This window comes from Sciurus carolinensis, chromosome 11 (genome assembly GCF_902686445.1).
Source record: "Sciurus carolinensis chromosome 11, mSciCar1.2, whole genome shotgun sequence".
In the NCBI taxonomy this organism is placed as follows: Eukaryota; Metazoa; Chordata; class Mammalia; order Rodentia; family Sciuridae; genus Sciurus; species Sciurus carolinensis.
Genome location: NC_062223.1, coordinates 14,563,719 through 14,635,807, shown reverse-complemented (window position 1 = coordinate 14,635,807; position 72,089 = coordinate 14,563,719). Strand labels below are relative to the sequence as shown.

Sequence of the window (72,089 nt, the reverse complement as noted above, 5' to 3'; positions counted from 1 at the left end):
TTCAATTGATGAATGGATAAAGAAACTGTGGTATATATATATATACAATGGAATATTACTCAGCCATAAAGAATGATAAAATTATGGCATTTGCAGGCAAATGGATGAAATTGGAGAATATCACGCTAAGTGAGATAAGCCAATCTCAAAAAAACAGTGGACGAATGATATCGCTAATAAGTGGATGATGACATATAATGGGAGGTGGGAGGGGTTAGTCTTAGGGTTAGAGTTAGGGTTAGGGAGGGGGGCAAGAATGGAGGAAGGAAGGACTGTATAGAGGGAAAGGAGGGGTGGGAGGGGTGGGGGGGAAGGGGAAAAATAACAGAATGAATCAAACAACATTACCCTATGTAAATTTATGATTACACAAATGGCATGCCTTTATGCCATGTACAAACAGAGAAACAACATGTATCCCATTTGTTTACAATAAAAAAATAAGAAGTAAAAAAAAAGAAACTCTGCTGAAGAGGGGAAAGTAAATTTCTCAGAACACCTTTGCCTTCTTCCTCCACCATTTCAATTAACAAGGAAAGAACCCCAGGACTTTTTTCGTTCACCCCTTTTAAGTTAAATTCTAGTCCCATCTCGTGTTTGGGTGGAGAAACTGGCTTTTAAACCTATGTTTGGAACTTTAGTTTTATCTGAATAATTGGATCTGCAGGTCAATACTCACTGTACCATTTTTTTTTCCAAGCTGATTCTACCATTCTACCTATTATACCTCCCACTTGGTAAATGATAGGGCAACTCTACCAACGTTTAATCAGGGAGCTCATCTTTGGCCTCCTAAAACTGTTTCCCCTTCATGTGCATGTACTACGACTTAGAGGAACGAAGAGAATTCTGCACCCTCTCAGTGGTCTTGAGAGTGTGCTGGATCATTGTGACATTGCTGTGTACTCAGGCAGAGAAGGAAAAAATGGGGCTGAAGCTCTTTCCAGCTCCAGCTCAGATCCCTGATACCTGCAGAGAGCCATGGGTAAGGTAGGCAGTTTTTCTGAGTTTGGTCTGCCTGTTTCATCTATGTGAGAGACAAATGTGGAAACTGGCCTAACTTGAATGAGGTCCTCTATCAGATGAACCCAAGATTCTCACATGGCAGCTGAGCAGTTTCTGAGAAGTCAGGGAAGCTTCTTAAGGCTTCAACATGGACTTAGCATACTATGTCAGTCAGCTTTGCTTTGCTGCAACCAAAATACTCAATAAGAAAAAACTTAGAGGAGAAAAGTTTATTTTGGCTCACAGATCCAGAAGTTTAGTACATGGTCAGCTAAGTCCATTGCTCAGGGCCCCATATAAAGCAGAACATCATGACAGAAGGGCATGGTGGAGGTGAGTTACTACATTCATGGGAGTCAGGAAGCAGAGGGAGAGGGAAGAGACCAGAGAGAGAAAGGGGGCCAGCGGGAAGACAAACCCTTCCAGGGTACACCCCAGTGACCCACCTTCTCCAGCCATGCCCTTCCTGCCTACAGCTACCACCTAGTCAGTTCATTCAAGCTGGGATGAACTAATTAGGTCCTAGATCTCATAATCTAATTATTTTGCCTCTGAATATTCCTGCTTTAACACAGAGCTCTTGGGAGACACCTCATATCAAGCCATGACACATACCATCATCTCTGCTGCATTCTGATGTCTAGAGCAAGTGACAGGGCTAGGCACGTTCAAGGGGAGGAGAAGCAGATGCTTACCTACTGATGGGAAAGGCTGGAGGGTCCAATTGAATAGACAAGCCTGCTGGACAGGATGGAAGACCAGGGCCATTTCTGTTACCTACCACTGTTTTTTGTCACCATGAATGTTTAGGCACCTGAACAAAACACAAGCAGTTTGCATTATCTCCTAAGACAGCCCTATGGATTTGGGATCATAGGACCTCAGTAGTTCTTCTGCTTGAAGAAACTCTTCTGTTCTCATCTTTCTGGGGAAAAGAGGAAATCAAGTTTCCATTTGGCTCCCTTCTCTCCTTCGTTCCTTTAACTATCCTCCCAACTCCAATATCTTTATACCTTAAGTCTCTATTTTCTTATGGGGAGCAAAATTCTCTCTTGTTGCTGCCTGATACCTTCTCATTTCTGATTTATCCCCTCATTTTGGACAAAATGACGGATGTTTGCGATTGAAACAATGACTTCCTGAATTTCATCCAGCTTTCCTTTAAAATTACTTTCAACTTTTATAGCAAGTAAAATAATAATTCATTTGGGAAATTCTGGCCATTGACTTAAAGTCCATACACTCGTGTGAAAATCTCTTCTTGACTGACTTCTGCTTCTCCTGGATCTCAGCAAAGATCCGTCCTTAGGGACTGTTCCCAGCTGTCACACAGGGGGTTTTCTATTTCCTCTTTTGAGATTTCATCATATTGTTCTCTTATTTTTTCATGGTTCTCATAACTACATTACCAGGGACACATTACCTTCTTTCCTTTTTCTCCTCTCTCCCCAGATAGAAATTCTGTGAGAATAAGGACTGTAAGAACAACTAGTACATCAATGATTCCTTAGAAATTAGTCTAGAACTATAACTTATTGCTACTTATTTGTACTGAATAGTCATTAACTAAACAAATACACAAGACTAGCCCACAAGCCATGCCAGACAGGCAACTGGCACACAAGAAATAAGAAAGCAGTTATGAATAATGAGGAAAATTTTCAGGAGCTAAGGATAAGGAGAGAGCATTTGAAATTTAAAAAAAAAAAACTGAACAAAAATCTAAATCAGGATAAATATGACTGAAAAAAATCCTATGGAATCCAAGAGTAGATTTTAGACAATTAAACTGACAACAGAACCTATTTCATAGATCCTTCTACGAATGTCTGTCTGGCTCCTATTTGAGAAGAAATAGCTAGTATCTGTCATTCCCTTACTACTATAACCAGGCTGGAACATCTATACCAGAAACTTCATTTCAACTTTACATAACATTTCTTAAATATTGACAGGGTATCCTGGATGCCCATCAAACTATTTTCAGAAGAGACATGTTCATGTCAGGATATGTTCAGGTCAGGAGAGAGGCCCAGGGTGATAAAGTGAACCTGTGGTAGACTCTTTGCTCTCTGCTCAGAAAACTTCAAGAGACACTTAGTTACCCAGAGAGTCAGGAAGGTAAGGTTGACTCACTTTTTATTCCAGGATTCTTGAACAACCTTTGGTATGGAGATAGGTTTCACAGTCTAGTGAGAGGGACATGAGAGAGACAAGGTATACCGTGGTTTGGGCCTTCCAAGTTACTAGGGCAGCTTTCCCCAGCAGACTGACAAGCTTGGCTTCAGTGTTTCATGGTAGGAAGGTTGGGGCACATCTGGATATGTGAGACTGAATACCCTTTGTGCTTCCTAGAGCGTGCTACCTCTGGGCCAAGTACCTTCAGTCCCTTGGGTTTCCTTCTGAAAGGAGAGCCCCAGGTGAGAGCCGGTGGACAGACAGAGCATTCCATGATTCCCCTGAGAGTCCACCATGGAAAGCAATCTGGATGGGCTTTCTTCCTCTGCAAGCCAGGCTTTCAGAAGTTGACTCAGTTTTATTACTTCCCAGGCAGACAAGAAAACAAACAAAAAATGCCTTATATCTTCTAACTAGTGACAAGTTAGAAGATGTTGATTTGGGCAAAGAAAAACAGGGAGGACACAGCAGGGAAGCTATTCTCCTGATTCTTTGGTTTTTGCATTTGGAAAAACTGAGGCATGGGCTAAGAACAGTCAGGTCTGGGTGACCGGATCACTTTGTCACAGGATCAGTCCCAGACTTGAGGACCCAGGCCTCTTCAATACTTCCTCTGAACCAGGAATACAAGAATCCAGATGCCAGGAGCAGAGCTCTAGCCTCGGAGTGTTCTGGGCCTGGTCTTTAGGACAGGAGTGGGGACAGGGATGTTGAGGTGTATAACTCTGCAGTTCCATCTTCTCACTTGACCATCTTTTCATCCCTGAAGGAAATATGCAAATGCCTTGCTACAAAACTGCACTGTGGACATAAGTGCTGTGTGTTCTCAGACCACACCAGTGCCCAAGTTCCACCACAAGACCCTAAATGACCACATGAGAGTCAGCAGATCCTCACTGAGTCATCCTGGGAACTTGGACCCCCAACTTCTTTGTGCTGATCTTGCAAAAGTCCCTGTGTTGTGTCTCCTCTCCCAGCTTCCTCTGTTGTAGGAACTTCTACATCTAGACTCTTCCTCTTGAGCCACCCCCAGGGCTTTGCTCTACCAACCACCCACTTTTGCATTTTTAAGACACATCATTTTTCATTTATCTTATAAATAATTTGCTTTTGGAAACATTTTCATTTATAAAGGCATTCGCATTTCTATTTCTTTTGTCGAAAATGTGTGATCATGTCTTTCATCTGTCTGTCTATCTATCTATCTATCTATCTATCTATCTGTCTATCTATCTGTAACAGTGGTTCCTTCACCTTCTAAATATAACCCTTCTTGCTCTGAGGCTTATTTTTTAAAAGAAAAAAATTTTTTTTTCTCTTTCTCTCTTCCCTTCTCTCCCTCCCTAACAAGATTAGAGAGATAGGATATATTTTTCTTACCCCAGTTAATTGTCCTTGAACACACTCACAACAGAAAGGAGATGCCTGCTGAGGATCTGGGAAGTGAATATCTCTCAAATTAACAAGTTAATCCCAACATGCTGTCCTGGGACCCCCGATCAGAGCACACCTGGAATGTAACCCTAGAAGAGTTCCTTTAAAACCCCCCTCTGCCTCCTGATGGGTAGAATCACAGCCTTTGGGACAGGAGTCCCTTGTGTTTCTCCTTTGGTAGCAAAGCAATAAAACTCATTTTTCCTTTTTCTCAAAACGGCAGTGTCTTCGTTATTGGATTGGCAAGGGGACAAAGAACGAGCTTTTAGTTACAAATGCGGCGCCCAATGTGGGACCTGAGAGCAGCCCCTGCTCCAGTTTTTCCTGGGCAGGCCTACCTGTCCAGCTCCCTGTGGACAATCTTCCTTCCATGTTGAGGATACGAGTTGGCTGGTGAGCTTGTTGACAACCTTCCACTGAGGAACTGGGAGGTGGGTGAATGTTCCCTCGGCTGAACCAGAGGAGCTATTCCTGTGAGTAAATTGAGGGACAGGGGGACTGTCCCAGCAGCTGCTCCTTTTCGCTGGGGGCAACTCCTGCCTTCCTTCCCTGAACAGTATGAATTGCTCCATCTTGTTCTACTTTGAGAAAAAGGAAACTGGTCTCAGTAAAGTCACGACACTCTTGGCCATCTGGTAAGTCCCCCGGTGTGCACACTGAGACCCTTGACTCCACACATCTAGTTCTCTCTGTGGAAACATCTGGTCCCTCTTCGCAGGGACATTTCTGGTCCCACTAGTGTAGGAGTTACGGTTAAGCGGGACTGGAGAACTTTAGGATTTTACTCCCTTCTGCTCTGTTCTAGGTTCTCATGTGTTTGTTGGCCTTGGGTTCAGGAATTCCCTCTGGTCATCTGTGTGTGTGTGTTGTTTGTACCTGTTACTGAGACATGGGCAATACTGTGTCAACTTCCACCAAGGCCCCTTGGGAAAAATCTTGGCTGAATGACTAAATACAGTTATAAACCTATGACTAAGAAAAAGATGGTGTTTTATTGTAACAGAGTCTGGCTGATGCATGTCTGAAGGGGAAGAAAGGTGGCCCCCGTTTGTTCTTTGAATTACCATATGATCTTGCAGTTGGAGCTGTTGTGACAGAGGTCAGGAAAGTGGGAGGAAATCCACCAAAAAAGGCACAATGGTGTTTTATAAAAGGACGTGGGTAGAGATCTAGCAAAGAAACACATACTGGTACCAAGCCACCTTTAGGAATCCCCTTTGTGTTAAACTTATTTTCACAGAGTATTAATAATGTTTGATTAAAAAAAAAAAAAGTACATGTAAAATTCACTTAACACTCTACGGAAAATTCTCCAAACAAACTGCTTTGTTAAATTCAGTTTAAAGCACAGATATCTGTTCTCTCCCCAAGTTTCTCACAGAATAAAAAACGACCTTAGGAGCCTGTCAATGTTTTTATGTTTGAGGAACTCAGTGACTATATTACTAAAGGAGGGGATTCGAATGTATTGAAAGTTCCTAAGGTTTAGTGCTTGTCTTTAAGTTCGGAGAGGTGATCTTAACTCACACTATTTAAGATCATGGCTGTGGTTTGAACACGCTCCCCAAAGGCCATGCGTGACGAACAATGCTGCACGCAAGCTTGGGGAGGTGGGGCTTAACTCATACTGTTCTAAGGGCCTGTATGTAGGACATCTATAAAAGCCTATAGTGTTTTACAGGAAATCTTTACAAGAGCTCGATTTAAGTTTTGAGAGGTGTCCTACCGGCAGGAAGACGGGACATCCTGGGTTTTCGGGGCGGTGATTAGGTCAGGAGGGCTCTGCCCGCCCCAGCAGGTGACTGCACGTGCAGCTGCACAGTTCCAGCCACCACAGAGGGTTGTTATAAACGCAAGCGGGGCCCCTCCTTCCTCTCTTTCTTCTGCCCGCCCTGTCCTTCCACCTTCACTATGGAATGGAGCAGCAGGAAGGCGCTCACCCGGCAGGCACCACGTTCTTGGACTTTGCAACCTTCCCAATCATGACCCAGTTACATTTCTGGGCAGGATAAATGACCCGGCCTGGGGGTATTCTGTTTCATCAGCACAAGGCCGACTAAGACAAATTTGTAAGCCGTTGTGTTAAACTGAATTTGGATTTTAATAGCTAATGACAAAAAATCTGGCTCTTTTTTTTTTTTTTTTTTAACACCATAGGCTAACAAATTACATGGATAGGCTTCGTTTCTCTACTTTCAAAAGCAGATTAGATTTTGAGTGGCCATTCTTTCTCCGATAAATTTCTGCTATTGACTTTCTTAATATTAATTTAAAATGTAATTACAAGATCTTTATTTATGGAATGTGGAATAACATCAAACAAAAGGAATTGGTGAATAATTAATTCATTAATAATTCATTGATAATTGTTAACATGAAGATTTTTAAAGAAATTGAAATTTATAGATACAAAGAGCAAATCACTACGTTACAGCTTTTGTGACTATATTCAGTGTTTCTATTCTTTTTTGCATTCCAGTTATAAGAGTAAAGTCAATATAGAAAAGTCATTATTGTATGCTTGATAAAATTCTTATATTTCAAAAGTGAAGTTCTACCTAATATTGGTATCAAATAATATTTAACATTAGTATGTATGTATAGCAGATGTGTGAAAATTAATATTTGTACAAGATTATTACAGAGAAGATAGAACTCCAACACAGCAGAGATATTCTCACCTGATACAAACTGTTCTTGATATTTTATGAAAAAATGATAAAAAATAAACTGTAAAATAAAATCCAAATGTGTCAACTGCTAGTGTTTTAAAAGCAGGTGTACTAAAAGCAAGCAAACTACATCTGCTCAATAATGTGCACAGACTCCCTAGTATATCCTTTATTCTTATTTTCAGTGCACAAACAATAAAACACTTTTGTTTAGAGGATGCCATGAAGTTCAGCATGTTAGTTTTTGTCTATATTCTTTTCCCTTCCATCTTATGATACAGAAAAAATTTGCAGTACGACCCTGAAAGGTAGGCCGTGTCTTCACTTTAAATAGCATTGGTATTTATGTCACCATCCTTGTGGTCAGATGTCACCATGTTAAGTTAAGTGAAATGTAATACAATTTTAAGGAATTTATTTGATTCAGGAATTGGACAGCTCCAAACCAGAAGAGGTTCAGGAACTCCATTGAGGGAATGCGAAGGGTGGGGGCTGGGTGTTTTGTAAGATAAGACACAGAAATAAAAACCAAGAAAGTATTTAGTTACAGTTATATAGTTGCCTTAGTTTATCCTTCTGGAAAGTATCTAGTTACGTAATTATTAGTTTGTTGGCTACTTCTGATTGGATGAACTTAAGTCTGCTTTTCTTTAACACAGTGGTCCCCTTTTCCGGTAGGGAACAAGTTTCAAGACCACCAGTGGGTGCCTCACACTGCAGATAGTACCAAACCCATGAATACTGCTTTCTCCTATACCTGCATACCTATGGCAAAGTTTAATTTATAAAATAAGCACAGTAAGAATTGAATGATAATAGATAATAATAAAATGCAATAATTTTATCAATAGCTTGTAATAAAAGAGGCCACATTATGTAAACGTGGCCTCTCTCTCAGCTACCACGGGTGGGTAGCATGTGCAGCGAGGATAAACCGGCAGAGGGATGACTCGTGTCTTACACAAGACAGTGTGAGATTTCTTCACACCTCTCAGAAGGGCAATTTAAAACTTAAGAATTATTTATTTCTGGAAGTATCCAATAGTATTCTGGGACTACAACTGACCACAGGTAACCGAAACCCCAGAAAGCAGAACCACGGATTAGGGGAATTCTGTTTAACCATTTACAAATCACAGCGCAAGTTAAGTTTCACTTATGTTTGCAAATCAAGCCACACTTAGGTCAGCTGTCAGGCCTGACCGGTTTCATCCGCTTAGAGCTCCTTCAGACCTGGTCTCCACTTTAACTTACCTTAGCAACAGGGTTAGCTCCGAGTACACTAGCAGTGTCACTGCCCCGTGACATTTCGGTCTCGTCTGCGCCTTCACCTCTGCACTATTCCTCTTCTGCTTGCGTCAGCCATCTGATAGACAGCTCTACTTTTGCAGTAATTTGTTTGGAATGTTCTTTTGAGATTTCCTTCTTAAAGTAAGTAAGGATTTACTTCTTTTCCAACCAGCTGATGACAATCTCTACTTCCAAAAGGTCTGTGACCCATTTCTCCATCTAAACACATATATATGAAGACACGGATGGAAGATGGAGAGGCATCCCCAAGAAGCAGTGAGTTTCCAGAGGTTCTTTCTGTTTATTGAGAACCTGAGAAATGGCTGTTGGTAACTCTCCAGTGGCTGAAGGCATCTCTAAGATGCCTTCCACTCTTTGAGCTTCCTACTCAACTTGAGGTACAGAGTGAGATATTGTGAAACATCTAGACTGCACCCCTGAAGCAGGCTCAGCACCACCAGCCACTTGCCAGTCTGGAGTAGGAGGACTCTTTGAAAGGGCTGAGGATACCCCAACCAATGCACAGGAAGACGGATTAGGGGTAAATGTGGAAAGATCATAAACATAGAGTTTTGGAATTCTCCCAAATTCAAATTTAACAATACTGTTAACAATTGGCCAGTATCCACTTTTCAAAAACTCTTTACATCCTTTCTCATGAATTCTCTCAAGCACCGTATGAGGTAATTATTATTATCAGTCCCCTGCTTAATCAGAAAATTCAGTCTAAGAGAAACAAATTGCCTTACCCAACTCCACCTTGGAATGGAGAACATGAGTTCTGAGTGGGTCCATCCCACTTTTATTCATGTGTTATTTCTATTTTGTGTCATTTTTCCTGAACTCAAAATTAAGAAAGAGGAAACAGAGTCACTTTTCACATATCAATTATCTATAACTACATCAAAATTCATATCCTGTGTAATCATAAATACTTCTCTGAGAAAAGGACACGATGTCTCATCATTTGGAAAGCAGAGCCGTGAGATTGTTCTGGAAGGAACGGCCAGTGGAAGTCTGCCTGAGAGCTCCTCAGCGGTCAGTGAGTGGCCCACTGGCCACAACACCCAGGACCCTGCTGTAGAACAGGTGGTACCTCCATTGGGGTCCCAACTCTGGGGTTGATTACGTGCTTTGGAACAGTGAGCTAGGGAATCAGTCTCATCCTGCCTCTGTTGCTGACCACCTGCAGGAATTGGTGAATCACTTTCCTCTTCTGGGCCTCAGTTTTGCTTACTTGTCAAAATATAATTGGGTGAAACCATTCTTAGGTTTCCCTCAAGATTGAGGTGATGAGTTTCTACAAAACCATGCATTTTACTGGTGTTTAATTCAGTCTCACACGGAGTTTACTCTCAACAAATGCTGTGCAATTATACTGAATACTGCATTAGGACACCATATTCTATTCTAATTTGATAATACAGAAAATTGGTTTTGTGCAGAACTGTTGACCTCCATGCAATGTTTTGCCCTCAAAGTTGGGAAAACTGTCCTGAAGAGGCATGGCCCACTCCAAGTTTGTCACAACTTAATGAATGTGAGAAAACAAGGAATTCTTCCAGACTCTGGAATTTGAGGATGACAGCATCAGTGAAATACATAGAATCTTGTCTGAAAGGACTTCTTCCTAAAAAAAAAAAAAAAAAAAAAAAAAAAAAATACATGGCAAGATATGATTGTTGGGACTGCGATTGTGGCTCAGTGGTAGAGCGTTTGCCTAGCACATGTGATGCACTGGGTTCAATCCTCAGCACCACATAAAAATAAATAAATAAAATGAAGGTATTTTGTCCATCTACAATTTTAAAATATTTAAAAAATATAATTTTCATAGCTTTAAATTCTGCAAATGGACAGCTCTATGTTACTCTAAGGAGATGATTGAACAGACGAGGCATTACAAAAGTGCAACAATGCTTATTATAGCATTGCTTGTAGTGGTAAAAAATAGAAATAACCTAATAACCATGAATATGCGAAGGGTTAAATCAATACAGAAATATACACTCATTTGAATATGCCATTTGGCTTCTTTTAGTGGTAGGAAAATTACTTTGTATCATTTTAGCATTTTAACCATTTGGAGTGTGCAGTGACATTTAGTATGTTCATATTATTGTGTACTATCACCACCATCCAACTGCAGAACTTTATTTTTCCAAGCTAAAACTTTACATCCCTTAAACAATAAGGTCCCCATACCCTCTTTCCCTGACCCCCCACAACCACAGATTTTCTATGAATTTGAGTACTTTCTGTGCCTCACATAAGTAGATCATGCAATATTTTTCCTTCTGTGATTGTCTAGAGATATGAGCGTAGGACTGCATTTCAAGACACATGCTCAGATATGCAACCAGAGCTCCAGGCCTTGGACTCGCATCCTGGTGTCCTTCCCCATCTTGCCCACTAGTAATGAAATTCTGAGTGCCATTTCCAATCTTTATCTGTTATGTGCTACATCCAAGAGAGCCTGACTTATTCCTAGAACGCCCAGACAGTGAGGCAAAACGTCAGGGTGATCACATCTTATGATCACAGATGATCACGAGCCTTTCACCAAATGATGGCCTTCAGGAGGGAGAACAGATCTGCCAGCATCCCAGCAAACTCTGCTGTTGAGCTGGTCGAAAGCAGGCAGCTTGCTGCTTGAGTACAGAGCAGAACTGCCCTTGTCAGGAGGGAAGAAAGGGGAAGATGGAAGGAATCGACACGATAGAAAGAAATATACCCCAAGTTCCTGAGCCAGACAAACTCAGTGTAGGTACTCGCCAGTTGTACAAACACAGGCAAGTAATTATATTTTTCACAATGCATACAGCAGGCAAAGTACTTTCTGTGACTGTTTGTTTGTTTTGTTTTGTTGCATTTTTTTTTTGAGAATGTGGTGAAATAGGCTGTCTCCTTCGCTACTGTTGCAAATACAAATTAATGCAACTCCTTCAGAAACCGATTGAGCAACATTCACAATCACTTCAAAGGCGTATGTATCCTTCGGTGCGGTGATTCCACTTCTGAGAATGTATCCTAACGAAATAATCCAAAATATGGAAAATACTATTTGCATTTAAAGGAGACTCCACTGTTGTTTAAAATGGCATAAAATTTTGAAAGAACGTAAATATTACATAGTGGGAAAATACATATGTTTTAATGCAACCATCTCTTGCTTTACTAGCACTGCAATGTCCATAAAGAGTAGGGAGCAACCTAGAAAGAAGATTCACATAGGACTGATGAGAAAAGCAGATTACAAAAGTATGTATTTGCTTTCATTACCACCAAATTCATAAAATATGTTCATAGCGAGGATATGACATAACATAAAGTATGAAGATTAGGTTACAAACTAGTATGTGTACAATATTATTTTCTATTTCATATGTGTATTATTTATTTGAGCTTTTATTTTCAAACTTTACTATAATGAATGAACCTGTTTTTGAAATAAAAAATAATGACTAATAAAATACAAGTAGGAAAAGTTAAAGTAAATATTCCAAAAATACCAGTGGTTAATTTAGAGTGGTTGGATCATATGTTGATTCTTTAAATTTTTTTCTTTTTTTAATTTGTTCTTTTTAGATATATATGACAGTAGAGTGTATTTTGACATATTATACATACATGGAATATAACTTTCTATTCTTATGGTTGTACATGATGTGGAGTTATACTAGTCTTGCATTCATGTTTGAACTTGGGAAAGTAATGTCCAATTCATTCCACTGTCTTTGGTATTCCCATGCTCCTCCCTTCCCTTCATTCCCCTTTTTCTAATCCAGTGAACTTATATTCTCCCCCTCCCCTTTATTGTGTGTTAGTATCCACATATCAGAGAGAACATACAGGTTTTGGATTTTTTTTTGGGGGGGGGGATTGACTTATTTCACTTACCATGATAGTCTCCAGTTTCATCCATTTACCAGTAAATGCCATAATTTCATTCTTCTCTAAGACTGAGTAATATTCCATTTTATGAAAACACCACATTTTAGCTATTGTGAATTCGGCTGCTATAAACACTTATGTGGCTGTGTCACTATAGTATACTGATTTTAAGTCCTTTGGGTATACACATTTTTAGTCAGTTTTTTTCTACCTCTGCGACTAAAAGGCCCAACCAGGACAATTAAAAGGAGGAAAAGTTTATTTGGGGGCTCATGGTTTCAGAGGTTTCAATCCATAGACAGCAGGCTTCATTCCTTAGAGCTGGAAGTGAAACAGGACAACATGGTAGAAGAGTGTGACAGAGGGAAGCAGCTCACAGGATGATCAGGAGGCAGAGACAGAGGTCTCCACTTGCCATATACAAATATATACCCCCAAACCACACCATAATTCCCACCTCCTCCATCCATACCCTACCACTTCAATTACCACTCAGTTAATCCCGATCAGGGGGTTAATTCACTGATTGAATTAAGACTTATAAACCAGTCATTTTTCCTCTGAACCTTCTTGTGAGCGTTTGGGAAACATCTTCACCTGAGTTTTTAAGGAACACCTCACATCCAAACCATAACATATACCAAGGAGTGGGATAACTGGGTCAAATGGTGGTTCCATTCCAAGTTTTCTGAGGAATCTCCATACTGCTTTCTACAGTGGTTGCACCAATTGCAGTCCCACCAGAAATATATGAATATACCTTTTACCCCACATAATTGCCAGCATTTGTTGTTACTTGTATTCTTTTTTTAACCTTTTATTTATTTTTAATTATTTTTTTTATTTTTAAAGACTGTATTTTGATTCATTGTGCACAAATGGAGTACATCTTTTCATTTCCATGGTTGTGCAAGATGTAGATTCATATCATTCATGTAATCATACAGGTAATGATGTCTGACTCATTCCACCATTTTTCATACCCCCCCCCCTCATTTCCCTCTACATAATCTAAAGTTCTTCCATTTTCTCTCACCCCCACTGCCCTTCCCCCATTATATATCATCACCCACTTATCAGAGAAAACAATCTTTGGTTTTTTGGGATTGGCTTATTTCACTTAGCATGATATTCTCCAATTTCATCTATTTACCTGCAAATGTCATAATTTTATTTTTCTTTATGACTGAGTAATATTCCATTGTGTATGTATATACCATAGTTTCTTTATCCATTCATCTGTTGAAGAGCATCTAGGTTGGTTCCACAATCTAGCTATTGTGAATTGAGTTGCTATAAACATTGATGTGGCTGCATTACTGTAGTATGCTAATTTTAAGTCCTTTGAGTATAAACCGAGGAGTGGCATAACTTGGTCAAAAGGGGGTCCATTCCAAGTTTTCTGAGGATTCTCCACACTGCTTTCCAGAGTGGCTGCACCAATTTGCAACTCTACCAGCAATGTGCAAGTGTGCCTTTCTCCCCACATCCAATCCAACATCTATTATTGTTTGTGTTCTTTTTTTAATTATTTTTTTATTTTTACAGACTGCATTTTGATTCATTGTACACAAATGGGGTACATCTTTTCATTTCTATGGTTGTGCATGATGTTATTGATAATAGCCATTCTAATTGGAGTAAGATGAAATCTTAGAGCTATTTTAATTTGCACTTCTCTAATTACTAGAGATGTTGAACACTTTTTCATATATTTATTAATTGCCTGGATATCTTCTGTAAAGTGTCTATTCAGTTCCTTGGCCCATTTATTGCTTGGCTTCTTTGTATTTTTGGTGTAAAGTTTTGTAAGTTCTTTATAAATTTTGGAGATAAGTGCTCTATCTGAAGTGCGTGTGGAAAAGACTCTCTCCCACTCTGTAGGCTCTCTTTTCACGTTCTTGATTGTATCCTTTGCTGAGAAAAAGCTTTTTAGTTTGAGTCCATCCCATTTCTTGATTCTTGCTTTGATTTTTTGTGCTTTGGGAGTCTTGTTAAGAAAGTCTGGTCCTATTCCAACATGATGAAGATTCGGGCCTACTTTGTCTTGTAGTTGTGATAATTGCCATTCTAACCAGAGTGAGATGAAATCTCATTGTAGTCTTAATTTACATTTCTCTAATTGCTACAGATAGCGAACATTTTTTTTCATTTATTTGTGAACTCAGTGTAGTTCTTCTGTGAAGTGCCTGTTCAGTTCCGTTACCCATTTATTGACAGGATTACTTGTTTTTTTGGTATTAAGTTTTTCAAGTTCTTTATATATACTGAGATTAATGCTCTATCTGAGCTGCAGGTGGCAAGGATTTTCTTCCCTTCTGGAGGATCTCTGTTCACGTGCTTGTTTCCTTTGCAGTGAAGAAGATTTTTAGTTTGATTCCATTCCATTTATTGCTTCTTGATTTTACTTCTTGTGCTTTAGGAGTCTTGTTAAGGAAGTCAAATCCTAAGCCAACATACTGGAGAGGTGGGCCTACCTTTTCTTCTAGTAGGCACAGAGTAACTGGCTAATGCCTAGGTCCTTGATCAACTTTGAGTTGAGTTTTGTGCAGGGTGAGACATAGGAATCTAATTTCATTTTGGTACATACAGATTTCCAGTTTTCCCAGCTCCATTTGTTAAAGAGGCTATCTTTTTTCCAATGTATGTTCTTGGCACCTTTGTCTAGTTTGAGATAACTGTATTCATGTGGGTTTGTCTCTGTGTCTTCTATCCTTTACCATTATTCTGCCTGTCTATTTTGGTGCCAATACCAAGCTGTTTGTTACTATAGCTCTGGAGTACAATATGAGACCTGGTATTGTGATGCTGCCTCCTTTACTTTTCTCACTGAGGATTGCTTTGGCTATCCTGGGTCTCTTATTTTTCCAAATGAATTCTGTGACTACTTAATTTAATGAAAATCACTTGAATTTATTAGTTCCAAGTTTCTGATGTACAAAATGGATTTAATGATGTCTAAGTGACAGGGTTGTTCTAAGGATTCCACTACAATGGTCTAGTACCTGGAATTCAGCACAAGTTCAATGAATGTTTATGTCATTAACTAAGCCAATATGAGCAAGGGACGCCTTGGGCAGGGAACAAGCTCTCTCTGTATAAGAAAGGAGAGTGGAGTGGTACTTACCCACCATTTTATTGGAAAGAAAACGAAGGTTAGAGCAGAGGACTGAGCAGCACAGGTCTAGCATAAAGGCACAGTCCTGGAAGATGTGGGCACGTACCACAGTGAAGCAGAGACGCAGGAGGCAGTGGAAGCAAGCTGGAAATTGGGACCACAGGAGGGAAACTGAGCTGGTTACATTTCCAGTAGAAAGCAAGTTCTGTTCAGATGGCTCACCTCTCAGTGTGCTGCTCCCCACAGCATTTGCAATTGTCTCCCAACGCCATACTTCTTATTCACGATGGATGGACTATGCCAAGCCTGCTAGCTTTCCTGTGCTCCCCTGAGCTCCACCTTTGATTTTGATCCTGAAGAACAGGTCATCCTTGGTATAACGGAGAAACACCTTCCTGTTCCCATCATCTCTGATCCCAAGGAGCTGGATGCCTACAGGTCACACTGAGGTCACTGCCCTTTCCCACTTCACCTGGACCATGCCAACATGACCCCAGACAAGGGCTACTGACGGCTTCCTTGCAAAGGTCATCATCATCCCCAAGACAGAGAAAGCTGGACACAGAAAACAAAAAGAAGATAACCTGAAGAGTGGCCTGCAGGAGGAAGCCACAGTCCTTGGGGAAAGTCAATCCTCCCCACGAGAATCACATTGTGAATGCACCTAGATATGGATATACACTGGGTCTGGGGAAATTTTTCGCTTTTTTCTGACTTATCCCAGGCTAATCGGGACATGAAACAGAGCTTTCTGAGAAGACTACCCACTCCTAAGGTCTTTTTGTAAACTCATAAAGCCACTAGGTCTTTTCCACTAGAACATCACACAGCAACGAAAGCCTCTTCTCTTACTATAGTAGAGACTTTTTATTTAGCCGTATGACTTTACTCTTCTTAGGTTGAGTTTGTTTTTGGAACATTTTGATGTGAGATATTCTGTATTAATTTCACTCTACAATTTCTCCCTGTCTAGATGAATCACCATAAGACACCTAAGTGTTCTACCTCATCTGTGGAACTTGACTCTTCATGTGGTTTTGAATATCTGCTTGTAAGACCCAGCTTCTACTCATTCCTACTGTGGAAAACCTTCCCAATTGTGCCTTCTAGAATTCAGTCAGTTAACAGTATAATACTCTTTAACCCTCAGTTTTTTTCTCTTAAAACTCTGTAAATCTGTTGCACAAGAGCAGAAATCTAGCTCTTGCTTCCATAACAAACTCTCACCCCTGGATCTGGAAGTAAAGTTGGAATCCTCTTTGCTTCTCATGACACTTCAGAATCAATCTTTTATTTTCTCTCATCCTTAGAAACCTCATTTTAGAATATCACATCATCCCACTAGGTAATTCATTGTCACTCCCCCCTATCATTTGCTGTTATCCTTCAAGGTTGGCTCCTAGATCACTAGGATTCCCTACCATCGAGTTCCTATCATAATCCGAGTTCGTATCATAATCCGAGTTCGTATCATAATCTGTAGCTATTTCAATAGTCATGTTGACGTTCCTTCTCCTGCCACGTCCTCTCCGCTTCTCGACCTCCTCCCCTCCAGTGTCTCGTCCATCCTTCCTCAGATACACCCTCCTTGGGTCAGATCTTGAACCTTACCAATACCAATAGCAGTAAACCTACCATTTGCCTATAACTCAAGCATCCACACCTCTAACCTTTCAAGATAGCTCCCTACAACTCCTCAGACTCCTACCTGTACCAAGGTTCCTTGACAAGGTCCCTCTTCCATGGAACCTTACCTGCCTGGAGCCTCATTTCCTCCCACACCCAGTCCAGGTCCCACAGTTTGCTTTCTGTGAACTTCCTCATCAGACTTGTCCTCATCTCCTTAAACCAAACTTTTAAGACCAACTAAAACCTCAGTCTAATTGTAACTGCACCCGTGTGTACCTGAATCCAGGTAGCCAACTTGCTTTGACTGGAAACACATACACAATACATTCTCTCCTCTCTCTCTCTCCCTCCCTCCCTCTCTCTTTCATCACTTTAGTTGATGACCATAACCTCAAATGGACTGTATATTTCTTTTCTTTTCTTTTTTTTTTTTTGCGGCGTTAGGGATTGAACCCAGGGCCTTGTGCTTACAGGGCAAGCACTCTACCGACTGAGCTACCTCCCCAGCCCACTTAAAAGTACATTTCTTTCATCCACTGACTCCCATGCTACCCCAGAGAGCCATTCAACCCCTTCTTCCCCCTCAGACCTCCAAGGCCTCCCCTTCTCTCATTCTCCACTGATTGCTTTGCTTCCTACAACACTAAGAAAAGTGAGGCAATCTGGAGAGAGTGTCCACAGCTGCCACACGCCTCCAGGTATCCACGTCTGTGCCTGTATATTCTTTCTGACCTTTTCATTACTAAGAATAAAATGCTGGTCATTCATTTAATGATAACTCTCTGTGCTTATTGTCCCATCCCTCCTCGCTTGTTCCAGTAATGCTCCACATTCTGTCTACAAAGTATTGGTGATCGATTTCATGAGAAAAACCCTACTGAAATTTCTACCATGGACAAAAACAAATACTTTTAATATCGCATATATTTAGCTAATGTTCCTTTTCATTGTCTTCCTAGCAAAACTTTTCTGATAAATAGAAAGTCAAATGTCTGTAACTTCTCTTGAATAATATTCTATCTTGAATTATATCCACTAACAAAACCAACTTTCAAGCTTCCGTGGCTAACTTTCTGAATGAGCAGAAGTGTTCTTTTCACTTGAACACTCTCTCCTACTTAAAGGATTTTATTCCCTTGGCTCCTTGGACAACTTACTCTTCTGGTTGTCCTCATTGGCTGCTCCTCTTCTACCTCCTTCACTGTTTTCTATTTATTTTTTTGACCCTAAACTTGGAGTATTCCAGAACTCAGTTTTGTATTCTCTTCCGTTTCTATATCTGCTCCAGTGGCAATTTTATCTATTACTGTAACTTTAAATATCATCTCCACTTACAACTTGGAAACTATTAACAATCTACCTTACATATGCTTTTCCAAACTCAAGACTCGGATGTTCAACAGCTTATGAACACCTTCATTTGGATGTCTGCTTCCAACGTCTCCCCTAACCTCTCCCAGACTTGAATCCTGATCTTTCTCCCCAAACCCACTCCTCAGTTAATAGCCTTATCTCAGACCAGTGTCACCTCCATCATTGTACTTGCTCAGGCCAACACCCTTGATGGCAAACTTCATTCCCCTCTTATGTCAAGAAACCCTGAAAGTTTCATTCTTCATAATACATCTAAAACCCAACTGTTTCTCACTACTTCTATAATCAACATCCCCTTTCAAGTCAGTATCATCTCACAGGCGAGTTATTACAACACCCTCCTCCTTGAGCTCCCTGCTCTGTTTCCTTGATATTCCCAGTGCAACAGTTGTAAAAAAAAAATATGTTATACTGTAATCTTTTGATTCAAAATCATCCAATGGGTGTCCCTGTTTTCTTAGAATAAAAAGCATAGTTAGTTATGAAACAAAAATAGCCCACAAACCCTAAAGCTCACACCATGCTTTTAGTATTTCATGGACCCCATATCCTTTGCTCTTAAATCCCTCCTGCTTTCTGTGGAGCATAGTGCAGATAGAAGCTGTGTGTGGCAGTGATTTTCATTTGTTTTATTCTCTGGTGCCTGACACATAATAGATTTTCAATAAATACTAATTGTAGGAATGGTTGGCTGCTCTTAACTTTATTTCTCCTTTGTGTGTATGGTCTTCTAAATGCAATAAACATTATACAGTGAATATAAGTGTGGGTGCTCATTTGAACTCACAGGGTTAAAATTCCAGTTCTTCTACATGACATTTTCAGTTTTGTACAAATTATTTTCAATTTTGTACAAATTAATTTTGTAGTTATTTTGTATAACTCCTTATCCCTCATTTTTCCCTTCTGTAAAAAGATGGAATGAATAGTGCTGGAATATAGAAATTGTTCAATACATGTAAGCTATTATTATTACAACTGGTATTATGAAAATAATAATTATTTAAATTAAATGATGAAAAAAATTAGGAACTTATTACTCTCTTTGATTTCAATTGAAATTGAGCCCTTCAGTAACACTTGATCGATAACTTTGCTCTCTGTATTAACTTAGCTGAACTACTGTCCAGACAACTTTCCTCCATCTACTTTTCAAAGAAAACAAAAAGATTTTGTCAGATATCTTTCAAAATCAACATGTGCATATGTTCACTTCCTGATTTGCTAGTTTAATAATCCTTTCAGAAAATAAAAAGAGATGAGTTATTCATCATCTTCCTTTCAAGCATGCCAACTGGTTCCTTGTGACATTTTTTTTCCTCTTTAATATGAAAAATTGTTTCATTTATACCCTATAATTCACAATGCACATTCAAATAATCCCCTTCATATATTAAAGTGTATTCTAGAAGTCCCCCTTTTGTCTAGGGTAGACTATCTCCAGATCCTGTCTTGCCTGGTATCTCAAGTTTGGAGGCAAATGGGTTTCTGATCCCTTCTCCTTCCATGTTGGCCCAGCAGTTTCCTCATCTCTGACATCTGGATGCTCATCTGCAGGAGGCCTCTGTGTGAATAGAGAGGTGCGTTCTAAGAGGGGACATGGTTTATAAGTGTTTGCCAGGTACTTAGTCATGGAGTTATTCAGTCTTCAAGAGGAAGGCAGGAGAAGGCTAACGTCTCGGCTGCCCCTATTATCATCCCACGATCTGTCTGTCCCATTCAAGAAAAGCAGCAGAGGGTCACCTAACGACTCATGAACAACAGCAGAGTAGATCTTTCTTATAGAAAAGCTAGCACCGACCCACACCTCCCACAAAGGACTTTTTTTCCATGTAATATGTAAAAAGGAGAAAAGGGCACTCATTCTGGGCAGATGAATTATACCAAGCCCCACTTCTTGCAGGGATACAGCCTCTGGGTGGACACAAACAGAGTAGTCATGCATGAAATTGCTTCTGCAATTTGTCTTGACTTCTTTAACTAACTGGTGACTGTGGACCCCACATTTCCTTGGGGAAGCTAGAGTTAGTCCATTAAGGACCCTCTCTGTCAAAGACTACCCAATACCCAAACCATACATTTAACCAATGCTTCAGCTTCTCAGGGTCTCTTCCTCTGGATCCTGAATACCACTGGGATTGAATACTGAATTCTGGGATTTTATGATAGACTTCACATCAAATCCTGTCCAGATTCAAGTCCATACTTTTTGCACCTGGCTGCTTCAGGATCTCTTTCCTATGTGTTTATGTTGGCTGCACCATCTCTAGTCCCTCCAGTCATTGGTCTGCTTCAACCTACTCTCTTTCAGACTAATAATTTAACACTCTCCTCCTTCTCATGTACATCTCCTCTTCAGGCCTCCCTAGCTCCTAGTGATTTCCACTAAAATAATGCAACCTCTCTGAGCATCTGTAAAGTCAATGGAAGCATCCTGAGAGTGGATATTGGGCCTTTTTATCAACACCATTCCTATGGTGCTATCTCCCTAAAAGTTTTCCATCATTACTTTTGTATTGAGTGATTGACAGTAACATTGTCCACTTTTTCACTAGACAACCTAACTGACCACTTCTCTCTTCTCTGAACAGTTGGCCATTACTGGAGTTCTCTCAATTATCTCCAGGCACATTCAAGCAAGTCCTTTGTAAGTATGATTACCATCAAATCCCAAGTGGTTGAAATTGAAGGAACTTATGTTAATTCCTACCTGTGTAAAAAATCTCCATTTACAGTTTAGGGAAATGAAGCTCGAGGTAGGTTAGAGGGCCCAAGTTCATTGGGCTTATGAACTAAAAGTAGAATCCAAACTTTCTTTTCTGTATGTAGGGCGCTTGGGAAACTCCTTATGAGATCAACATATTCATTTTCCACACTTTATAAATGAAAAAAAAAAAAAAAAAAACTGAAGCCCATTAATCCTGTAGTAGGAAGGAACTGTTCAAGCACCCAGGTGAGTCAGTGATAGAGGGGAAACAGGAGTCCAGATTCCCTGATTCCAAGTCCAGAACTCAGACCCCATGGATGCAGGGAACTTTTCAAAACTTCACCCCCTACTTCTGCATTTAGACTCCAACATCAATCATCAGGGGTACATAGAAGTCTCACGTACCACCTATGTGTCCTCATCATGGCAAACCAGACCCTGTCCTCTTGAGCAGGAGTGGTTCTCCCTTAAATCACTCTTGTGGGTATGCAGGAGGGAGAGGCAAGGTTGCTACTGAGAAGAGCACAGGCTTTTCCCTTCTAGTACATCTCCATGATTTGTGAGGAAATTGGCTACTGCCTGATCATTGTTCTGCTTGTGAGTAGGTGGAGAGACACAGGGACTAGGCCTCTTGCCCTGCCCCTGAGAGGAACTGAAGGTATATGCTTTTCATATGGAAAAAGTATTCCTGGTCAACTGAAGGTCATCTGTTTGTCCCTGGAGAGTTTCCAAATTGTCTGATCCTCCTCTCCATAGGTCTCCAACTTCTCCAATTTGCTTCCACCAATTCTCTAAAGCTGCACCTTCATGGAAGGCAAAGCCATAGATCGGGTTTTCCAGAGAAGACCAAGCCATATTCGAGGTGCCCTCGAGACAATGAATCTGAGATGTTTGGGAAAGTTGAGGAAGACATTGGCAGTGGCCCAGGCAGCACTGTCTCTGGGCTCCATTTCCCTAAAGGGAATTATTTGTGCGTTCTCTCATTCAACAAGTATTTGCAAATTATATCATGTGATAAACTACACAGTGAGGCGGGGTACGAGGGTGATGAAAACACAGCCTGTGCCCACCAGGAGGACACAGATCAGAGGAGGACAGAGACCCAAGGGAACACCACTGCAGTGCACCAGACAGAGGGAGAATACTGTGGGGTACTAGTTCTGTGATGAGAGCCCAATGCAGGATTTCTCCTCTAGGGCGCGAGCAGCCTGATCTCAAAAGTGGTGAGTCCTGTTGTTGCTGGGCAGGCCTCCTGCTCCCCACTTACCACAGCCTGGTAGCCCTGGGGACTGTCTCTCCACATTGCAGTTCACGAAAGCAATGTCCATCTGTGTTGCCTTATTCAGAGAACTACTACTTTAATCTATGAAGTCAAGGACTGTCTCCTGGTCTGTGTCAGTCTAACGGTAAGTAGTTTCAGACTGAACGTCCTGCCATGTGAAACCTCAGTCTCTCTCCTTTGCATAATCTCTACTTTTTCAGGAGTCTCTAATTCTATTGGCCTGAATGTCTGTGGCAGACCCCAAAACACAATGATTGAAAAAAGGTCTGGTAGCAGACTGTATGACATGGGGGATGCAGTGTACAGAGTGAAAAAAAAATTAAAATAGGACAATGGAGACTGTAGTCCTCCATTACTCTTTTCAAAATAACAAGTCTTCCAAGTTCAATAGACTTATGTCTCAAAGTCCCCCTTCATTGAACAGGCATTTCCTTCCATAGAGGCAGAAATCTTTTTCACTTGGATTTTATTTGAATTTGAGAATATCTCTTCTGGATCCCTTTCCTGGGATTGGAAGTCCTTATGTCTTAGGGATGCTTATCATCCCAATCATAAGTAGACTTAGAATCAGAGGAGCCATACAGTGTTTAATTTCTTCAAGTTCATGCCTGTGTATGATGGACTAAGTTAGACAAAAAACTTGAATCTTAACCACAAATACATAATTACTCTTTTGGCCTAGAAGGACTGGAAAAGAGGGAGAGGGAATGGTAGATGATTTACCAAGGGATTGGACTCCTAAAAGAAATGTCAACATCTCTCAGCAGCATTTTCTTGGTACCTTTTCCCAAAATCTTATAGTTACTACCTATGGATGGTGACAAGCCTGGCTTAGTTAATCCTCTAAATATAGGATCATAGTATTAAAATCATGCACCTGTGGAGCTTTAATGATAAAGACTTCTAGTACGATCAGAAGACCAAGGCAATAACTCTCACTCACTTAGAACCACGTCTCAAGAATCTCAAATGTGTGCAAGGTTTTACACTTGGAGCCTCCTGCCCATGTGACCCAAAAGTTACCAAAAACAGCTCCATTGATCCAGGAACTTGAGGAAGTGAAAGAGCAGAGAGACCCATCTAGTTAGAAGTCAGCATGAAGAAGCCAAGAAGATAGTAGAACAGTGGTGCAGAGTAGATACCAGACAAAGCAATGGGTGAGGACAGAAGTATCCTCCCCACTGGGATATTGGGGGATTCACTTAATGGAAACTAACCTCATTTCTTCAAATAGCACTCAGACAACTAGAGCCAAAAAGAATTTCCTGTAACATCAGGAAAGTTGCAACATGGCAGACTAAGCAGACCCCAGAAGTCTGCATTTTCTAAGTTACTACAGAAATAACCTGGACAAAAGTAACAGGTAAAAAAAATTAAAAAGTATATATTGAAAGAAAGGGAAGGTGGAAGGAAGGAAAGAAGGAAGGAAGGGAGGAAGGAAGGAAGGAAGGAAGGAAGGAAGGAAGAAAGGAAGGAAGGAAGGAAGGGAGGGAGGAAGATGTCATAGTTCCATAAACCAAGAAGGATCCTAAAACTGAATCAGCAAACTAGAGCTGAGATGGAAAACCAGGGGAGTTTGCACAGCATTGGTGTTGGGGGCTAGGATCATGGAGTGTGAATGCCCAGGGCAGGATTTTAGGTTTGCTAGGTTCCTAGGAGCCTACAAAAATGTTGGAAGCTAAGATTGAATATTTACCTACTTTGTGAAAATAAGGCAAGAAAAATTTTATGTAATATCCCAAGAGCCCGACCATGAGCTCACTAAGCCTGGGGCAGGTAGAGTATGCAGACTCATAATTACATAAAAGAGAGGGTAACTTCAAATAAAGGGATTAATTTAAAAACTGCCCCCTGGATCTGTGAAATGCCTAAGGTTCTAGCAGAATCAAACCTAAAACTACCACCCAGGGAGATGTCCATAAACCCAACTCAAAAGACACTTACCTATCAAGGAATCCCACTGTGGCCACCATCTACACAGTTTTTATCTAGAAATAAAAACATTACGAGAAACATAAGAAAAACCTCAAAACATGAAAACAGTGGCAGATGGAACACGCATGCAAGTCAGTAGCCTGAGAATTGGAGATAATGCAATAATCTGAACACAGCTCTATTGAAAGTAGATTTTAAGGAATTAAAGATATGAAAAGTAATTAAAACCAAAATGAAAGACCCATACAGTAAGAAAAACAGAACAAGTGGATTTTAAAAAGAACTAAGTAGCATGATTAGAAATAAAAACTATAGTCTTTGAAGGTAGATTAAAAACTAAGCTGATCGGTTATGATCAGATTCAATATGCCTGGAAATATAAACAGCAAAATGAAGTTTAGGTCTGATTAAATCACACAGAACACCACGCACCAAGGAAAAAAAGTGAAAAATATGAATGAGAGGTTAAAAGGCATGGAGCCGAGAGTGAAATGGAAAGATCCAACATACATCTAAAGTGAGTTCTGGCAGGAGAGGTGTGGGAGCAAGTGAGCATGCACAAAGAAATAACTGAAACTGTTTCAAAATTAGAGAAAGACAGGAGATTTCAGACTGAGACTACTGTAGCATAAACAAAATCAGGCCACATCTAGAATTATCACCAAATCGAAAAGTACCAAAGACAAAAAAGAAGTGAGGAAAAGAACCAGAGAGAGTGGACAGACCATTCTTCCCTGTCATTATGTGGGATGTCAAGGTTTCTAGATGGAATAGACACCCCTCTCTTCCCTTCCTCCGTTAAGACATGTGAAAGGGAAAGCAACTTTTCTGTCCCTGATCATCTCTGTTGTTGAAGCCTTCATCTCTGTCCTCCTATCAGTCAGGCCCAAGGACTTTGGTGTCGGGTACCAACCACACCTGTCCCGATGGGCAGGGCATTCTGGTAGTGATGTTTTTCTACACTGTGCTGGACTAGTGGCATATGCTTCTGTCTTCTGGTGGAAACAGGTCTGTTACAACAACCCTGGGGTGAGTATAAGGACAATTCACAGGATACCTGCTGTGTTTCAAGTTTGAGCCATGATGATTCAAACCCAAAAGAATGGCAGAGAAAAGAGTTGATGATTGGTCATGAGTTGCAAATAGAAAGTGACATTGATAGTGAAAAAAGAGTTTGCAGAGTAGGCTTTTTCAAGAAGTTGCTTTGTTTCTTTTGGGATCAGCTGAAGTCTTCAGGACAGTGGACTAGAGAAACGTTTACTATGAAGGTAGTTGGCTGTAGAAATCACCAGACCCAACCCTTCATATTATCTAAGAACCAAGACTTGGATAAAATTTCATGGTGATTGGGTGGTACAAACTATGGGCCAAGAATGAGAATTTTTATATCTTCATTCTTATCCTGAACAAAGCCATTGGCCTTCCTAGCGATTCTCCATAGCCAGATTCCCTTGCTGTTGCAGTAACATTTTACTGAAACTTTTCTGTTCTGTTTATGCTTTCCTGTGATTAACCTTACTTTCTCTTACCTCCTGATAATATAATTTTTAAAGGTTTTTATTTTGGCCTTAAAGCTACAGCAGAAAAGGAAAATTTTAGAGAATTTGGACGAATTGTGATTTGTTGCAATTCCATTAGAAAATAGTGAAATGATTAGCAGACTGGAGAGTAGCATGTGTTCAAATTAGTGTTGTTTCAATTACATATTATGATAAAGTTGGAAGAGTTACTACTGTACAAAATTTAGGGAGAATCCAAAAGAACCCTCCAAATCAAAGTTTAAAAGTTATTAACAAAATTTCTTTTCTTGGGAGGATTTTCCTTGCCTCAGTCACAAGGTCATATTCAACAGGTCATAGAGAGGTCTCCAAGGTCATAAATATGAGTTACTCTTGGCCCCAGAGGTAAAGAGAAACCCATGGCATAGTGTGATTAGACTTTCTGTGACAAGACACTGAAATAAACTGGAAAAGCTTTAACTTTGTACTTTCAATATGAGTCATTTTATTTCTCCTGAAAACGATTTCTCAAACACCCAAATCAGTAAAATTACATTAACTGGTATTCCACAATGGCCATAAACTTCATAAACTTCTCTAGGTAACTGGGCAGAAAGTTTTTCATCTATCTATCTATCTATCTATCTATCTATCTATCTATCTATCTATGTATCTGAAGGCAAAATGTGTTCTCTTGTTCTAGTGTGAATTAAGTCGTGTAGCTATTTATACAGACCTATTTCTGTATGATTTTGACACTCATATTGCTTAAATAGAGACATTAGAGATTTGAAGGATGTTTTTAAATGCTTTAAAAATACATGACTCATTTCTGACTCATTTAGTGGCTCTTCTTAAATATTTGGATTTGAAAGCTACAATTACAATGTTCTGTCACATCTACGTTCTAGGCAAAATATCAACTTAGAATTATAAAAATAACTTCAACTTTATTGCTGTATGGGAGAAGGCAACATGACTAACAATAAAGAGTTCCTAGTATTGCTTTCTGGATCTAGTCCTTGGGTCCCATCCAACAGGGAAATATGCAACAGAAATGCATACACATGTTTTCCAAACATACATAACTGAACATAGCAGTAGGACACAAATTAATCTCCAAATGAAAGTTCCCCACGTGTCTGTAAAGATTGAACAGACAAATAAAACATGCAGTATGTTCAGACAATAAAATACTACACAGCAACACAAGTGAATAAAGTACAGTTGAACGCAGCTGTATAGGTAAATCCCACTGCATGAGTTTGAGGGGGAAAGAAAAGTCTGTGTATAGAAGAGTACATACTGCGTGATTCCATATGCATAGTGTCGATGCAGGCAAACCTGAAATACAGGGACAGACTCAGGGCAGGGCTTACTTTGGGAAGCAGCTATTGGGAGGGGGCCTGAGAATAGACGTCTAATGTGTGTTCTTTTTTTTTTTTTCTGTTATAATCAATAAAGTTTTTAAGAAGTTACCTTGCCTTCTTGCTACTCTCTATTCATTGAGCCTATCTGTCACTCCTTCTTCATAGTAAAATCCCTTTTAAAAAGTCATCTCCCCAAATCCCCAGAGTCATCCCCGACTCCTCTCTTTCTTTCCACACTCTATCTATCCCATCATTACAACCTGCTGGTCCTAACTTTAAAATACACCCCGAGTCTGATGGCTTCTCACCACTTCTTGAGTACTCTGGTCCATCTCTCCCACTACGCACTCTACCCCGTCTATTCTCCACAAGGCAGGCAGCAGGACTTTTAAAAAGAAATCTAAAATCAGATCACATCTTTCCTTTACTTAACCCTGTTCTATTTTATTCCAAATAAAAGCCAGTGTCCTTACAGGGCCACATGGGACCTGACCTCTAGTTCCTCTGTGACCTTCTCTCTTGCTGCCTTCCTCTTTGCTTCCTTTACTGTGAGCACATCAGCCTTCCTGTGGTGATTGACCTGCTCTTTCTTCAGGAATTTCACACTTTCAGGTCCCTGGATCTGGGATGCTGTCCTTACAAATACCTTCACTGCAAGCTTTCTCACTTCCTTCCCTCTTATTCAAGCTCTCAGCCTCAGTGGAAATTTCCCCACCCACATACACAAAAATGCAGCCTTCTTTTCCTTTCACTTGCTTATTTTCCTTCATATGATTACCACTGCCTCACACACTACATATTTATTTATTATTGCATGCCCAGTCTCTCTAGTCCATATGCTATGGCCTCACTACACCCTCCTGGGGTTTTCAGCTCTTATTTATCAGTTTGCAAATAGATGAATGTGTGTATTTTAAACCAGGGGTGCCAGACCTTGCAAATTTCCTTTTCTTCCCATAAGCCAAGCGATACAACAAAATGATGTTTTATCCAAGGTCTAGTTCTTATTTGTTTTGTTTTATTTTATTTGCTGATGGGGGGGGTTGGTTGGTTGGTTTTTGCATTAATCAAAAGTTTCTTTGCAATATCTGGCCTACCTAAATGGAACACTGCATATTTCATTTTTAACCTTTCCCCACCCACTGGCTTCCTCAGCCAGGTTTTCTTTCACAAATGGTGTGACAATTCATTCAGTTTCTAAGATCAGAAATTTTGGAGTTGTCCTTGACTCTGTCTACTACTTTACTAACTCATTCAGCTTGGAAATCATTTAGGCAAGAACCTTTCAAAAGAAGGTCTAATGAACTCAGGTCAAGAAAGGATGATTTCATCCAAGTCCAAGAAGATATAGTGGATGATTAAAACACATTTTTGAACTATACATACATACTGAAACTCTGAGTTCTGATTCTTAATTTTAAAAAGGAAATGCAGGTTCCCCAGAAAGGTAAAACAAAGGCAGTAATTGAATCACAGAGGCTCAGATCCTCATCACAGTCTGTCTAGTCCTTCCCCTCACCTAGTCAACTCAAGTAAGAGTCTCCTTACTGGCTTCATGAAGCAAGCAGCCACACTGAAGCATCAAAGAATTGAGGACAACCTCAGGACTGATGACGGTCTCTAATTTCCAGCCAGAAACTCAGGACCCTTAGTCGCCCACCATAAAAAAACGGATCCTGCTAATAACCTAAATCGTTTGTACATAGATTTTTCCCAATTAAGCCTGCAGGTGCACCCAGCTAAGCCTCAGTTCCTGAAATCGATAAGATTAAAAACTGTTTGGTTTTAAAGTCATTGAATTTCTAGAGACTAGTCATAGAGTAATAAAAAAGTAAGACACAGCGGGTTATTTCCTGGAACTTGAAGACAATAAAAGTTGACTTTTGACCATGTTCAAATTTCAGCACCACCACTTACTGGCAGGAATGGCCAACCTCGTTTTCCCTGTCTTTAAAGTGGCTGTCCCCAGGTTGTCGGGAGGGTGGCATGGTAGTACATGCAGAAAGATAAGAGCAGCGTTGTTGGGTATTGAGTGTTGGTACATTTGCCCAAGTAATGCCCTTTGTCCAGCTCAAAGAAGGGTGGTCTACTACAGTCAGGAAGTAGGAGAAAACACCATCTCAACCAAAGACTAGCATCTTCCTTCTACTCGTTCCATGAAGACCCTCCCACTCCACCTCTCCATGAATAACCTAACTCCTGCCTTCTAGTCTGAGTCTACAGACTGAACTAACAGAGGGCCCATCTTCGAGGAGCTTGAAAGTAAGAGCAGAGGAAAAGGTGGAGGTAGACAACCATAACCTCATTGAAGAGATAAAATAAGATGCATTTTGGAATATCCAAGATAAAATTCTTAGCTTTCCCTGCTTAATAGCAATCATTTATTCCCCAAAACCAGGGATTCTGCATGAAGACCTCTCTTTGCTATCAGTTTAAAGGATTTTTTAAAAATAATTCTTATGTATATTTTAAAGAATGCTTACATTCAGCTTAAAGAATATCTTATATTCTTATAAGAATATATACAAACTTATACACACACACACACACACACACACACACACATATGCTATTATTCAACCTAAACTCCCATCCAGTTTCCTAAAATGTACGTAAAATATCTTTACGTTGGGTTATAAAATGCTAAATAATAATCCTCTGACTGCCAAATAAGCACAATGGTTGGTCAGAAACAAGGGGCTTGTGAGCATTACGTGGCTACAGTGCTATCCTGGGTACACTTCTCCATGTGATTTTTGATGGTTTATTCATTCTTCTTAGATTTAATTTTGCCCCAGAATTTTCTTTTTTTAGTTTAAAATGTTGCACTGCACTTTAAGAATACAAATTAAACTTTACCTGAGTAAACATTGGCAGAAAAATGCTGTATAGAGAAATACCTATCTTTTCTGAAATCTGGGTATAAAAAGCAAAGACATATTCCATTAGGAAAAAATATGGAGGAAACAGTGCAATTATTTCTAGACAGCAGTATTCTCAACCAGTAGGAATTTTGTCTCCAAGGGACATTTGACAATGTTTGGAGGAAAGTTTGGGTTGCTACAACTCTGGAAGTGCCATTAGCTTCTAATGAATAGAGGCCAGAGATGCTGTCAATCTTATGGAACCCAGAATAACTCTCTACAACAGAGACATATTGGTTCCAAATGCCAGCAGTGCGAAGGTTGAGAAACCCTGGTATCTATGATTGCCACAAACTAAGAAAAACTTAAGATTATATTTGCATATATTGTTTCTGGTTATTGGAAACCATATTCTTTCATTATTTAAAACCAAAACAATTTTAGGAACATAAAGAACTGATATGGAAAACCAAGTTTCAAATAGCACATTATGTTGCTTTAATTAGTATTTGTACAGACTACCCAGGAAGGATTTTGTTAGAACATAAAGACCGGGACGGACGCAAACTTCATGAATCATCTCAGCTGTTTATTCAGGAACAAAGTTTCACATCGGAACAGGGGATGCAGGGATGAAATGGTACTGGTGGAACCACTTTCCTGGTGGAAAATGAACCACTGAATAAAGGAAGGGACTGGGTTTACATAGGTTATTTTGAGGGGTGGTCTAGTGAGCATATCAGTTTTTTGGGGCTCTCAGAAATTTGACTTTTGGGGTGCAGGGGGGGTCTGTGGGCCATGTCTGCAGAGGATTTACTTTGAAGGAGATTAATGCCTCCTAAAGACAGTTACTTTAGGGGTGCAAGAACACCTCTTCCCTGTCTATAGACAGAGCAACTGGAAAACATTTGTCCTGAGAGATGAAGGCTGGCTGTGCGTGGCCTTCTTTTACACTCCCTTTTCCCAGGTCACATTATCTTGGGGATTTCTTTTTTTTAATTGTTCATATCTATTAGACTTAAAATCAGTTTTGCTTGTCTTTCTGAAAGTGAAAATATTCTCTATGAAAGTGAAAACGACACCTGGAATTTCCTTTACTGGTGATTTTTCACTAAACTTGAAAAGGCAAACAGCAAATCTTAAAAGTTCTCACCTGAAGAAAACAAAAAAGTCAGGTGATGGACGTGCTAATGAGCTTGATGTGATCATTTTACAAGGCATGTGTATGTCAAAACATCATACGTTGTACACCATAAACGTATATTTTTTGTCAATTGTACCTCAATAAAAGTAGAAAAATAGAGTCACAGTTTACTACTGAAGTATATGGTTAGACAATTATCAAGTAAAAGAGGGAGACTCCTTTTGAAGAAGAGAGAGAGAGTAGAACCACAGATGTTGGACCTAGAGAAACAGAGTTTGCCTCCTTTCCCTGTCGCTTAGTATGTAACCTTGAGCAACCTGACCTCTCTTTTCCTCAGTTTCAGCACCATAGAACCATTGGAAGAATAAATGCTAACACAGGTTAAAACAAAACACATTCTAGAGTGCCTGGAACACAGTGCATATCCCACAGATCTTAGTCCCTTTACATGTCATGACTTGTTATAGGTACAGGCACTTCTTTTTGCATAAAGCATCTATTTTATTTTGAGGTTACTATGTGTTTATAAACAAATTGACCCAAGAGGGAGCTTTCTTAAAAACTGTTTCCTTCTCCAGGAAGATAATGGGAGCTTTCTTACAAACTGTTTCCTTCTCCAGGAAGATAATGGGGCTGGATATGTTCTAGAATTCTACGATTCTATGACTCAGAGTCTGGGCTTCTGTGGTTCTAGCGTCTGGGCACAGTAGTAACCCAGGGCTCCTTACTATGGACTCCATGTGACACCAGTGGAGAAGGTTTGGCTGCAATGTTCACTCACTCAACCTCTTAATGAGGTCTACCACTGAACCATGGAGTCGCCTTCCCAGGAGAAAAGAGGGGCCCATGCCATCACTATCCAACAAAATGAAACTGTACTGACAGCTTTTCCCTTCGGGCCTCATATCTCTCTGCTGGATTTCTTAAAGGGAGAGCCAAAAATCTTGGGGGTAAGCATTCTCCGATAATGGGTCTTCCTGAAGAAAAGAGTTCCTTCTCCATGTACGTCTGCAGAGGCGCCATTGTGCAATGCTTTTCAAGGAGGGAGTCGGTTCTGCTTTTCTTTCCTCCCTCATCTTTCACCTGTTATCAATCCTTGTTGAAGCAGGAGCAGTACTTCTAGGTCATTTGCTTGTATAAGGAACTGGATGGCCAAAATATATTGTTATGTTATGTGCAGGTACAAATATATAACAACAAATCCTATCATTGTGTACCACTATAATGCACCAATAAATAAAAGTGGAAAGAAAAATAAATTAACTAACGAATTAATTTAAAAGAGTATTGGTTCATCAGTATAAGAACCAACATGTGGCCAATATATTTCAATAAATATGAAAAATAAAAGTTTTGTATTTAAAAACACACAGTTTGTCTCAGGTCTTAGAAATGATTTTGAGGGTTTATTTAACTCTGAGAAATAGAACTTTGACTCTAACAATACCACTAGCCATGAGAAACCCTGGATCTATTTTGTGAGGAGTTGGTACTGGCCTTGGAATCCTAGCAGAGGATGAGTAGGACACAGGTGCAATTTTTCCAAATATCCCTTGAGGAAGTGACCTCAGGGTGTGGTGGCACCTCCCTGGGAATGAAACCAGTAGAGGAGAGGTTTCACTTCCCCTTGTGCTTCTGCAGGTATCAGGAGTTCTTTGAAAACTGTATTTAAAGCTCTACAGTGAGACACAAGATAGACATACACACAAGAAAAATCATCTTCATCATAGACTCACCCAGGGGAGAATTGCACACACGGCCTTATCCTTTGTTCAATAGTAAAATCACTGGAGTGTTGGGTCACAGAGGCGTGGTCTAGGGACAAAACCACGAACACTAGCAGGGAAGTTTGACCCAAGAGGAGCCACCACCCCTTCAAGGCCAGGGTGGTCTCCATCCTGACAGGCTGAGTAGGTTATTCTCACCTCTCTCCAGGCCCTTGGATGAAGAGGAAGAAGACACAACATCACTCTGGCACATTTCACACATTTTCAGGAAACAGGGATGAGGCAAATACAGATGGCATATACAAATGGCGCCTCCGTGCCTTTAGATTCCACAGTCACAAATTCAAACAACCAGGGACTGAAAATACTCTGAAAAGAAAACCATGCCTGTCCTGAAGCTGTGGACTCTTTTCCTGGTTGTCCTCTCAATGATACAGCATGACAACTATTTATATAGCATTTGCATTGTCTGATGGATCCTAAGAACCTAGAGATGACTTAAGCTACACAGGAGGAGTGCAGGTCCACAAATATCATGTGTCTTACCTAAGGGACTTGAGTGTCCTCATGTGTTGGTATGCTCAGGTGTCCTGGAACCAGTGCCCCACGGATGCCAATACAAGACTGTATTTAATGGTATTTAATGTGTGGAAGATGCGAAAGGGCAGGTTATGAGCAAAATCATTCATTCTCAGGCTACAGAATGGAGAACCCTTAAGGTGAACACTTTGGAGTCCCTATCCTGAAAAAGTTTACAGTGTAGGCGTAGTCAGACATGTGCTCAAATCTGTCTGATAGGAGAGAAATTTGTGCTACCAGGGAAATGATAAAGGACATGAGTGATGGATTTGACTCCAGAGGACTCAGGCAAGAATGACAGGGTTCGGTGGGGGATGCTTGATTTGGAACTCCTGGTTACCTGAGAGTGTGGGCAACTACAGAGAAAGACATCCAATGGAGGGAAAGAACAGCATGGCTCAAGAACAGACCGGAGGGGTGGGGCACTGGTAACCGCAGGTACCTCTTCTCTTCACAGGGTATCCAGATCCTGCTTGCGCTGATCATTGCGGGCCTTGGAACTGTACTTGCATTTGGTTACATCAGTATTTCTGAATTATTCCCTCTCGTTTTCCTCTCAGGATATCCATTCTGGGGAGCATTTATTGTGAGTACTGTGGATTAGGAGCTTTTGAGAAGTCGTTATAAAGAGTGACAGGAACTTCAAGTCCTAGGATAATGGATTCCCTAAAAATATGTCCCATCCCTACCCCAGAAGACGGAAAAGGCAAGTGCCCTCCATGACAAAAGAAGGGACTCCATTTGGACATTGTGCTACCATTATCATGGGGGTAACTGCCCCTGGTGCATGGTGCTTACGTTTCCAAAGCCCCCGGGTGTCTAATACATCATGTGCTCCTCATTTCCAATTGGGGAATTTAAAGGGGCAAATATCCTACTTTTTCCTTTGCAAATCGGGAAACTCAGTTTGAAATTAGGTAATAATTAAAACGTTTACAGCTGGTGCTCACAGAATCGCAGACTCTCATAGCTTAAGGAGAATTTAAGATTATCAGAGCTTAACCTCCTTCTTAGCCCCAGAGACAACTTTATGACTGCTACTGATGTAATAGAGATAGCAATAATATTCTGAGTACAATATGGCTGCTTCTACCCAATCTCCACAGCTGTGGTTCCCAGTCTTGTGCTACATAGTTGAAGACAGAACAATTAGACTCTCTGCACTAGGACATACGTTCACAAGAGAGCAAGAACATTATCCATTCCACTTCTTCTTATGTTCTCAGAATCTAGAATGATGCTTGAGGCAAAACATGCATACAAGAATGAGTGACTGAATGAATCAGTCAGTGAACAAATAGGTAAAATAAGGAAAAGAATGAGACCATTGTCTCTATTAAAAACCCATGCTCTCTTTTGATATGCATAAATACTACAAGTCTCCTCTATCATTTGCATTTCAGAAACAACTGGTAATGTTCTCACTTTCCCAATACAAACAATACGATGTTGGGCATGATTTTCAAACTACACATGCTCTACTGCAGAAAATCAAATGGACCAACTCCTCACGTCCCCATTTCACAACAGAATTCTGTGAGACTGTATAATCTGCACACACGAACTGCAACGAGGTTTTGGCATGCTGCCTTTTAAATGTCCACTCTGCATGGAAAAAATATTTTCTGAATACAAAACTGTCTTCTTTGTAGTGTCCCAGGTGCTCAGAGTACTGGGGAGCACGGCTTTCCCTGAGAGAGGTGGCAACTGTTGTTATATTTGTGATAAATACTCTGAGAATTCCCAGGAGCCAGGTGAGGTTTTAGTGGAGGAATCATCTGGCCTAGGGGTGCTGGGTGCTTTCCTTACAGGTGCTCACTGCTAAAGTGGAAGAAAGGTGTTTCCTGGCAGTGATGAAGCATGAGCTGAGGGCTTCTTTCACCCAAAAGAAGACCCAGAGTCCATGGTTGTGGCATAAAATGAGGCCACACGGAAGCTGGAGTCAGGCTGTGTCAGCTCTTGTGGTCATGTTAAGAATGGAAACTTCAGTGGAGAGGAAGGGGAGTCCACTGATAATTCTGAAAGAGGGTAGGGATATTTGCAGTCCTGTTCTTGTTGAGATATTATTGTGTTTTCTTAATGGGAAACAAATTCAAGAATGATAACCACAAAGCTGGGAGAATCCATTGAGAGGAGGTTGTAGTAATTCAGAGAGGGAAGATGGTACCCTGAACTAGCTGAACAGCAGAGGAGATAAAGAAAGATAGACAGTTTGGAAGGAAACTTGGAGGCAGAGCTGACATCGCCTGGTGATTTGACAGGGACAGGGGTCAAGTAGAGGGAGGTACCAAGGTGGTTTTCTTAAGGTCCTTGGACTCTGAGATCTGGGTGTCCTCACAGTCCAGTGGTAATTCCCACAGAGGAGATTTTCATTCTCTGAGCATTAAAACAACTAAGGGCCTCCTCTCACTTTTCCTGGGTGGTACTAGACTCTTTATGCTTCTGGAAAAAGTGCCTGGGTTGATTACACTAGGTTTTGGCCCCCATAACAGCAATTAGGGTTTTTTTTTTTTTTTTCTGAGAAAATCTCCCTTACTGCTCAGAACACACACAGCTTCTCCTTCCCTCTTCCAGGACCAAAGACCAGGAATTGCTTTCTTTTTGAGATCAGCTAAGCCAAATATCTGTGTGGTGCCTTCTGAGCCTGCCTCTTCCAGATATATGGGCAGAGAGCCTGTGTTTGGTACTGAGCCAGTTCAGCACAGATTACTCTTACGTGGGTACCTATCCCCCATCTTCCTAATGCCCAGGAGGAAAGACTATACGGTCTGGGAGATTCACAGACACATAGCTGGTAAATCTAAAGGAGACTATATTGTAAAGTGGCCAGACACATCACCTGTTAACCCTTGTCTCTTGTCTTCTTGACAGTTTTTTCTTACAGGAAGCCTCATAGTAATGGATGAGAAATTTAAAAACATCCAGGTAAGTCACTTTTGTGATGTCTATGTAATTTAGCCTCCATTTGCTTTATATTATCTTCTTGTATAAAGATTTTTAGTATTAAGATGTCTGTCAGGTACATATTTATACATAAAATTTGCAATTTACATTGTTCCTATTTGTCAATGCCACCTCCAACCCTACATTCTTACACTGGTTCACATTTCCCTGGTCAAGTAAACTGAAAATGTTGATTAATGGAAATCATTCTATGCCTCTGTAATTAAATGATTCTTAACTGGGAGTAATTGTGTCCTTTCTCCTCCCCCAGGAAATATTTCACAGTGTTCGAAGACTTTTAGGTTATCAAAACTGGGTAGGAGTGGGATAACTGGATCAAATGGTGGTCCCATTCCAAGTTTTTTAAGGAATCTCCCTACTGCTTTCCAGAGTGGCTGCACCGATTTGCAATCCCACCAGCAATAAATTAGTGTACCTTTTCCCCCACATCCTCACTAACACCTATTGTTGCTTGTATTTTTGATAATAACCATTCTAATTGGGGTGAGATGAAATCTTAGTGTAGTTTTGATTTGCATTTCTCTTATTACTAGAGATGTTGAACATTTTTCCATATATCTGTTGATTGCTTGTAAACCTTCAGTGAAGTGTCTGCTCATTTCCTTAGCCCATTTATTGATTAGGTTATTTGTATTCTTGGTGTAAAGTTTTTTGAATTCTTTATAAATTCTGGAGATTAGTGCTCTACCTGAAGTGCATGTGGTAAATATTTTCTCCTACTCTGTAGGCTCTCTCTTCACATTGCTGATTGTTTCCTTTGCTGAGAAAAATCTTTTTAGTTTGACTCTATTCCATTTATTGATTCTTGCTTTTATTTATTGTACTTTGGGAGTCTTGTTAAGGAAGTCTGGTCCTAAGCTGACATGATGAAGATTTGGGCCTACTTTTTCTTCTATTTGGTGCAGGGTCTCTGGTTCTTGATCCACTTTGAGTTGAGTTTTGTATAAGGTGAGAGATAGAAGTTTAATTTCATTTTGCTGCATATGGATTTCCACTTTTCCCAGCACCATTTGTTGAAGAGGCTATCTTTTCTCCATTGTATGTTTTGGAAGCTTTGTCTAGTATAAGATAATGGTATTTATGGCCAAAGGACTTAAAATCAGCATACTACAGTGACACAACCATATCAATGTTTATAGCAGCTCAATTCACAGTAGCTAGATTGTGGAACCAACATAGATGCCCTTCAATAGATGAATGGATAAAGAAACTGGTATATATACACAATGGAATATTACTCAGTTATTAAAAAAATAAAATTCTGGCACTTGCAGGTAAATGGATGGAGTTGGAGAATATCATATTAAGTGAAATAAGCCAATCCCAAAAAAACCAAAGACCAAATGTTTTTTGATAAATGGATGATGATACATTATGGGAGCGAGTAAGGGAAGAATGGAGGAAGGATGGATTGTGTAGAGGGAAATGAGGGGTGGGGAGAGAGTGGGGAAAAGAAAAGATAATGGAACGAGACAAACATCATTCCCCTAATTACATGTACGATTACACAAACAGTGTGACTGTACTTCATGTACAACCAGAGAAATGAAAGTTGTATCCCATTTGTGTACAGCGAATCAAAAAATAATGATAATGATAATAAAAACTGGGTAGGGGTGCTATTGGCATCTGGGAGTAGAAGCCAGGGATGTGTCTAAGCATCACAAAATGGACAGGAAGGCCTCCCATACCAATAAAAAAATTAACTGACCAGAAATTCTATAGCACCAAGGTTGAGAAACCCTGTTTGCAACCAAACCGACCCCAGGAACCCAGTAATTCCCGCTTTCCAATCCCAATCCCACTTCCAATATGAACAGAGACTTTTCTTTCAAGCTTGCCCCAGGTCCAGAGGAAAGGGCCTGGGCATTGATGCGTGTGATTCTAAGTCTGAATCAAGGCTCCCACGCGTTGCTGTGTCAGGTTGAAAGGAAAAGTACCCACTTCTAGGGGTTGCTTTTGTTTGGTTTTGTTTGTCTGTTTAGGATTTGCTAAGATTTAGTTAAGGGTATGCCGATACTGAAATTTTCCTCTTCCCTCTAAGCACTCTGATCTTAAAGTCCTGGAGAAGTGGGCCTTTGCTCAAAGTCTTTTTATCTCTGTTTTTATGGTCCTTCACTAATTTCCTCCAGGAATAATTATAAGCCATAGGGAAGTTCTGAGGGGATGAACACCCCCATCTCTTCCTGTGGAAATAAACACTGACAATGCACTGAAGCTCCATGTGACGTTCTTTCTGTATTCACTTACTTCCAAGGCTGAGAAATACACTAAGGTTAAGGTAAACTTATCCCTGATTCAAGGAGAGCTATGCAGATGGAAGGCCATGGGAGGGCCTGGGGATATCAGAGGACCTGGCTTTTACAACTCTGGGATTGCTCACAGTCACTTGATTCCTGAATCCCACTCACCTATAAAATGGGAATACGAGGTGTACTGCCTTACACTGCAAACCTGTAGTAAGGATCAGATGAGACTAGAGCTGGGTGTGCTCTTCACAAAGCACCATGCACAGAAGGGTTTGCATACCTAGAGACCTCAGTCTATGAAATATCATGTGGGAGCCAAAACAGAGTCTGCAGAGAATGGAGAAATGAAATTTGACAGAGATGTATATCTGCATGCTCCTCTGCATTTTCTGCCCAAAATCTGCATTTGCAATAAATATGACTTGGTAGACATTGAGTCATAAGTGTACTTCCGAGTCCTGCCCCACTAAGCCCCAAACTGCTCCAGGAAGAGCATGATGTATAAGCGGACTATTGCAGTTCCCACCACACAGACACAACACAGTCAATACAGATACAGGAAATATCTGCCAAATTTAAAATGCAAGGGTTTTCGTTTTGCCTTTAAAAGGGCAAGATCAGTGCTGGGAGTGGGTTTGAAGAAAAGAATAAGAAGCCCCCTTTTCTTTTGGAGGAACTCAACCATATATCTCTCCCCTCCCTCCTCCAAAATAATGGGCTTGAATAAAAGGAATTAGGTGGGGCAATCTGAACTTTATATGTCTTCCATATCAAACACTGAGACCAATAAGGACACTTTTAAACCCCAGTTCAAACCATTTTCAAATATATGTTAGTGATTTTTTTTTTTTTTTTTTTTTTTTTTTTTTTGCGGTACTGGGGATCGAACTCAGAGCCTTGTGCTTACGAGGTAAGCACTCTACCAGCTGAGCTATCTCCCCAGCCCTATGTTAGTGATTTTGTGGGTCATTATTTGACTCTTCTGGGGATTTCCATGTAAGCCCTATGACCTTTTGATCTGTGTGGCCTAATGCAATACCTGACACATATTTGAACACATTACATATTTATAAAATAAGTGAATAAATGTATACTACCCTAAAGGTAGGCAATGTAATTCTCATTTTCAAAGGTAGAAATCAAGATTCTGAGAGACAAAGTAATTTGCCCAAGGTTCTTGCAAAACTAGGATTCAAAATCAAGTCTAATTTCCAATTTGAGATATTTTCTATTTTCTAACACACCATACCACTTAGAGATTATGAATGATGGTTTACTGAGATAGAAATGAACATTTCCTTCAACATAGAATGATATCCTTGGCCAATTCTAAAACTTGATCCATCTTTTGACTTTGATGAATCAGAATTTGACTTATCAACCCTTCCTATCATCCTGACCTTCTAGAGTAATTCATCCCTGACAGGTTATCTAGAAAGTGAAAAAACACTAAGAGTTTCTTCCAAGGTATTTTTGGTTTGAGTTAGTTTTTCTTTATTTTTAAAACTGTTTTCCAGATACGAGGTATCATTACCATGAGTGTCATCAGTTCTGTGGTCGCAGTGGCTGGGATTGCTCTCATCCTCATCAGCTACACTCAGAAACACAAGTTCTGCCGGACACTTGCCCTTGAAGGATCATGTGGCCTCGGTAGAACGTATTTCCTTGTAAGTGAAATCACTTTGTATGAGGTGTCTATTCAATCTTATCTGAGCTGGGTCCATGATGCATTGATTTTTATTACAACAATTGAAACAGTGCCCACACTTGAACTGACCCTTGAGAGCAATCCTCAACTGACCACCCCACACCATGGGATGATGGTGAAGATGACTCAGGAGCAAATGTTTCTGGATTTTAACTGTGACTTTATTTCATGTAAGCCTGTGACCCTGATCTAACATTGTATTCTCTCTGAGTCTCAGTTTTTCTCACGTGGAAAATGAAGATAACACCTACCACACTGAGTTAAAGATTTCTTAAAATCATAGCCAGCACGGTGTCAATGGTCAATCATTTTAGGTCTTACAATTACCATTAACATCAATTTTAGCTTTTAAAAATTCTCTTACCTTTTCATCATTAGTATAGAAAAAAATGGTCAAAAAATTTTACTAAATGAACATTAAAGACAAAAGGCAGTTGAATAAGTGGGGTGTTTTAAGAGTGTCAGGATATAATTTACAGCAATTTTATTTAATAAAGCAAATGAGATATATCTTTACCAAGAAACATAGATACAATTTTAAATATTTATCTCATAAATAATTAATGGACCTCGCAAGCACAAGGCCCTGGGTTCAATCCCCAGTACCGCAAAAAAAAAAAAAAAATTAATGGAATTATTTTTAATCATGCAAGATTCCAATTAGCCTTTCCCTGCAGTTTCTCAGGGAGGTCCTGAGATTTCAATTATTATTATTATTTGTGTGTGTGTGTGTGTGTGTGTGTGTGTGTGCATGTGTGTGTGTTGCTAGGGATTGAACCCAGGGCCTGTGTATGTGAGGCAAGCACTCTACCAACTGAGCTATATCCCAGAGCTATATTCTCAGATGAGATCCCTGAGATCTCATCTTATCTCCACCAGTTGCAATGTGAGGCCTTGGGACTTAGAATTTTAAGGAGATTGAAACCAGTTAAGATGGAAGTAAAGTAATACCATTGGAAATTATCTTCGTCACTGAAGAAGGAAAGAAAAAGAGTTATCAGTTACTGGATACAAGGTCTTGGCACTCTTTGGGAGTTGTTGGTGTGGTTGGTCTTAACAACTGAGTCTGAGTAAAGAGTCTGAAGTAAGCATGCTCCAGCTCTTAACTCAAAGAACCCCTTTTTGAAAACACTTTGCTAAGATGAGGGAATCAAAAGCAGATCCTTGATTGGCTAGCTAATATGCAGGCCCAAGCACTGGTGTTAGCTGTTGCACTGAAAGAAAGTGGTGATTACAATGAAACTGAGAATGCAGATTTTACATCCAGTAAGGACTGGTTTCATTACTTCAGAAGGCAGCATGCACTGATGAGTGTTAATCTATTTGGTGACGTTGCAAACTCAGATAAAGGCACTACTATGAAATTTGCACCCAGATCCCAAGATATAGGCAGTCCTACTGTCCAAAAAACTTTATAGGATTCAAATACAGTGTTATAAAAGGTAGAGTGGGCTGGGGAGGAGTTTTGATACTGCTGCTGTTCAAGAGGCAGTTCTAGAAAAGCCAGAAGAACTCGGTGAAGATGAACCTCTTGGCATCAATGATAAAAGTGGTTGTGACATGCAAGACAAACACACCTCAGAGCAAGTGATGCCAGTAAAAAACATCCACATCAAACCCTCAGAGATACTTCATGACCTTGAAAGTAAAAATGGTAAAATTTTTGGTTCCTACGCCAAGGTATAGGAAAGATGCTTACTGCTTATTTTAAGTAAGATGAAGGCAAGTACTGTTTACTCTTGGTAAATTATTTACACTTAAAAAATACTTGTAATTTATAGCATTTAATATTTTAATGTACAGTGAACTAAATACTAGTTTTACATTACAAAAAAGTGACAGAATTATGTTTTTGCATTTAATATGAACATTGAGAATTAATTTTTTCTGTGCTTTTTCTCTTTAATTTTTAGTTTTTGTGCTTTTTTAGTTGTATGTGACAGGAGAGTAAAATTAGACTTATTTATGCAAACATGGAATACATCTTATTCTAATTAGGATCCCAGTCTTGTGGTTGTACATGATGTGGAGATTCATTGTGGGGTATTCACATATGTACACAAGAAAGTTATGTCAGAATCATTCCCTGACTTTCCTCTTCCTATCCCCTATCCCTTCCCTTCAGAAGAATTCATTGTTTTGACCAATTTTAAGGTCACAGAACATTCAGATATTTTCCCACTTAGGTTGCATTGTGCCTGCATTTAAAACACATTAAACCAAATATAAATACACATATCACATCTACAGATACTTATTTTATCCTTGTGGTATCCAGTTATTATAATTTTATATATTTTTGTAAAGAATGTGATTTTAAAATGTTTTCAGTTGTAGATGTGGACACAATAACCTTTCTTTCCTTCATTCATTTTTACTTGGTGCTGAGGATCAAACCCTGTGCCCTACACATGCAAGGAAAGCACTCTACCGCTGAGCCACAGCCCCAGCTCCTTTGCTAACCTCTTGTACTGCCTTCATATACCAAAGCTTTGAAGTTAGTTTATAGTATTGAATTTCTCATATTTTGAGTTCATTTATCAATCCATCTGTAGCCAAAACTCTGTCTAATAGAGATTGACGATATTTTCCAACAAGGTCATAGTAAATATTTTAGGCTTTGAAGGCCATGATCACGGTTGCAGCTACTCAGCTCTGCCTTTGTATAGCAAAAAGCAGCCACGGACAATAATAACTATTAAGTGTGAATGTGTACCAATAAAATTTTATTTATGAACACCAAGAAAGATCTTATTTAATCTTCACAATCACCCATGGCAACAATTGACTGGAATCAAGTAAGGGATGCCTCCTATGAATACCATTACTCCCTGTTGTCTCCCTTACTGTTTCATTCAAGATGGTATCCTGGTCCCCATAGGTATTGGAGTTTATTACCACTGCCTTATCAGAAAGATATGTAAATTATGCAATATCTAATGGCTACAAAACTATCCAAAATGAGTTTTCCCAAACTTGTTCATATAGAGTATAAGGGGTTCTGGACTTAAATCTTTAAAATGAAATAACTTTCATTCCAAACACCATTCATTTCTCCTCCTTATTTTCAGGGCATTTTGTCAATCCTATTAATCATCACCATAGTAGAGCTTTGCATCTCTGTGACCATCGCGTCCTTTAGAAGCAAGTGCTACACAAGTTCAGATGAGGTGCGTTTAATGTTGTTGTGTGAACCGAATCCTGTTGGGACACTCCAAGGTGACCTCTGGTCTGGTGAGCAGAGAGGTGCTCAGATGCTGAACCAAAATTCTAAATTTGAGTAGATCAGGGAGGGACAAGCTTAGGATTGAAGCTCACCCCACCTTTAGGACAGTTATGCTTTCCGTTCTTTCCCTATCTGCTCTTCTGTCGTTTCTGCTCATACATACTTCCTTATCTCCCTGCCAAAATATGTGAAATCTCAGACTTTAGGGGAACCCATATTACTGAGATACAGGAAGCTTATACTTGAAGGGAGTATGAGACAATTCTCTCACCAGAGAAGAAGTAGAAAATATATTAATAACATTGCCATTTATGCTTAGTATGTTAGTCATTGTCATAATCACTGAGCATCGACTTGATTTTACTAAAACCAATGGAACACCTTAACATTTGAAGAAACTAAGGCACCAAGAAGTTAAATAACATCTCCAGGAACAGATGGTATCCTGAACTTCGAGAGTCTGACCAGGGGTGTTCAGTTCCACAGAACACTTTCTAAATTATAAATACCAGTCCAGACTCTGTGTTTGGCAGGATTTTTCCTGTTTTTTTTTTTTTTTTTCAATTCCATATTAGTATAATCTACAAACTCTAAAATGCACCATTCAATGGTCTTTGACAAACTGTATACACCTGTGTAACTGCCATCACCATCAAGACAGTGCAGTCCTCTCTGCCTCAAAGGTTTGCTTTTCTAAACTTGGAGTTGATGTCCTCATCACCTAGGTTACTTTTGGTTTTCCCAAACGCCATAGTCATGAGAGCTGAGAGTACTCTCTCTGCCTGGCTGCTCTCACGCAGAAACATGCTTTTGAGATTCATCTATGCTGCTACATCCATCCTCTTATGTATGGGTACATCAAAATGTGCTCATTTACCTTTGATGATGATTGTTTAAAGTTCTGAACGATTACCAATAAATTGCTATGAAGATTTGAGTCCATGTCTCTGTGGACATTCGATTTCATTTCTCTTAGAGTTTCATACCTAGGATTCGATTGTTAAGATCATATAGTAAATGGGTAACTTGGTAAGAAAATGCCTCACAGATCTCCAAAACAGTTGAACCATTTGTCATAGCAATAGAGTTGTTCACTTCCATTATAAACACTTGAGTTATCAGGAGTACTAATAATGTGGCTATTCTAGTGGGTTTAGCATGCTAGTGCTAAGATTTTTCTCAGTCTGTGGTTTACCTTTTGATCTTTTTAATGTTTTTTTTTTTTTTTTTCCCCCAAGAAAAAGTGATTAAGTTCAATTTATCATTTATTTTTCTGGTTAGTTCTTTTTGTATTGAAATGAATCTTTTTCTGGCCCAATAGGATGAAACTTTCTTTTATATTTTCTTATAAAAGTTTTATAGTTTCAGTCTTTATGTTTAGGTTTATCAGAGGATGCATTTTGAGTTAACTTTTGTTCCAGTTGTGAGGTAATTGTAGAATTAATGCATACCCTCCTCATGGAGTTATCTAGTTGTTCTAACACCATTTGTTGAAAATGCAATTATTTCTCTCCATTACTTTGGTCCCTTGTTGAAAATTGACCACTTACTTATAGGTCTCTTTGGGAGTTCATTTTTTCCTACAAGTCAATACGTCTATGCTTCTAGGTATTCTACACTGTCTTAATTTCTATAACTTTAGAGTATCTCTATTGTGGTTAACTATACATAACATAATGTCATTTAAATCATTTGTAAGCATACAATTCAAGGCACTTAATACATTCATAATATTGTATAGCCCTCAGCACTTCTTATGCCCCAAACTTTTTCATAATCCCCTACACAAACACCTTATTATTAAATTCCTCCTCTTCCCCTCCCTTCAGGAAAATCTCTATCCTGGAAATCTCTATTTTACGTTATGAAATTACCTCTTCTAGGTACCTCATGTAAGTGAATCATGCAACATTTATCCTCTGTATCTGGCCTATTTGACTACACAGGTATAATATTTTCAGTGTTCATCCATGTTGTAGTACATATTGAAATTTCATTCCTTTTATGACTGAGTAAAATTCCATGGTGTGTATATGCCAAATTTTGTTTAGCCATTCATTTGTTGATAGACACAGGCCATTTCTACATTTTGCCTACTGTGAATAATGCACTTTGAATATTGGTGTACAAGCATCAACTCAACTCCATGCTTTGGAGATAGACTTAAGAATAGAATTGCTTGGTCATATAGTAGCTCTACATTTAAACTTTTGAGATATTGCTAAACTATTTTCCATGGTGGTTGTTCCATTTTACATTCCTATCAGCAGTACACAAGGATTCCACTCACTCCATAACTTTATCAACACTGGTTATTTACTGTTTGTTTGTTTTTATAATAACCATCCTAATGGGTATGAAGTGGTATCTCATTCTGGTTTTGATTTGCATTTCCTTAGTAACTTTTGATTTTGAGTGTCTTTTCATGTGCTTATTGACTGTGTACATATCTTCTTTGGAGAAAACTCTCTTATAACAACTTTCCACCTTTTAATTGAGTTGTTTGCTTTTGTTGTTGAATGGTAGAGTTCTTTATATGTTGTGCCTATAAACTCCTTATGAGATACGTGATTTTCAAATATTTTGTCTCATTCTCTAGACTCCTTATTTTTACTTTCTTGACATTAATCTCTGATGCAAAAAATGGTTGGTTTTTGCAAAGTGTGATTTATCTATTCTTTTGTTTGTGGTTTTGGCGTCATATCCATGAGATCATTGCCAAATCCAAAGTCATGAATATTTCTCCCAATTTTTTCTTCTTTGAATTTCATAAATTTCACTCCTAAGTTTAGTGATTCATTTGGAGTTAATTTTTGTGTTTGGTGTTTGGTACAGGTTTAATACATTCTTTTGCTTGTAGACATCCAGTTTTCCCAGCACTGTTTGTCTAAAAAGACTGTTGTTTCTCTCCATTGAATGATTTTGACATTTATTTTGAAAATGAATTGATCATATATGCAGTGGTTTCTTTGTGGATTTCCTATTCACTCCATTGCTCTATATATCTTCCCTTATTCCAGTCTCATATTGTTTAAATTGTTGTAATTTTTTAATTATGTTTCAAAATTGGGAAGTTTGATTTTATAAACTTTATTCTTCATTTTCAAGATTATATTGTTTACTCATGGGCCATTATAATCCCATATAAATTTTAGAATCAGTTTTTCAATACCTAAGTAAACAGCAGTTGAAATTTTTTAATTTTTTAATTTGGTCTTTTTAGGTATACATGGCAGAGTATATTTTGACATATTATACATACAGGGTGCTGTTGGAATTTCGATAGGCTTTGTATTGAAACTAGATTGCTTCCTGCTTCCTGAACAATTCTAAGCCTTTTCATACGTGAACATGGGCTGCATCTGCATTCACTTTTTCTTTAATTACTTTCAGCAATGTTTTGGTGTTTTCAGCACAGAAGTCTTTCATCTTCTTGTTTGGATTTTTATCCTGAGTAAATAATATTTTAGATGCTATTATAAATGGAATTGTATTCTTAACTTCATGTTGTTCATCATGGTTTTTTTAAATTACAACAACAATGACTTTGTGGGTTAACCTTATACCTCAAACCTTGCTGAATTCTTTTATTAACTCTAGTAGCTTTCTTACATATTTAGGAGAATTTCCTACATAGGAGAATCATGTCATCTGCACATAGAGATAGTTTGCCTCTTCTAATTTGGATGAATTTTATTTCTTTTTCTGGTCTATAGTTCTAGCTAGAACCTTCAGTACAATCTTGAATAGCAATAGTGAAGCAATAATCCTACCTTGCTCCTGAGCTTTGTGGGGAAGCTTTTAGTGTTTCCCTATTGGGTATGTTGCAAGTTCTGGTTTTTTTCATAAATAGCCTTTGTCCTGTTGAGGAAATTCCACTCAATTTATAGTTTTCTAAGAATTTTTATCTTGAAAGGTTATTGGAGTTTGTTGAAAACTTTTTCTGCTTCCAGTGAGATGAGTATTCAGGATTTTTTCCTACATTATGTTGATGTGATACACTCACTTAACTGATTTTCTCAAATTGAACCAACCTTGAATTTCAGGCATAAAATCTCACTTAGTCAAATGAATTATCCTTTTGATTATTAGATTATTTGTCAATGTTTTGTTGGAAATCGTTGTATCCACATCCATATGGATTATTGACCTATAAGTGTCTTGTTAGGTATCAGGGTAATTCTGGCTTCATAGACAGTGTTAGGAAGTTCTCCTACTTCTTCAGTTTTTCAAAAGAGTGTAGGAATAGTTTTCAATATTTTGCATATATTCTGTTAAATGTAATCCTAATTACTACATTTTTTTTACATTGTACATGGAATTTTGAATTTTATTTCCCAATTATCCATCCCTGCATGTAGAAATTCAATTGATTTTTATATATCCCTACAGTATGATCTTATTAAACTTATTTATTTGTTCTTATAGCTTTGTTTTAAATGTTCTGAAACTTTCTAAGTAAGCAACCACTTCACCTGTACACAAAGACATTTTTACTTCCAAACTTCAGGTCTTATTTTAACATGCTATACAGAGTCTTCAACACAATGTTTAAAAGGGGTGCTGAAGTTAGGTGCAGTAGCACAATCCCAGTTACTCGGGAGGCTGAGGCAGGAAGATTTCAAGTTCAAAGTCAATCTCAGCAACTTAGCAAGACCCTGTCTCAAATTAAAAAATACAAAGGGCTAAGGATGTGGTTCAGTGTTCAAGTGCCCCTGGGTTTAATTCCTGGTTCCAAAAAGAAAAAAAGAAATGAAGAACTGCTGAGTATACCCATCCTTCTTTTGTTCCTGATCTTAGTGTTTAGTGTTTTACCCTTAAATATGGCATTATCCTGTGAGTTTTCACATGGTAAATTTACCTTGTTTTACTGAGGTGGATGTTGGATTTTGTAATTTTTCATCACATGCATATGTTTTATTAAATTTTCTGTATATTAAATTCTACAACTACAGAAGAGTATAAATTCCTGTTGCAAGTTCTTTAGGAATAGTATTAAAATAAATTACTCATACCAAATACTTATTGCACTGAATTCAGTGAGTAGGAATTTTTACTCTACTATGGCACAGTGATGTACAAAGTACAACAGAGAATTCAAAGTTGCTATCAGATGACCCCTGATCTCAAGAAGACAAAAGGTGTGTGACAACTACTATGCTAGAAGCATTATTCTTATGGTCTTCAGTCACAATGGTAAATTAAGTGGTTATTATAAGTAACCACTCATAGCAGATTTGAGAGGAAAACATAGAACCTACAATTTGGTTGGCATGTATGGGTTTACAACTCTGTGGTACTAGTCTTGGAAAATAAAGATAATAACCTCATAGGGATGTTATAATGATTACTTGAGATGACTTTAGAACTTTGTGTAGCGCTCTGACCATCATTTAGTTATGGAATGAGTAAATTTAGCTTAGGAATGAGTAAATTTTAAATTGTAACACTTAAGTGCTTGAATAAACGGAAATTATAGTTCATGTCTCCAAAACTTTCTTTCAACAAATCAAACAAAAATCCGGGTGGAGATTAGTAAAAATACAGAAGTGCCATTTATCCTAACGAAGTGTCCATTTCTATAATAGCACTTGCTGAATCTACTTATACGTTGTTCTACCTACAATGGTGAGCACCTTAAGGTCAAAACTCACATCTAATTGTCTTTGATAGATAGCATTTAGTTCATCCAGATGACCAAGAAATCCTTATAGATTAAACCTTTGTATGTGAATATTGACTAGGTGATTTCAAATGTCTTAGGAGTTTGTAATATCAAGTATGGGAAGAATATTTGAAACAATTTTAGTCAAATACCCTGGTTCAGTATTTGAGATAATAAGGGGTTATCACTGTCCAAAACAATACTAATGAGTTGATGGTTAAGGTGGGTGGGTGTTTGTTTTCTGATGTAATTTCTAGATGTAATTTCCTACCTACTATCTTAAGTCAGAGATGAAAAAATTTAGATAACACCAAAGATGTTTCTGTCTTATTAATACTCCCGACTCCCCTTGGTTTTTTAGGTTGTGTTTTTCTTACCTTCACATGTTACTCCAACTAGTGAACAACCTGACCCAGAAGAAAACATCGTATTACAATTTAAGCTTCAAGAAGAATCTTCTAGGATTGGTACAACATCAAACAGACAAACTGTTTTCTTTGGAGGCTATTCTTTCTTCAAGTTAAGGGTTTTAAGAAACCCTTTAGTCCATCATTGCATATTACAAACATGTAGTAAATGTAAGATTAGTAACCATGCCTCTACACCTATTCCAGAGGAAGAAATTGAACCAAAACCTTCACCGCTCAGATTAGAAAAAAGAGTCTCAGAAAATCTGGTTGATGAAGACCTGCAATATACTATAACACCATCCCCCTCAACACAAACTCCATCACCGACCCCACCTGTGCAAACACTCCAAGCGTTGCCTGCGGATGACTTGCCATCTCAAGTTCGACTAATACAAGCCCCTCCTAAACAAGTCATGTTATATAAAACCCCATCATCACATATCAGCCAGTCTTTGGATCTGACATTTGAAGACTTGCCCTCTCAAGATGTGTTCATTCAAGGCAAACCATCCCAAGAGACAATCTTCCAAGAGTCAACATCCACACAAACAACATCCCAAGACATGGCCTATGAGTTGCTGTCAGCACAAGCCATACCATTCTACTCCACGCAGTACCCTAAGATTCGACAGCTATCCCAAGATCTTGAGTCACAAAACATTCAATGTCAAACCCAGCGATCTTCAGAAATATTATATAAAGACATTCAAACAGAAGTCATGGAACAGTCCCAAGAATGGAAACCTCGGGGCAACTACCCAAGAAGGTTTTCCTGGTTCCGTAAAACCAAAGATGGGAAGTACCCAAAGAGACATTCCTTAGACCTGACAAGGAAAGGCAAGCCATCCTCAAGGAGATATTCTTTAGACCTACAAACCAAAGGTGGTCAATCTCTAAGACGGAAATCCCTAGACCAGAAAATCAAAGCCTGGCTCTCCGCAAAGAGTCAGTTTCTAAGCAGGCAAGCCCCATATAGCCAAACCACAGAACAAATCCCACAGCATCCATTCAAAGATCTGCAGGCAAGAGGGGAGCAATTCCCGAAGCAAAAATCCAAAGATGGAGAAGATAAAGAGCAGAAAATCATTAAGGAGCCATTCCCAAAGAAACAAACTCAAGATAAACAAGCTGAAGATCAGCACGCTCAAGAGGAAAAATCCCCAAAGGAACAACCTCAAAGTTGGCAAGCCAAAGGCCCGCAAGTTCAAATGAAGAAAGCTTTAAAGCAGTTGTGCCAAGATTGGGACTCGCTAAGCCAGGAACAGGAAGATGGGCAATTCACCCCAAAGAAGTCTCTGCAATGGACGAAACAGAATTGGCCATGTTTCCAGCAATCTGAAGACTGGATAAATCAAGGTTGGAGAAACAAAGATTGGGTAGCACGAGACTGGCAATCAGAAATGCAGCATGCCCTAAACAGGAAGACCCGAGATCTGTTAGAGAAAGAAGCCCGAAAGCAGAACACCATGGCCCAATATAGCCTAGACAGGCAAAGTCCAGAGAAGGACCAAAAAGAGTTTCAATCCAGAGTTGGATTAAAAGAAGATACGCAAAAAAGACGCATCAAAAAAGGGAAACTGCAACCAGAAGACATGAGCCCAGATTACCAACCTTCTTCTAGCCAAAGTTTAGTCCATGACAGGTATGTAACCTGTTGGTCCAACATAGATTCAGAACCAGAGGTGCAGCCGTATGCCTCAACCAGTTCAAACTCCTACAAAGACTTGAATGTAACTTCCAGCTCATGTTCCAAAGATCCACAGCAATCTGAAGATTCTGACTAAGGGATGGAATCTACCCAAGTACCACACTGCTCCCAGTATTGGAAGCTAAATGAAAGACAAACCATACAGTCTTCCCTATGTTCTCAACTGTGGTTGCTACCCAAGTCACTCACCAGAAGATGAAAGGCATGCAGAAAACTCAAAGAGTTCATTCTTATTAGAATAAAATGACAACAGTTGAAATGTTAATACTATATCAGAATTTTCTGGGAGTGAAGGAATAAATCACATGTCAACTTTTGTCATCAGATTTAGTGTTTCAATTTATGATTGCCAGTTCATTTTAGAACTTAATATGTAATAGATCGACTTTTCTACGGAGCTAATATTTGGGTCCTCCTCCTCTGTGTCGTATAAAGGGTTCAAAAGGTCAACTAGGAAGAAGTTTATTCAGGATCTATAAGTGTTTAAGAGTCAGAAGAGTCAGGAATAAAACTCACATCCATCCTTCCTCTGTTTTGGTGTTTTCCAAACACCAAACAGTTTATATCAATAGGTGTTTTCCGGTTTTACTATTCATGCTCCTTCCCTGAATTTGTGTCAAGGACATACACCCAAGGTTGACTCAATGTTCAACAAGGCCAAAGGTGGCAATGAGGACAGAACATGTGGAGGGAGACAAACAACACACACCTAGAGACAGGAAGGTAGTCAGGGAAGGGCAGAGGTGCAACCGGTGTAAGAGAAAATACAACAGACTGCAATGTATTGAGCCATCTCCAGGTTTCCTACACCTGTATTCACTGCTAATTCCTCAGTCCAACATAATTTCATTTTCTGTGGTCACAGGAGATTATGTTAGCAAAAGTCATCAAATATCCTCCATCTTCCAAGCCCTACTCATATGTGTCAATCCTCTTTCTCTTTGATGCAATTATCTTTTTTCTGTAATTTCTAAGTGCTCAGCATTTTTCCTCACCTGCTTGGAGGTTTCCCTGGAAACTCTCTCCTTGCTTGCTTTTTAACCACAAACTCTCAGTCTTAAATTTTTTCTCTCCTCCTCTCAGAGCTACCTGTCCCTTCCAATAAACATCTGGAGACATGGAGGGGGTTACCAGGTTCTATCATTAGCATTCATGGACTTCTATCTAGATTTATTTGTAATTTCAATTTAAAAAACTAGGGATTTGGAGACTCCTAAGCAAGTGACAACTGCTACTACAATACTCTACAGTATGCATATTTTTACAGTATAGATCTTTTTAAAGGGGACATCTTTTGTGAAGGGGAAAGATGAGAAACTTAAAAACAAAACAGTAAGCTTCAGCAGCAGGAAAATATGAGAGAGAAAAACACAAAGAGCCTTTCTTGGAACTCCATAGCAATGGAATCTGAGAAAGACTAATTCTGTTGACTGTGAATCAGAGAATGTGATCTGATCATGTGGGACATCATAACTTCCCTAGAATAGCTAGTAGTAAGAAGCTTGAAAAATAAAAACTTGATTTTGGAACATTAAGAAACACAAAGGTGATGTACACTTTTCCATAAACCACCATAAAACCCATAAAAAGAGTTGGTGTCGGCAAAATGGATAATAAGAAGAATCTAAGGATTTAGGAATAAAGAAAAATAGTAAACAGATTCATGCTATCCATGTGTAAATAGGTCAGAGGATTACATCAGCAAGAGGCCACAGAGTTTCACAGCCAATGCCAATCAGAGAAATGGGATAAGACAGCTTCTAGGCTGACAGAGCAACATTTTCAATGTTTTTATAGCTAAGCTCAAAGAGATACCTGTAGCTGAGAAAGAACCAACCACAATTAACTTTGGAAATAACACAGACATAAAGAAAAATGAAGTATTTGACCACTAGGATTAGAATGGTAATAGTAAGAGAAATAATATTTATTGCTATTATTTTACTAGAATTTATTTAGCATCTACTATAGTCCAAGTACTTCATAATTCACTCAGAATAACCCTACAAGATGATTATCATTCCAAATAAGAAATTTAACAGTTTATATATATAAGTTAATATCAATAGGTATGTTCATAGATAATTTAGCCTAAATACTATAACTAGAAAATAAGAATTAAGTCTAGATTTTTTTACTGCAAAAATTGAGTCTTACCCTACATCACCAGAATTGGCTTGCATGAATTAAAACATAATAAATAATTTAGCTTTCTTCATTTGTCAAATAGCTATGAGAATGTTATTCTAGTCATCTCATACTAGTGGGGAACAAAGAATATGGAAGAGGTTCAGAGTGCAGCTAAACCATGGGTAATAGGGTGAAATGATACCGTATGAGGTGTTTCAGAGGAGAGTTTGTTAAACTCAGAGAACACTAACCTGCGCTGGATAATTTTATGAAAGTTGGTTACCATTAGGATTCTATGCCCATGGCAAATTGAATAAGAGAAGGGTAAATTCAAAGAAAAGAAATCTTAAGGAATTGGTCAGTGTTTTTAAAAGTTCTAACTGGAGAGTGCCTAGAAGTTGGTCACATTGGTGACAGCAGGAATTTCAAATAAGGAAGATCTGATCTCGATAGGAGATACCAGAGGTGACAAGGCAGAATGTGAAAAAAAAGGGAAAAAAAGACCAGAATCCTTCCCTTTATTTCATCCGTTCATGTCTTTGCCACTTGGCAGATTCTTCCATGCAGATATGGAGTCTATGTCCTTACCTTGAATCTGGATTATCCGTGCAGGTTGCATAAGCCAAGGGAACACTAGCATGTGACTCAGATGAGAAGCACTTGTGAATTGGAGGAGACCCAAGAGTCTTTCAACTGTCAGATACATAACCGAAGGCATCCTAATTCATCTAACTCTGGATACTCATCAGTTGACCACACAACCATACAAGCATGAGAGAGGTTGGTAGAGATGAGTTGAGTTGAACAGGACCAGAACGACCAGCTGTACAGTCACAGAAAGTATCAATGAAGTAAAGCAGTAGTTGTTGGAAGTCACTGGGTTTGGGGTTGGTCTCTTTCACAGAGAAAGCTACTAAAATCAGGTGAAAAACAAAGAAAACCAGTGTCAAGCTACAGGGACGCTATGTGTGCTTCTAAAATTGACTGATTAGATCTACAACCCATGTGCATGACTATGGAAAATGAGAACTTTATTCTAGTTGCTATATATTTGGGGACTAAAATATCTTTATAGATCATCTAGTTCAATTTGGTCTATAGAAACCTATGAGGAAGCTAAAACCAGCACATGGGGACATGACTTCTCCATGGTTACAGTGTGTTTCTGATCAAACCAAGACTACTCGTCAGCTGGCCGGATCCACAGTCCTGGGCGGTTTACTTTCTAACTTTCTAGGGATCTTGGCCAGTCCTGAGATTCTATGACTCTGTGACTCTATGATTCTATAATTCCAAGCCAAAGCTCAACAATGCCAGTGCTCCAGACAGGCCTGGTACGGGAAAAGAACATGGTCTAGATCCAAGTACCAACTATAATTTTTTTTCATTTGAAAATACCAACTGTACCATCATGGATCCAAAAGATGCCCACAGTCCTGTGTTTCTGGTATTTCCTCCAGAGATCAACATACCAGAATATCAGTCAAAAGTCCTCACAGCTACCACCTTTGCATCCCAAAACCTCTTGCAGAAATTACTTACTACAAAATTGAAGATCTTAGGGGTAAGACATGCCTCTGTGTATATATTCTACTACAGGGGTAGAGGGGAAGGATAGAAAGAAATATCTGGTGGCACATTTTCAGGCAGGAGCCAGTTCTAAATTTTATTTCTACCTAACTCAGAAAGTATGAATTACATTTCTATGCAACTTATGTACAAGATTCTGTAAAGAGGAAAAGATAAGATGAATAAGTCGAGGTCCCTGGGCTCTTGAAATTCACATTCTCCAAACTGACCAACTATGAAATTTTTCTAGTTGATTTCTAAGAGAAGAAATGGGAAAGAAAATCAACTAAAAATCAACAGGACAGATTCTGTATCCTGTGTTATTTCAATATTCATTTTTATATTAATCCAATCAGAAATCAGAATTCAAAGCCTGACATGACAAATATATATATTTTTTGCATACAGCTGTTGTAGAATATCCTCTTAATACTATTAATACTCATCTCTCCATCCATCCAGCTAACCCATCTCATAAATATTAATTTTTTAAAACCAATCCTTCTTTAGGACAACATGGGGATTTGGTTATGTTTGAGATTGTAATTTTGTCCATGTCTTGGAAAACAGTTGCCCTTTCAACCCCTATCCTCCAAGAATAAAAAATAGAAATTATGTTCAGAAAAAAATAATAGAAAAGTAGAAAAAAGATGGTCAAGTAACATGAAGAAGAGGACCTGAATTGCTTTAGCATCTATTCAAATATTATGAAATTCAAAATTGTGCTAAAGAGTTCCAATTACTTTCCAATGGAGCATCTGGTAAGAGCTATAAATGTTGGTAGTGATGGGAGTCAGATAGAGAATAGTTACTTCCAACTAAAAAGGACAAGACAATTTTGTGGCAAGTTTGGCATTGAACCTGTACTTTAAAGAAGCGGTGGAATTTCACCAAGTGGAAATAAAGAGAGGAAGGAGGCAGGACGTTTAGATGGGAGAAGCATCCTAAACAGGTGTATATGGGAGCAGAGGAATGGCAAAAGAGAACTGGGAGAGGTCAATCAGGCTTCAAGAACTCAAGAAGACTGAAAATTAAGAAACAACCAGGATGGATAAATAAAAACCACAGGACATCCACACGTTGGAATAGTATTCATTGGTAAAAGAAATGAGCTCTCAAGTCAAAAAGAGACATAGGAAAACCTTGAACACTATGGTTCAGTGAAAGAGGACAGCTTATAAAGGCTGTAAGATTGTTTGATTCCAACTAGAAAGCATTCTGGAAATGTCAAAACTATGAGACAATAAAAAGATCAGTGCTGGTCCAAGGATCTAGGGGAGAGAGGAAGGGATGAAAATGTGTAGCTCAGAGGATTTTAAGGTCAGGAAAATTATTCTGTATAGAACAATAACACTATCATGATAGACTTTTGCCAAAACTCACAGAATGTGCAACACCAAAGTGAAGTTTAATGTGAACTATGGACAGTAGTTGATGATGTGTCCATGTTGGTTCATCAGCTATAACAAATGTTCCACCATGATGCGAGATGTTGATGGTGGGGAATGGTGGTAAGGGGAAGAGGCTATGTGGGAAACCTCTGCAGTTCCTAATCAAGTTAGAGTAAGATAAAGGAAAGGGGAGGGGGGAGAACAGGATAACACAAAGATAAGGGGAAGATCAGTAATGTAGAAGGAGATGGAGAAGCAGAGTGGAGGGATGGGAAGGGGAGGCAATGCAAAATGAATTCATAAACATGCACATATAATATACCAAAGGAATTTCACCTTTATGCATAAGTCAAAAGAACCAAGTATTAATTAATAGATGAGTGAAAAAGAAGTCTAGGAAAAAATGGGGAAAAAGAACTAGGAAGGAAGGAGAAGGGGGAGGGAAAGGGAGGGCTCGTGAACTGAAGTCTAATTCCATTTATGTATGAGTTTGTCAGGATAAACCCAACTACTATGTATGGCTATAAAGTTCTAATTTTAAAAAATGAGGGTCTAGGTTTGATGAAAATGTTATCACTTAGGGCTCATCTACTGCAAGGTGATAGTTGCTAAGGCAGCAAGTAAGATCACTCAGACTGAGAAGGTAGACTGAAAATAAAAGCGGGCAGAGAACAGATTCCTGTTCTTTATGTCATAGCTTCTGTTCTTTATGCCAATCTCATGGTCTTCCCGAATACTTACCAAGCTGCTGCTGCTTGGTGTTGCATTGCATCACAAGTATGGGACAGGAGGGAAAACAAAACCCAATAGAGAGACCCAGAGAGCACTAGGCCTGGGAAGTTCCAGCATGAGCCATATGCAGGGGTTTTCTGACAGTCCCCTTCTGCCTGAAGCCAGGCTGATGCAGCAGTTTGGAATTCAGTACACCTCAAACATCCCGAGTGTGTGCTGAATGGTTGGGAAGCTCATTAAGACACAGATGTCCCAGTTTCCCCGGGGATTCTGTTAAGTACCAGATAGGACTGACAGTTTGCATGTCTGACTCACAAGTGATGCCGATGTCACCATCCACAGCCACATTTTCAGCAATATTGATGCACATCATTTTTCCTGTTCCTAAATATCACAGATGGATTAAGGACCTACCCACGAACATCACAAAGGGACTTGGACTATTCTTCTCTTATTGATAAGAGAGGGTAAATTGCCAGATCCCTTTAACCAAAAGAAGAGCCAAGCAGAAGGGAACCAACCACTTCGTTTTTTTCTCACTATGATTTTCCCTCTATTTACAGGCTACTCAGATCCTGATTGGAATTATAAACTTTTCTTTTGGAATTGTTTTCCTCTTCACCTCGGTGCCTCCTTACCCAAGGTTTCCTTTTATACTTATTTCGGCGTACCCATTCTGGGGCTCTGCTTTGGTGAGTATAGTCAATCAATGAAGCCATGCCAACCAGGATGTGAGGGAGTTCCTAGTTATGAAACAAACTAGACTCAGGAGTATGATGTGCTTTGCAAAGTGTGACCCCCTCAAAAAGGTTAACCTTTTTGAAATGACTTCCCCATTAAATTATCAGAGTTACTGATATCCCAGCTTTAAGTCTTGAAATTCCTCTGGGAATGTTTCTTTGGGCCTTGTTGTTGTTTATTTGTCTGTTAATTCATTCCATATTAGTTGCTAAGTATTGTAGGATAGACCTGTAGAGCAAGACAAGGATCCAATGGTAAGTGCAATGAGAATCCTTCCAAGGGTTCCCCGTCCAGGCCAGGGAAAAAATGTGTCCATGGAGCATGTGAAGACATTGTGGTTAATGACCTCACAGAGGTGTAGGACATACTCTGGTAAGCAGAAGCTAAGGAACACCTTCCTCTTTAGAGAAGTGGAGAGACAGGGAGGGGAGTGTGGAGGCATTCATTTAACCACATTCAATAAACACTACTTTAGCACCTAACTGAGCACCAGAGAATGGGCTGGGTGGAGGAGTTCAGTACAAAGGCAGTCCCGGGTCTCAAGGTCCCCGTTGAGTGAAGAGTCATGAGTGGGGAGCAATGAGCAATGACAGAGGTCATAGGAGAGGCATCTAAAAGTGTAAGGGATATTGTCCGGAGCCATTTCCAGTTCGAGTTTTAAAGGATGATGAAGATATATCCAGGACATTGGGAGCAAGGGGTAGGAGTGTCTTGTTGAATGTCAAGGGAAAATAAATGAAAAAGGTTGAAGCATTTCATATTCTATGAACTCCAAGAGTTTAGCCCAGGAAGTGAGAGTGCAGGGAGGAAGCTGGGGAAATATCAGCAAGGAGGCTGGAAACTTAAACATGGGTGGGCTGTAATCAGATTGCAAGTTTCCACCGGACAATAATGGTACCATATTTAACTCACCTTCATGAAAATTCTTAGGATATTTTTTGTTCAGAATTTTCTGGGAGTGAAGTCATTAACAACCTACTAGCTACAATGCTACCTTGTGTTCCCAACAAAGAGAACACATTAGGTTGTAGTAAAATGGAATCTGATCTTATTGTTCATAAACTGATTTGAACGTAGGGTGTCATGACATCAAAGCTGAATTCACCATAGCTATAAAAGGAAGATGAGTGAGAAAACTTAAGTCCAGTAAGGTTAAAAGAAAATCTCATGCTTAGGTAAGTGGCAAAGGCTGGAGCAGATTTCCAGTCCAGTGTTTTTGTCCACTGTTCATTTGTTGACAGTCATCCAGAGAGCTTCTACTTCTCAGGCCTGTGAAGACTGTGTGAACTCAGGAAGAGGACATGTAAAGAGAATAGGTGGAGATCTGTCCTGCGAGGACTCTTCAAAGTCAGCTAACCATGTCCCTCATTAAGATATTTATTCTCTTTAACAGTTCATTATGTCTGGAGCCTTTCTAATTGCATTGAAAAGAAAAACCACTGAATCTCTGGTAAGTGACGTTTCCACTTGATTAAAAAACTACAACTTTGAAATTATCCATCCTAGCCTTGAAAATGAGTTGGGAAAATCACTAGGTCACCATCACTCCACAAACTGTGAAGTACTTACTTATACCAAGAAATGGTGTTTGCTTCCTATTTTCATGGAATCATAAGCTATGAGTGCCAGAAGAGAATTTTCTGGGCCATTAATTCTTATTTCTATATATGAAGACACTGAGGCACAGAAATGTAAAACTAGTACAATTTTGTCAGTCAATTAATGGTAGAAGGAGTCTCCATATTCCTGTGCAGTCAGTCACTTGGTCTTTCTGTGTGCTTGGGGCCTCTTGCATATCAGACACTCCGATAAACAATTATTTGACCCATAGGAAAAACAAACTGTAGGTAACCTAATTAAGTCAGAAATGGAATCTAGAAATAAAGAATGTTGCTAAAAAAGGTAAAATCATGACTTACAGATTCATTTTAACTAGAATATGTCTACTCAAAGAATCAAAGACCTTAGATATTAATTATAAGCCAATAAATGATTTTCTGAATATCTAGCATAAGTTTGTAGTTTGAGGAAGAAATCAAAACTGCAGAGAAATGCAATGTTCAGTTTGACACAAGAATCTTAAAACGAAAATGTAAATAGGCCACGAGGTCTAAATGCAGTGCCACACAGCTACCCCACAAATCCTGTGTCCCAGGTGTTTCCATCCCCTCCCCATTTGAATGGAAATCAATTCAGATGCAGAATATGGGGATGGGAAATGTACTAAAAATTCACTGGATCCCCTCCCTTATTCTTTGGATGAGGGTTTGAAGTCCAAAGAATATGATCATATGAATACGATCACACAGCTGGCTTGTGACATGTGACACTGACTAGAATCCTGCTCTGCAATCTCCCACCCGCTGCTTTGACCCTAAGAGCACAGACTGGGCCTAAGTCATTGTGTTATGCTCTGATTCTATTTCAGATCAAAGTGAGCCGGGTAATGAATTTTCTTAGTGCCGTGGGAGCAACAGCTGGGATCATTCTCCTCATATTTGGTTTCCTTCTAGATCGAAACTACATTTGTGGCTATTCTCCAGAAGGCATTCGGTGCCGGGAAATTACTGCCCTCTTGATTGTAAGTACGCTGCATTTTTAGAGTGAGAAAAGATTTCTTAGCACCTACTCAGCACCATCCAGATAATATTGTGGATATGCATGTCTTGTCTTTTACTCACAAACATTTAGGGATACACAATATTTGATAGACATTCTACTAGGCATTGTGGAATTGAACAATCAACACATTATAGCTCCCACCTTTAGGAATTCACACGTGAGAGAAAAAGAAAACATCTAGACAAACGAGTGATATGCCAAAAGTGATATACTAAAAGAAAAATACAGGCACAGCACTTTGGTCTCAGTTCATAGTCCTAGAAGTACGTTAGAACATTAAACAGAATGTTCTTATGGTTTTTGATGTGATTTTAATAAGTTAAGTTAGGCTTTTGATAAAGCATGGTAGATTGAAAATGGGTACTTATTTCTGCTCTTTCCCAAATACCACTAAAATTAGTGTAAAGGAGCGTAAAAGGTATGAGTCCACATGGAGAGAAAAAGGTAGTCAACACAACAAAATTGGTGAAGAAGGCTGGGGATGTAGGTCAGAGGTGGGGTGAAGTGCTTTGCATATGTGGGGCACTGAATTCAATTCCCCAAAAGAACTGCTGAAGAAACTAAAAGCTACCTAAGAAAAGGGGGATCCTAGGAGAAGTTAGGTATTTCACATGGCAGAGTCTAAGAAATACTGACCAGGTAGTTGCATTACCACCACAGACATCACAGGCAGAGAGCAGAAAACAGGAAGACAGGTTCTGGTGATGGTGGATTGGACTGTGTGTATCAACTCTTCTCCGAGAACAAAGAAAAATGCTAAACCAAAAAGCACTAAAACAAAACCATCTTAAAGGCATTAAAAAACTGAAAGTCAACTGGAATTGCCGGATGAGCTTTTAGGTGAAAGCCTGTCGCCATGGATGTTAAACAGCACAAAAGCTGCTGTGTCTCCAGGCTGGTTTGTCAACACTGCCCATCTGGAATCTGATTCCCAGCACAAGCGAGAGAAAGGGAAAGAAGTCAAGGCCCAGAGTTCACAGGAGATAGAAATACTTTGAAAAGACCTTCTCCACATAGAACTGAGTCCTTGATAGAATTCTACACTCTTCAGTTAAGAGTAAAAAGACATAACGAAGTAGCCTGCCCCATCATAGCAGAGAAAACTTTCTATATAACATCAATAAGGAAATGGTAGCCATAGATCAAGTACCCTGACAACCTCTTCCTCCTCCCCACTCCAGGTGGGATCTTCACTTTGAGTGGGCATCAAGGGGATGAGGCAAAAACCACAGACAGAGGAGAGGAAGAGGAAATAATGATGGAATATTTTTGGAACCAATAAAAAGATTAACCTACCAGTCCAAGAAGCCTCATGAATCCCAGATACCTGGACACATCGTAATGAAAATGTAGAAAACCAGGACAGAGAAAATTTTAAAGCAAAGAGTAAAAAGAAGACCAGTCATTTTCAAAAGATAGGCAATTAGAATGGTTCCATCTTGGAGAAGATAATAACTGGAAGGATAAATAAGGGAGCTGGAGTCTCCAGAGTGTTGCTTCATCCTCACATGCCAAACTACCCAAGCTAAAACTATTCTGGCATTTGCTAATTCAGACCCATTTAATTCCTCACAGACTCCTATGCTAAGGAAATAAGTTGGATGCTTTAGTTTACAAAAGCTCACCTATCACTGCCTAATGTTGAAGTGCTCAACATCTTACCATTTTTTAAGCTGAAAAATGTGGATCTTAATGATTTTTCCTAAAATGAACATATTTGTATACAAGGATAATATTTTCCCTCTTTCTATATTATGAAACCACTACCCAGACACCAGTAAGAGTAAGGGGTTAAATTTCAAGTCCTTGAGAGCGAAGTATCTACATAAATTGTATGAAATTGTCCTAAATGACAGATTTTCCTATTCTTCCCCACTTTCTTGTTTTTTCACTCAATCATATATTTGTATCAGTGTGGACTCGTATGAGTATTTACTTAATACTTTAGTTATAATTTAATATTTTGGCTTAGCTTATTGTGCAAATTAGCTAAATTTTAGCCCCTGAGGACTCTTTGGATCCTAAGATCCTTTTACATACCCCTATTCTGTGAAGGGATTTATTTGTTTTAACACTTCAATAGTTTCAGCCACTACAAAATTCTCTAGCTTCTTCTTGTATATCCTCTGCCCATTTCTCCAAAGGAGTCCACATCCCTTCTACTGAAAAGTGGTACTAGAAACCCAGATTAGGTACTAGATGTGCTTGTTTTACTGGGGTACCATTGTTTCTTAGGCCCTCTCAGTTAACAGACAAGGAAACACCTCTACTTTAACCCAGGTTATTCAGGTTATTCACCTATCTCTAAATATCTCTATAGACACTCAGGACTATCTGTACTGGGCTGAACATGAGTTTTTTGTTTTTTTGTTTTTTTGTTTTTTTAGCAATTTATTTTTTATTTTTATTGTAAACAAATGGGATACATGTTGTTTCTGTTTGTACATGAAGTAAAGGCATGCCATTTGTGTAATCATATATCTACAACAGGGTAATGGTGTTCGATTCATTCTGTTATTTTTTCCTCCCCCCCACCCCTCCCACCCCTCTTTCCCCTCTATACAGTCCCTCCTTCCTTCATTCTTGCCTCCCTCCCACCCCCCATTATGTGTCACCATTCGCTTATCAGCAAGATCATTCATCCTTTGGCTTTTAGGAATTGGCTTATCTCACTTAGCACGATATTCTCCAATTTCATCCATTTGCCTGCTAATGCCATAATTTTATCACTCTTTATAGCTGAGTAATATTCCATTGTATATATATACCACAGTTTCTTTATCCATTCATCAATTGAAGGACATCTAGGTTGGTTCCACAGTCTTGCTATTGTGAATTGAGCAGCTATGAACATTGTTGTGGCTGTATCTCTGTAGTATGCTGATTTTAAGTCCTTTGGGTAGAGGCCGAGGAGTGGGATAGCTGGGTCAAATGGTGTGAACATGAGTTCTTAATGTCATCTCCAACAATGATGCATTACCATGTGGATGGTTTAAGCCTCCCCTAATGGTTATTGGTAAACTTCCTCCCCGAGAGTGGGAAAGCTGGCTCGCATCCTCCTCCAGCCAGGCATTTAAATTTTCAATTACTTTCTGCTCATGTCAAGTGGTGTCAGAATTGTTAACCAATGCCTCTATGGGAAGCAACTTCGCCAGCTGGATGCAGTGCTGATGAGCAGCACCATGACATTGTTATATATTACTGACTCTAGCTTTCAACGAGACTTTGCTAAACTAACCTTTCTCTCCCTCACCCCTTCAGTGAGCTTATTTCATCCATTTGTTATACAATTTGATGACTGTGTCATAGTCTACATTCTGGAATTACCCAATCACCTAAAATATAAAATATTTTTTAACTTGCATACATTAAGCTTCACTCTTTTCAACACAGAAGTCATTAATTTTCATGGAACCAGCTTATCTGTTTTTTTTTTTCCTTGCTTGCACTTTTTGGGTTGCATCTAAGAAATCAATGCCCGACCAAAGGTTCAGAAGATGTATTCTCATACCCTCTTCTAAGGTTTTTATTGGATTAGCTCTTCCATTTGCACTATGATTCATTTTGAGTTGTGTGTGTGTGTGTGTGTGCGCGTATGTGTGTGTGGAAAGGGTTCAGGTTCCTTCTTTGGCATGTCCTCTACGCACCATTTGCTAAAAACACTTGTTCAACCTTTTTCATTCAAAGCCACCTTGATGAATACCAATTGACCATAACTATGAGAGCTGACTTCCGGGTTCTAAATTCCATTCTGTCACTCATATGCCTACCCTGCGTCAGAGCCACACTGCCTCAATCCCCACAGCTTTCCGATAATTTCTGAAAACAGGGAGTACAAGTGCTACAATTTCATTCTTCCTTCTCAGGATTATTTCGGCTATTGCGGGTCCCTGAATTTCTATATGCCTTTTCGGCTCATCCCGTCAATTTCTGTCAAAAGAAAATTTCAGATGATATTTGTTAAGAGGTTACCTTGAATTTGTAGATGAGTTTGAGGGTTAGTAGCATCATAACAAGTTGCCTATAATTCCTGAACCATGAACCCCGCATATCTTTTTATCTCATTTAGTTTTTAAATATCTTTCACCAGTGTTTTATAATTTCAGTATACAAGCCTTGCACTTTCTTTGATGAATTCATTCCCAAGTATTGTATTCATTTTGATGTTGTTATAGATGGAGTTGTTTTCTTAATTTTATCTTCTGAATATTCATTGCTAAGGTGTAGAAGTGTTGGGGTTTCAGCCATATCCAGTGTGGATGGGGGAAGGGTTAACTGCGAGAGGTCAATGTTGGCTATAAATTGATTAATTACCCATAAACTTATCTAATCAATAAACACACAAGAGTCAGTACTCTTTTCAAATGAGAGGGGGCGTGAGGGATCAGGCCATCCCAGACTGGCCTCTAACAAGATGGAGTTGCCCAAATCTCCTTTATTTTATAGTCACACAGGTAAAGGGGCCCAGATGGGGAGGGGCTTCTTCTGTGATGGACAGTTTGGGGTGGAGTTAGGGGAGCCATTTGCTCAGGGAAACTAGCCTATAACTAGATGGTGACCCACTCCCACACAGGGTCCTCTACTCCCCACCCCACCAGCAATCTGGAACAGTCCCTCATGACTGCCAGTTCCTGGGAGCCAGGCCTCTGTGTCCCATGACTCAACCACATCTGATTCTGCTAGATATGGATGACTCCCCACATAGAAGCACAGCTGAGTTTTTTGTATTAATGTTATATCCTGAAATCTTGCTCTCCTTCCAAGAGTTCTAAGAGTTCTTTTTAGAAGCTTCCTTAGAATTTTCTGTACACAAGATCCTGTTATCTAGAAATAGCTGGACCTCTTCCTCTCCGAGCTAGATGGTTTTGCCCTGTGTTTTCTTGCTTAACTACCCTGATTAGAATACCTAGAACGATCCTGAGTCAAAGCTGTAAGAGCAGGCATGCTTGTCTTATTCCCGAATTTAGGGGGAAGCATACAGTCTCTCCCCACCAAGTATGATGTCAGCTGAGGGTTTCTGTATATGGACTTTACCAAGTTGAGGACGTTCTCTTCTATTCCCAGTTTCTTGCATATTTTTACCATAATTTTTTTAGTCAAACACTCTTGCTATACCTATGAATAGGGCATATTGCATGGATTGGTTTTCTATCTCAAATAAACCTTGCATCCCACTAAGATAAACCCCATTCTGTCATAGTACACAATCCTTTATTGTTGTTGTTATGTTCTGAGATTCACTTTGCTAGTACATTATTTTTACATCTATATTCATAGCCAATATTGGCATGTAGTTTTTTTTTTTTTTTTTTTGGACTGTCAGGTTTTTGTGTGTGGTTAACACTGGCCTTACAGATTAGTGGAAAGTATCCTTTCTCATGCTTTTGGGAGACTTGGTAAAGTAAGAGTATTAGATCTCCCAGAAAACACCTTTTAAAATTCAAGATGGGCCTGGGCTTTTCTTTGTGAAAAGATTTTAATTCATATATACATATATATATTCAAATTTTCTATTTCTTCTTGAATCAGTTTCTAAGAGTTTATCTCTTATTGTCAAAATGAGTGAATAAAAGAATATTAAGATGCTTCCAAGTGATCTGGAGGCCAGGGAAGAAATTATAATGGAAATTTGACAATGTTATAAAGTAAAACATCAAAAACTTGTGGGCAGGAGAAATATGTAACTAATTAATTTATTAATTTATTGGTACAGGGGATTGAATCCAGGGGTGCTTTACCACTAAGGCACATACCCAGCACTTTTTATTTTTCATTTTTCATTTTGAGACAGGGTCTCACTAAGTGGCTTAGGGCCTCCCCAAATTGCTGGCTAAGTTGCTTAGGGCCTCCTCAAATTGCTGAGGCTGACTTGGAACTTGAGATCCTCCTGTCTCAGCCTCCCCAAAATCCCTGGGATTACAGGCACAACCATCTGAAAAAACCACTTTAAAAGCTAGTTAACATAACAAAAACACCTGACTGTTGGGAAAAACTGATGAAGGAAACCACAGTGACTAGGATCTGAGGTGTAAGGATCAAGATTTGCCCACACAAAGCTCAGGATTCTCTATCACTTTTCTCCTTGAGGTGTTTGCTGACTCCTAGGATACACAGGGTACCAAATCAGAAGCCAGGCTGATAAAGGGAGCTAGGAGACTGCAATGAGAAGCAGAGACCTCAGTAGCTGAGCATCACTGGGACACACACACATTTATTCAGAGTCCACCAAGGAAGAGTAGAGGAGACTGGCAATACCCCAGGATTTCATTTGTGAAAGAACAATACACCCTGAAACTAAGGATAAAGGAAATAACCACTCTTCACAAACTGAAATTGGACCAAAAATGAAAGAGGATAAGATAACAAAGATTAGATAAAACTAATGAAATATGAAACACGATAGATCAATAAAACTAAAAGATTGATGTTTGAGGAGATTGCTAAAAAATTAACAATTCATCATGAAAAAACAGAAAACACAAACAAGCCTGTGACAGCAGCCTGAACAAGTACTCGGATGGTGCTGCCACAATCTTTGACACTAAAATATGGCAAGGACATAGAACAATCACAGGTAGTTGTCTTTTATAAACCTCGTGTAGACATCTGAAATGAAAGATGAGGAAACCAAATTGAGCGATACATATGAGAATTCTCATGGACTAGTCAGTTGGAACCAGAACTGACTTGATTTGATTTCACATTCAAAAATCTATCCGTGATAGACCTAAATGTGAAATGGTAAACCATAAAGCTTCCGGAGAGGGAGAGAGGATTTAGGAGAACATTGACGTTGACTTTGGAGGAAGCAGAAAATGAGAGAGACTGACCACAGAAGAATAAATAAATAAAATGGAATACTTAAAAAAGTAAAAGAGGCAAACGAACTTCATCAAAGGCATCATTAAGAGATTACACAAATGGTACGAATCTACACTGTGCACAACCATAGAAATGAAATGATATACGCCATTTGTGTACAATGAATCAAAATGCAGTCTGTAAAAAATAAATAAATAATAATTAAAAATTAAAAAGAGAGTGGAAATCAAGGCACAGAATGGAGGAAGTTTTTTCCAACAGATGTATCTGACAAATGACCCATATCTGGAATATATGGAACATTCTTGAAAATTAATAATAAATGGGCAAAAAATTAAAATGAGAAAGGGTTTCACAAGCATATGAAAAAGAAAGAAAGATGGCTAGTGAGCATGTTAAAAATGCCATTAGTCTTCAGAGAAGCACAAATTAAAATCACAATGAGCTACTACTGTGTACCCATCAGAATGATCTTAATCGGAAGCACTGGCAATACCAACTTTTGGCAGGAATGTGAAGCAACCAGAATTCTTACATATTTTTGGTGAGATGCAAAATAATTTGTTCACCTTGGAAAACTATTAGGCAGTTTTTAACAACATACACCTATTTTATGTCTCATGTACGAGAATGTTCATAGCAACTCTGTTCGTCAGTGAAAAATCAAAAGTAATTCAAATGTCTATCAACAGCAAAGTAGCTCAATGAATGGTGATTATTCAAATAGCAGAATTTCTCTCAGCAAGAAAAAAGAATGACCTACTGATACATGGATCAACATGGATGTATTTCAATTCATTGACTTTTTTATGGTTCTTTTTATAACTGTGACAGTAGAATCCATTTTGATGTGATTGCATGGAATAGGTCTCATTTTAGTTCAGACCCCATTTTTGTAGCTTTACATGATGGTGGGACTCACTGTGTTGTATTCAGATATATACATGAGAAAATTATGTCAGATTCATTCCACTCTTTTTCCTTTTCTTATCCCCTGAATCCATTACATTAGACACACAATTTCAGATACAAAAATGAACAGACCAATTTAATAAATGATATCAGAAATTCAGAAGAGAGGATCCTCTAAGTGAAGAGGAAGGATTGAGTGGGAGAAAGCAGAGAATGTATTGGAGTGACAGCAATGTGCTATATCTTCATATGAAAGCAAATAGATGTATAGATAGATGATAGATAGTATGTACTTCTTTGTGTGTAACCTCTAATGCTAAAAATATTAGAGAATATTATTAAAAGCAGATAATGGTTTTATATTTTTATACAGAGTGCAATATAATGCATGATAAAGTCAAAAACACTACTAAAAAAAGAAAGGAATTTACTGAAAAGCAACTCAAATTCACTAGTAGTCAGGGAAATGACAATTGTATTAACAATGGACTAATATTTACATTCATTAGCCTGGAAAAAATTAAAGAGCTATCACATTTATCACTGGTGACATGGAGAATAGGATGCTCTTATGTATCAGCAGTAGAAATATGAGATGTTTATACCATTTTAGAAAGCAAGGAGATAGCATTTACTCTTATGACAGATACACATTCCTTTTAACCCAGATGTCCACCTCCACAGCAACTATACCACCTATAATTAAGGGTTTTGTACATTATCTGGCCATTAAAAGCATGTGGCTCCAAAATAGTCATTTGAAAATGCAGTAGACACACCGGGTTGAGGAACAGAATGTCATTGTATTAACCTTTGCAACTTCGATGTAAGATTCAGCTCGGAGAAGATGACATGCCTCAGCCAGCCCAGCGCTGGTGTCCAGCCTCTGGGCTACGGCAAGGGACACACGTCCCTCTTAGTTGTGCACTTAACTTGCTGTGACTAAAAGACCCAATCAGAACAACTATAGAGTAGGAAGAGTCAATTTGGGGTCTCGCAGTTTCAGAGGTCTCAATCCATGGACAGCCTGCTCCATTCCTCAGGGTTAAAGATGAGGCTGAACATCATGGAGGAAGAGTGTGGTGGAGGGAAGAGGCTCACATGATGATTGCACAGCAGAGAGGATTCCACTTGCCAGACACAAAATGTATACCTCTAAGCCACACCCCCAGTGCTCACCTCCTCCTGCCATAACCTACCCACCTTCAGTTACCATTCAGTTAATCCCTACCAAGGGATTAATTCACTGGTTGGGTCAAGGCTTTCATAACCTACTTCTCCTCTGAACATTCTTGTACTGTCTCACATGTGAGATTTTGGGGGACCTCACATCCAAACCATAACACTTGCCTAAATATGAAACATTTGGAAGGTCCTTTGTGGTGATTAAACAGAACATAAGGTGGAGCCAGGCACGGTGGTACACACCTGTAATTCCAGCCTCTTAGACGGTTGAGGCAGGAGGATCGCAAGTTCAAAGCCTGCCTCAGCAATTTAACAAGGCCCTAAGCAATTTAGCAAGACCCTGTCTCAAAATTTTAAAAAGGACTGGGATATGGCTCAGTGGTTGAGCACCCCTGGTTTTAACCCCCAGTACCAAAATAATAATAATTATAATAATAATAATAATAATAATAATAATAATATATCTTAGCTTATATGTCTTAAGTCTATGTTTCTACATGTTTCTCTTTTCCTAGGTCTGTAGTTTTCTTTTTGCACTCTTTTTCTTTCCTTTCCTGTTTTTATTCCTTTTGCTATCTTGATCACCTTCTTTTGCCTTTAAATAGACTACTTTTAGATATATTTTTGCATTTCATATATTTCTGAAATTGAGTATTACCTACGTATAATTTAGAAAATGTATGATTTTATGACTTTCTTGAAGAAAATAATATCCTATCCTATGTTTTGCTCTTTTGAAATAACTGTATACTCCCACGATTCTCTGCTAATTTGATTTCCAAAGCATGAGAAATACTTGAGAATTGGTGGGAGGAGAGTTTTTATTACCTAGGCATGACTGCCTCATTGTAATCAGAAAAAAAGAAAATGCCATGATGCTAATACCATGACTCTTTTTTTCTCTTCTTCATCTTCTTTCGTTACAGGGAATTTTCATCCTGTTGATGATCCTCAGCATTATCGAATTGCTCATTTCTCTGTCTTTCTCAATCTGTGGATGCCACTCAGAAGATTGACCCTTAGGATTGTCTTCTAGCACTACAAGAATAAAATGAGTTACAGTGTCACTGAAAGATGAGCTCTGCTTAGGAGGACTAGAATCTATTATTTTTTTAAATGGGGTTATTTTTCTGTTTATTTAGGTCTTCTGTAACTTCTTCCAGAAATGTTTTACGGTTTACAGTGTGTAAGTTCTGTACTTCTTTTTTTAAATTTTTAATTAATTTATTTTTTGTTCTAATTTGTTGTACCTGACAGTAGAATGCATGCTGGCAACTCTGTTACTCAAAAGGAACGGGTGTCTAAGGACGTGTTGTCTGCTCAAACACACCCTGCCTCTTGGCCAGGGCATGGCCCCTCTCCACACCTGGGTGCCATCCACTGTTTGTCATGCATTTTTACCGACAGGACTGCACAGTGGTGTTGCCCTGTGCAAGCAAAGATTCAATCCAAAGCCCAGGTCAGGGTGACCATGTTCTCTAAATTTTCTGACTCATAAAAATCTGCCAGTTTCTCTAAGGTTCTGCCCAGTGATTTCTACTCTACTGTGAGGGAAGATGATTAAGGTGCAAAAATGGTTTGGCCACAAAATGTATGTTGATGCTGCAAGATCATTGATGTAACAAGCCCATCAACTAGAATAGTAACCATGAAAACAACAAAAGCAAATAATTACGGAGCCACTACTGTGCTTCAGGCAGCATGCTAAGACTTAGCATGCTATACCTGTTGCTCATTTTGTCTCACAAAAACCCGAAGAAGTGAATTTTATTATTTCAACCAAACAAGTGAAGCCACAATTAAAGACAGGCAGGTAGTGGAGTGTAGTTTCTCTTGTGCTGGGCCAGTTCGTATGCGGGGTAAGCGCACGGAGTCAAGACCCAGACTCTGGGAGCTGGGTGGAAGCAGGCTTGTGGTGAGCAGCCTGCAAACTCGTTTATTGCGGGAACAGCTATACATTTTATAGGTTTCTTGCCCAATCACAATGTGACATGGGGGATCAGATCACCAGCTCCTATACAGGTTCCCTTGGTAACACTGAGTCAACTTGGGGCAGTTGTTTACTTTCCTAGGTAGGAGAAGCGGACCGCTCCTCCCTGCAGGTTTACACACTTGAGATGTTCACTGCTGCCAGTCAAGAACTAGGATTTCTCCCAACAGTGTGGAACAGGTAATCGGGTTGGATGGAGAAAATGGAGGCCAGCTTGGATCCTGGAAGTTGGAGACTCCCCCTGGGAGATTGGAATGTCAATGTCTCCAGAGCGCTTTGATCACCAAGATTATCTACCTATATGACCCCTCCCAAAATGTTGCGGACAGGGAGTAGTTAATTAATGCCCCCTGGGCTGCTTCCC

General features: G+C 39.2%; 2 protein-coding genes across 2 annotated transcripts; both read left to right on the top strand.

Annotated features, from left to right (window-relative positions):
- Positions 1 to 32,207: 32,207 nt before the first annotated feature.
- Positions 32,208 to 51,707, top strand: Ms4a14 (membrane spanning 4-domains A14). The gene is made up of 6 exons (XM_047516488.1): positions 32,208 to 32,345; positions 34,159 to 34,287; positions 36,573 to 36,626; positions 40,432 to 40,581; positions 43,694 to 43,792; positions 49,875 to 51,707. The coding sequence occupies exons 1-6, from the start codon at positions 32,208 to 32,210 to the stop codon at positions 51,705 to 51,707; spliced, it is 2,403 nt and encodes an 800-aa protein (XP_047372444.1).
- Positions 51,708 to 55,172: 3,465 nt separating this feature from the next.
- Positions 55,173 to 70,751, top strand: Ms4a5 (membrane spanning 4-domains A5). The gene is made up of 5 exons (XM_047515838.1): positions 55,173 to 55,325; positions 58,017 to 58,145; positions 59,588 to 59,644; positions 60,623 to 60,775; positions 70,662 to 70,751. Exons 1-5 carry the CDS (start codon positions 55,173 to 55,175, stop codon positions 70,749 to 70,751), a joined length of 582 nt encoding a protein of 193 aa, XP_047371794.1.
- The last annotated feature ends 1,338 nt before the right edge of the window (positions 70,752 to 72,089 follow it).

Coding starts and splice junctions, on each gene's coding strand:
- Ms4a14 (XM_047516488.1), top strand. CDS start 32,208: ATGGAGTCGCCTTCCCAGGAGAAAAGAGGGGCCCATGCCATCACTATC. Junction 32,346..34,158: donor GAGAGCCAAAAATCTTGGGG/GTAAGCATTCTC, acceptor TTCTCTTCACAG/GGTATCCAGATCCTGCTTGC. Junction 34,288..36,572: donor CATTCTGGGGAGCATTTATT/GTGAGTACTGTG, acceptor TCTTCTTGACAG/TTTTTTCTTACAGGAAGCCT.
- Ms4a5 (XM_047515838.1), top strand. CDS start 55,173: ATGGATCCAAAAGATGCCCACAGTCCTGTGTTTCTGGTATTTCCTCCA. Junction 55,326..58,016: donor CAAAATTGAAGATCTTAGGG/GTAAGACATGCC, acceptor CTCTATTTACAG/GCTACTCAGATCCTGATTGG. Junction 60,776..70,661: donor AAATTACTGCCCTCTTGATT/GTAAGTACGCTG, acceptor CTTTCGTTACAG/GGAATTTTCATCCTGTTGAT.